Source organism: Corvus hawaiiensis, chromosome 4, assembly GCF_020740725.1.
Source record: "Corvus hawaiiensis isolate bCorHaw1 chromosome 4, bCorHaw1.pri.cur, whole genome shotgun sequence".
In the NCBI taxonomy this organism is placed as follows: domain Eukaryota; kingdom Metazoa; phylum Chordata; class Aves; order Passeriformes; family Corvidae; genus Corvus; species Corvus hawaiiensis.
Window position 1 is genome coordinate 36,038,842 of NC_063216.1, and position 52,575 is coordinate 36,091,416.

General features: G+C 36.6%; 1 long non-coding RNA gene across 1 annotated transcript; it reads left to right on the forward strand.

The window, feature by feature from the left end:
- The first annotated feature begins 21,886 nt into the window (after window positions 1-21,886).
- On the forward strand, window positions 21,887-36,077 carry LOC125325423. Its single transcript, XR_007203320.1, has 4 exons — window positions 21,887-21,972; window positions 26,698-28,586; window positions 28,669-28,706; window positions 33,702-36,077. It is a non-coding gene; the product is annotated as an uncharacterized LOC125325423 (long non-coding RNA).
- The last annotated feature ends 16,498 nt before the right edge of the window (window positions 36,078-52,575 follow it).

Genomic DNA, 52,575 nt, shown 5'->3' on the forward strand with positions numbered 1-52,575 from the left:
TGAAATTATTTTAAATATTGCACCGTTGGGGGTGAAGTAAGATTGTAACAACTGCAGCCCCAAACCTGCAGGTACAGAATCTAAACTCTGATTTATTTCATTACAGGTTTCTCCAGATCTGTGAAAAGTGGAAATCAACATTGTCCTTAGTCCATGCAAAAGAGGACCTCCCTTAGGTGACTGTGTTCTGTGTTATTAATGATTAAAAAGAAAGAAAAGTGAAAGAATTCATCATTTTTCACCAGTGCAAAATGTGACTGTCAGCAATTTAAGACACATTGTGCGAGCTATAGAGCATCCCTGCCCCATCCTTCACAGACTATGTTTCTGTTATATCCCATGTTGCTTGACTGACAGCAATCATGTCTCACCACGTTCCCTGACTACATTTAAGAAAGGGGTTTAAATGTCACAAAAGTCAAGCAGTTTTGCTTAGAGGACAATGGATTTGGTCCTTGCTATTTTGAGGAATGCTTGTTGTCATCTTGATATGTATCATGATTAGAGAAAAGAAATTAAGTTAAAGCAGAACTGATAGTTTGCTTAATGCATAAACTTATACTCCCCATGAACCAAACAAGAGGAGACACTTTCAGCTTAGATATAGAGGGAGAAACTGAATAGCCTAAGAACTTTGAAAAACATCTCCTTATGATCCCCTGTATTTTTAAACAGGCACATACTTCCAGTGAACAGGCAGCAATTCTCCAGCAACACCAAGAGACCTCTTTGACAGACTCAAATTCCAACTCAAACTCCCAGTTTAGGGGCATTACCCTGACTTTCTAACCCATACTTTTTTCTGCTGCACAAAAGGCTTTGAGAATAGCTGATACTTCTAGTTGGTGAAAATGGTTTTTTTAAATATTGTGTAGTCAAACTAAAATGATTTCTCTTAGCATCCAAAGTGTTGGACACTTTAAAATTTTTTCACCCTTTTGCTTGCATTTTCAATTGTAAATGAAAAACCTTCAGAACTGACTCATTCCAAAGATAACAACAACAACAAAAAGGTTGTGACATTTCCAAATTTTTCCATAGCCCAATTCTTTTTTTAGCTGATCCTGAAATAGAGTGATGTTCACCATCCGAGAGGGCAACATTCTGCCTGACATAGACCTTATACTTTTCACCCTGTCTGATGGAGAGGATATACCTATCTCCTGTTCCAAACCATTCCCCAAATTGAATGGAAATATGTAAAGAATTAAACTTTAGTGTCTGACAACTTTACTTTTGAATTAAAAATGTCTTTTGTAGAAATATCACATACATATGAGTTCTTAGCCTTTTAATTTTATCTAGTAATAGAAAAAATAACAGAGACCATTCAGTACACTTAGACGGCACATGGTTGTTCAAAAGTACTCTAACTTGACTGACTTTCTGCTTTTAGCTGTAGGGGTTCTTTTTGTTCTAGGCTTTTTTGCTGATAACTATGAAGTACAGTAGCACATCTCCTGTCCAAATTCTGGTCTACTCTCTAGGACGTCCTGGTCCTCAGACACTATAAAATTCAGCTATAAAAGAGTTTTTGTAGATCTAGGAGTTAATATCATATTCCAAATAATTCTTGTATGCTTAAAACTTCTCTAAATCTTTTCATTTCTTCATGATTTTCTTGTAGCATACTAAATGAGAGTACCGTGGTAGCTATGGCTTCTAGCTAATAAGATGATTATTTTTATCATCTGTAGTAATTAATTGGAATGGGTCAGGTACCTGAAGGCAATCAAAAAATAAATCAAAAGAACTGAGTTAATCAGGTTAGAATTTAAAATGTCTGCAAGAAGATTTTTTCCAATATAGAAACTAGCTTTGAAGAAAATGCCATAAAGTGGCATAGGTGAACTGAATACAACTTTTCAGAGAATTAAAAGAAATAGTTTCCAATCTAAAACCTGAAATACAAAAGGAAAATCTTGTAGCAAGAATATGTAAGACTTTTATTCATAAAGTTACATTTCCAGTTCAATTCCTTCCTCATTGAAAAGTGTTTTTCCTGATCAGTACATGGCTCTGAAATAAATGAGATCAATAGGAGACTTGCCAAGGCTTCAATTTCACTCTAAATGCTTTGCAAGTAAGAAGATGACCTTTTCAAAATAGCAGTCTTGAATACTAGGTCTGATGATCCTTAGACTTACATTTAAATTTCTGCTTGCATACTAACAGAAAGAAAGGTAGATTCATAGGAAGAAAATCTATGTAATTAGACCTTCAGTTTCTGTATTCCTACTGTATTTGAGAAACTACAAGAGGCTGACTCAGTATTGTTATAAAGTGGGAAATGACTTACCTTTTCATAGACTATTTTTCAGTACAGGAGCAGTTCTATATGTTATTTTGCAGTAATTTATTTACTAGAGGTCACTCTTCATAGCTGCTCAAAGCAGAACTGGACAATAGCTTCATAAGCACATTTTTGGGTCTGTTTTCTCTTCTCTCCTCCTGATTTTAAGGACTCAAGGTACTCTATTTCTGTTTCAGCTTGGAGAGCCGTATGTACTTTCCTTACCACACCTCCATTAAAGGAGTTCCTTGTGCATCTTCCTTTCCCACAGTCCTAATTACCTTTCAACCAACATACAAATGGTTCAGGTTATCAGTATTTTGAACTATTCTGGAAATCATGGAGGTGGAGAGGAAAAGGAGTTCTGCTGTGCTGAAAGACAGTAACTCCATAGCAGGAGAGCTTGTTATGACACAAGAGGCTTGACCACCAGACACAGTTAATATCCACACAAGCTACTTGTGACAGAGCAGGCATCCTGCCTGCCATAATCTCTGCTAATTCATTGTAACTCAGGAATTTATAGTATCGATATACATGACAAGCAGTTATATAGCTCTGAGATTCCTCTCTACAAGGACACTACTTATTTCCTAAAAGTTTTTAATGTCCTCTACTGCACTTCCTGCTACTGATTTTATTGTGAAAACCCTGTGTTAAATCTGAAGATTTGCCTTCTTTGGTTTGTTTTCTTTGGTTTGTTTTCTACTTTCCACAACTGACAGTCTCTGTTTCCAAAGCTTTCCTTAATGTGTACCACAGAAATCTCTTCTAAGGAGCCAGCGGTTGCTTTTTTTTACCTGGGATTGAATTTTTGAACAGCTATTTCTAGTAATCTGCTTGCTCACAGCAGAGGATTATTAAACCCTTCATTTATACTTTCTGGATGGCTGCATAACTCAGGGTTGTTTATACTCTATCACGAGTTCCATGTGTGCCTCATGAGTCTCTGTGGTTTCCTAATTTCCAGTTAATAGACATTCCCACAGATGTCTTGTTCATTCCTTAAGACATTGTGTTCAAAAATCACCGTGCTTCAGTCAGAAGAGCTAACATTTGGTGTAGAGGACATTACTGTCTTTTTGGATGTAGGTGATTGCATACACTGAGGTTGAAAGGATAAAGAAAAGCCATGCTATGGGACAAGACACATGGAATCTTGCACTCGTACACCAATGCTGGGATGTCACATAGTCTCACCTAGTCAGTGATGTTCTGTTGTTTGTGTACTCAAGTCAGACATGGTTTAGGGTTATTACTGCAAACCATTTGGAGGACATTGTTTGGAGTGGTGATCTAAGGGATGGACCATTTGTGGCCATGCTTTCATCCTGCACTGTCTGCATGTGGACTTACTCAGAGACTGAAAATAGAACTCCACTAATTCAAAACTGGCTAATTCAGAAAGAAGGACTGACATAAATTAGTCTTTTGATTATTTTTTTTTCCCCATTGGAGAAAGAGCTCAGATTGTCTTTCTATAGTTACACGAGTGAAATAGTTTCTAATTGATCCACTGAGGCACTGACAGCAATTTCATCCAGTCAGGGAAATGGAAAGAAGAGTTCTATAGGTTTTCTATAGAAAGACAAGATTTAGCTTTCAAATGCATCACAGAACAGTATCAAAAGATGTTTGCAGACAGGCAGGGAGAGCACAAAGTTTGTACCAGCTGCAACTGAAAGTTTGCAGAAGGTTTGCTGGAGCTATCTGAATACTGAGCAGACATGAATCAGAGCCGCAAGGTGCTTGACATTTTGATAGTGTGTTTCACAGACCTTTAATGAATATATAAAGCTACAGAGCAAATGGTGGACTAAGGAATACACAAAGCAACAGCCCAAATACCAGAATTTCATTGAAGAATAAAGCTACACAGCTAACAGGAGACAGCCATTGTATATGCCCTTCAAAAATAATGAAAGAAATAAGAAAGTATCAAAGGGATGTCGCCTGGATTTAAAAATAATGATTTTCTGTAAGAGCTCTATCCTGGTTCCAGCAAACAAAAGGTTAATTTTTTTGCATTAGCTAGGAGGGAACATGGCTACTAGAACACAGATGTTGCTCCATACCACCTCATGTCATTGCTGAGGGCCAGGTAAAGGAACTCTGTTCCAGGGAGAAGGGGTTCCTTTGGGTTGAACAAGTGCAGCAGATGGAGCGGGGGGGTAACATTTGTTCTGAGCTGGAGGAAGCAGTTGGGGTGAGTGGCTGCAGTTGGGCTGAGCTCCTCACTCTCTGTTTTCTAGACTTTTGTTATTAATATTTTTTGCTGTCACTGTCCATTTTCATATTTTATTGTTGTTTCCAGTAAATTGTTCTTATCTCAATCTGTGATCTTTGCATTTTGTGCTTTCAGTTCTTCTCTCCAATCTGCTGCAGTGGGGATGCCGAGGGGAAAAGGGGGGCAGAGAGTGAACATTGTGTAGTTTGGGGTTTCAGTGGGAACAGTACATTGGTGAGTGCCATTCCTAAACCATGACAAAATCACACTAATAATGACATATTTAAATATGGTATTTTCCTATAGAGAGGCATCAAATACCTAATTTTGAAAATCCCAGGAGAAAAAAGGGTTTCCATATTTTATATACAACCAGTAAGCTGTTGCTTTGGGAACACACTCGCATTTCCCTACCAGATTATCCCTTGGGAATATATGCCAAAGTGTACCACTTCACATTCATGGCTGGTGAAGGAAGTCAGAGAAGAAATGGAAAGGAAGGGTAAAGGAGAAGATTACAGTCAGTTGTCATTACCAACTGTTAACACAGCTTACAGGTAGTATAATGGTCTAAACAGATCAATAATGATAGATTTCCCACAACTGTTGGAAGCAGCAGATTGGATAATAGTCTGTCCAAGGCTCAGAGCTAAAGTGGAGGCCACGTAGGCACTAACAGCTCATGAGCCATGCTACCACCAGCAGTTTCCAGAGCTTCAACTGAGGTTGAGGGCAAGATGGGCTAGCAAAGGGAAGGTTCCTGCAAGTGCTAAGTTGTAAGATTTTACAAAGATCACAAATTTTACAGAATCACAGTGGAAGTGGAGCTTTGATATCCCAAAATACACAAAGCTACTGAATGCTAAAGCCATGTGACTGTCCTTTGCTGGGTCTTTAGATTCTGAGAAGAGTGAGAGAATTATAATTGACCTTGCACTGATGTAATTTTATTAGTGACACCCTCCTGTGGTAGAGTGTTTATTCCAGGAAGGGACTGGAGAGGTGGAAGTGTCACTCATACAGAAGTAAAATCTACATTCAGGATGAAATTCACCTCTTTGCCAAGAAATGCTAGTGTTATTTATAGAGAAATTTCATATACTGGGTCCCAATCACCTCCTTGAAAAGGGACAGTGTGAATTCCAGGCTTGCATGAAAAATGTCTGCCATCCTGACCTGCACATTGGAATAAATAAAACTTGTGGTAATGTGCTCTGGTACATATCATACTGTGTAGCCAGTAAGGCCCTGAAGGTAGATTATTTTTTCCTTTGTTGTGCTCTGAAAGGTTTCCATGTTAACAGAACAATCAGCTTTCTTTTTAATCATAAATTGGCATTTCTAAGCTGTTCAGTGTGGGTGAGCACTGTCACTACTCTAGTTTTTTGCCGCAGGAGACTGTGGAATGAATAAATAACTGCTTATTTCTAACATTCCCCTACTCACTGAATGTAACATCTGTCACAGAATGAATCAGGAGAGTCAAGAACCATTGTCTTCCTTTGACAGATCTATAGCTCACATAGTCTCAGTCATCAGAAGAATTCATTAGATATTCTTGTAGAGACTTTTTGATTACAGAATTTCATTCCTGTAGCAGAAGCTTACTTTAATAATAGTAACAATAACACCAAAAGTATGACCAACATCAACTCCACAAGCAAAAAGAACTGAGAAATAAAAATACTGACTGATGATCCATCATGAATGTTTTAGGAGTGAAGAGTTAAAGAGACATCTAACTAGTATTAACAGGCATATTCCATCAGTGGTTTGGAAATGGAACAAAGCATCACCAAAATATAATTCAGTGAGTGTGTTTTCAGTGTTCAGGTTTGCTATAAAATCAAGTCAATAATTCTGAGAGATCAGTGTTACAAGTTAGTGCAAATCTTTTCTGGACCCCATGACAAGAAAAATAGATTTGATATCCTATTAAACTTCACAGATATGGAAGTATCAGGTAAAAGCGCTGACTGGTAGTAAACTAGAAGGGATGCACAGAGGATAAGAACACAAGGAGTAACAAGAAGTAGGGTTGGTGTGCTCCGAATGAGCAGAGGTGGTGTTACTTGGAGAGACAAGAGATCTGGCTGTGAGGACCCAATGGGGTGGGGACTGTAGGTCTTGAGATGTTGAAAGTCCATCAGAAAAGAGAAAAGGCATATTCACTCACTGAATAAAGCATTTTTACCAAAAGCCTGAGCATGGAGGAGTGGGTGGAAAGAGTGCAGAACAGCAACTCTTGGCTCAGTGCAGGAAGGGGAAGGAGACTTTCACAGTGGTGGTATCCTTCATGCAGGCCCTGATCAAGCATCTTTGGTCCCTGTCTCCTGCCCTTACGGTTTCACTGCCCTGAGCCAAGGCAACTACTTACAGAGCCACTTTCTATCGGTCCTGCCTCCTTCCCTTCCCCTTGACTCCTATCATCTCCTAGCAAAGCAGAAAACAAGCAATCTGGTGTAACTGAAACCTACAAGGATACTGTGTCAGGGAAGACATAATTTGAGCAGCAGGGGGCTATGGATTGTATGTCACTAGGGAGTGAGTGGGTGAAGCAGGAACGCATTAGAGGATTCAGGAAGGTATGAAGACACTGCAGATCTTTTGGGAGAAGAGAGTTAGATAGATGATACCAAGACATATTAGTAACATCACCACAGGATTTTCTACAGTACAAAAATACTTCCCTTATTATCACACCCTCATTCCACTGTGTGCATCCCCTTGTTCGCAGCCTTCACCAGGGAAGGAAGACACACAAGTGCTGCTCTGGATGCCTCATCCACTAGCAAAGGGTGCAGAGGGCTATGCATATATACACCAAAGACTCTAGTTCTCATGGTCTAGATAGAAAGGTGGACCTGGGTGGAAATGTTATCTGAGCACAAGGTTTCACAATACACAGCAAAGAGCCATGTTTTGGATAATTGGGGAATGCTGGTATCATGTCTGTCACACCATGCTTCTTGCCTTGCTGTCTGAGGTCAAAGCTTCAAACTTGACATAACCTGTGTTTGCACAAAGGGGGTTCGTTTTCATCTACGTGTGGGGTCCAGGTTAAACCATTTGGGGACAATATGTCCAAAGAGGACATTTAGCAAAGGAATTTCTCACCAGAAGTGTAAGAATGAGGGGAGGGTTACAGTTAATGAAACATCCTGACTTCTTTCCTGCAAGTTTAGGATTTGGTTAGTGTTCATAGGATAGGAGGCATATCCTTTCTTCTTAAACTGCTGCATGGCTTGCTCTCTTTGATCTCCATACTAAGAAAAATAATGTTTTACAGCAGTTTCTGTCACTCTTCTCTCCTAAGTTAATGAAGAAAACTCCCAGCTCCATCCCTTCCTTTTGTTAGCTTTCCCTCTGGAAATCACTAAAATTCAGTGTTTCTTCTAGTAGAAAATATTTTGTCTTAGAAGGGACAAGATACTCAATGGACTTTGGCCCAATGTCTCAAATGTTCTAGTCCCAAAAGATGGGTTTCATAATTTGACTGAAACATATTTCCAGTGAGTTCCACAGGGCATTCTAAACAGTCTGTGGTATTTTTCGTTAGTTGATTGTTTTGGAGTTGTTTCACAGAATGCACTGTGGCACATGTCCTTGTCATGGCAGAAGATATAGTCATAACCACTCATCAAGTAGTTATTTCTGGGCTTTCTAAAATGAAATCAACCATCTTTATCAAAGTTATTTTAACCTTTTTCTTCTCAAAAACAAGTGTCCTGGTTACAGCTAGGGTAGAGTTAATTTCTTCTCAGTAGCTGTTACAGGGCTGTGTTTTGGATTCAGAATTAGAATGGTGTTGGTAACACACTGATGCTTTGTTTTCTTGCTAAGTCTTGTTTATCCTAAGTCAAGGACTTTTTTCCTTTTCTCATGCTTTGCTAATGAGGAGGTACACAAAAGAAACTGGGAGGGAACATAGCTGGGCAAAGGGATATTCCACACCACAGAGCATCATAAACTGGGAGGAATTAGCTGGAAGCGTGGCCAATCTGGGTTTGGGAACGGGGGCCTGGCATTGGTCAGCCATTGCATTGTGCATCACTTGTTTGTTTCCTTTTTATTATAATTACTGGTTTTTACCATCATTATTGTATTTTGCTTTATTTTAAATTATTAAACTGTTTTATCTCAACACGCAAGTTTTACTTTGATCCTTCTCCCCACTCCACTGGGGTGGGGGAGTTGAGGGGGGAGGGTTGAGTGAGCATCTGCATGGCGCTTAATTTCCATCTGTGCTTAAACCACTACAGCAAGACAACAGGAAACCTCTACAAGTTCTTTTTTTAAATTCGGCTTTGTCTTCTAAAATAATTGTTCCTCATGAAATATGTGCTTATCAGACAGTGTCAGTCAAAATTTATAATACCAAAATAACCTCCTTTTCTCCTCTGCCTTTTTTTCATCACACTTAGGCTGTCTGCATATACTTTTACTTTTCCTTCTTCAGTTATCTCAGAATCTACTCTTTCTTTTTATACTTGCCATTACAATTCCATTCCACTCTCCTATGCTCTTTTTCACCTTTTTTCCTTCGTTCTATATGCAGTTCAAATACCTCATTCTCAGAGCATAAGTGAATTCATGGTGCTATCCTTATCTCAATCTCTGCTTCCAGTTAACGCAGTCTATTTTTGTAGTTATTATTTGCAACTTTGTGCCTTCATCCATTGTTAAGCACTTTCCTCCATTCTCCTCTTGGTATCTGAAACATCTTTTTGCTTCTTAAGTGATGATCTCTTCTGTCTGCATCTAGTGCAAACTGTGAGATTCCCCAGCATGCATAAACTTATATTTTATTTTGAATTTTTAGTAATGTAGGTGAAGCATTTTTTTAACCCGTGCATTACCTTGACACAATCACATGTAGCCTGATTTTTTCAGATATTGAACAAATTGCACTTGCAATTTTTCCTCCATGCTTGTTAGTTGCAAAAAATGTAGCCATTTCAATCAATTTCAAATTAAAAGTTAATTGTAATTTCCTTTCACAGTGAAAAAAAAAAAAATCAGGATACAATTTTCTGGTACCTCTAGGTCATTTCAAAATAATTTTTTTTTAAACAAAAATTTAAAACTTTTAACATATCTCTTAGTGATGTCCATAACAAAGAAACTCATATTGATGAAAAGGTAGCAATTCAATGGGAAAAGCCCTTTAAACAAATTATTTTCAGGAGGTTTTCATTTTCTCCAAAAGAAGATAATACATTGGGACTGTTTTTCTGATGTCTTCATTTGTGTAGTCATTTAAACTTTAACAAACTGAGTGGAAGTAGGGGGTACCTTCATCCCTCATTTCTTCACCGTGCTGACAGAAGACGGAGGAGGCATTGCACTCTGCAAGAGCTGAGGGGTGCAGGTGGGTTGAGCACAATGCTGTACTAAAAGGCAAATATTCCTCACAGCAGAGTGAGGCAGGGGTAGAGTAAGAAGTCTGACTAACAAAAAATTGGTTTGCTTTCTGGAAACATGATCACTAGATGAAGTTTTATTCAAGAAACACGCATTAGTATAAATTCATTCCCTTTCTGGTTGAACAAATTGAGGTTTTTTTTGCTTTCCCTTTTCTCAAGCTAAAAACTGTGACCACTGTCAATATCCTCAGCTTCAGTGCAATGTTCTAAAAACATCTGCAGGAGAAAAAACAGCTTTAGATCAAATTGCTTTAAATACTACTTGCTAGTTAGTGGCACTTCAGGGGCTAGCCAAGTAATAAAGAAAATAACTTCATTTGAATTGCCTGTTTCCTAAGAATGTGGCTAGTGAGCACAGACCTAGAACAACAATAGTATGTGCTGTTTTCAGTAATGTCTGCTACTGGACTAACTGTTCTTTTATTATTTCTGAAAGAATTGTTTCATAGCTGGTATGTAGCTCCACTAACTGACAAAAAAGTATACTGGTCTTTGGAAAGATCTCATTTGGGTAACTCCTGACCCTAATTTTAACCCTCAGTGCTTCTGGTTGCATTTCTGAAATGGAGTGGGTTTTTTCAGACCAATCCCCACATTTCAAACCTTCACGTTGTCCAATCTACTGTCTTACAGTTAGCTAGGCACCTTTTCATGCTAGGTTGATCTGAATCCCCACAGCAAATTTTGTCTTTCATTGGGAATGACCTTTATTTCTTTTTCATGAGCTGATCAGTTGTGTTAAGAAAAAAGAAGGAAAACATAGTGCCTAAGAATTTTGAGCCGTTTTGTGACATGTTTATGGTAACATCTCAGATATGCACAAGCTGCTGAAGACACATCCAAGGACAATACCAACAACTCCCTAATGCACCATTTTGTGATTTACTATTATATGGGTTTTTTTCCTGATCAAGGAAAATATTTATTTTATAAATACATATACATATATGTGTGTATATATATATATTTTATAATACATTACTTGCAAAAGTTTGCACTAGGTGAGAGTGTGTTTTAGGATGTTTCACAGTATTCTATTGGGCTCTCATTTAGTAAACATTCTTCCTGTATACCTTCACCTTTCGGGAATTGTAACATATTTCATACCTGCTCTGAAATACTTCAGAAACCTGAAGGTAACATAACTCTGAGACTCTTACCCTTAAGCTGCAATGTCTAAGTCTGCTTTAAAAAAGAAAAATGAATTCCTTGTCTGACTAGAGGATTAGGATAGGCTTATGGAATTGACATCTGCTTGACAGAGAAGATACCAATGCATCAGCTGTAAAACTCATTATTTTCTGAAGCTGATGCATTGAAAATATGTTAAAGCAGCTTAAAACATGTGTAAAATAAGAGACTAAGTAAAAATGACTGTTTGAGCACTTAAGTTGTATTTTGAAGCTGAGGTACTAAACAATTGGTCCAGCATTCCCAGAGGTCTTTAACACATGCTTTAGAGAACATATATCTTTACCTGAAAATGTACCATGGTTTATGTCAGTTATTTAGGAAATTAACATTCTAGTTTGATTTAAACAAGTGTACCAATGAGATTCAAACAAGAATTTGTTGATGTGTTTAAAAGTAACTGCATTTGCTGGATGCTGGATCATAGTATCATAGAATCACAGAATCACAGTACAGTTTGGGTTGGAAGGTATCTTTTAAGGTCATTAGCCCCACCCCCCTGCAATGAACTGGGACATCTCCAACTAGGCCAGGTGGCTCAGAATGCTTCAAGGGATGGGACATCTACCACCTCTCTGGTTAACTTGTTCCAGTGTTTCATGACCCTCATTGTAAAACTTTCTTCCTTATATCTAATTTGAATCAACCTTCTTTGAGTTTGAAACCCTTACCCCTTGTCCTATCAGTAAAAATTCTGTCCCCATCTTTGATACAAGCCCTCTTAAGCATTGAAAAACTGCAAAAAGTCTCCCCCAGAGCCTTCTCTTCTCCAGGCTGTGCAACCCCACCTCTCTCAGCTTTTCTTCATAGGAGAGGTGTTCCGTCCCTCTGATGAGTTTTGTGGCTCTCCTCTGGCCCTGCTCCAACAGGTCCATGTCTTCCCTGTGCTCAGGACCCCAGAACTGGAAGCAGCACTCCAGGTGTGGTCTCACCAGAGCAGAGCAGAGCAGAGAAGAGAAGACTGATGAAGTAGAGTGGAAGATTGATTGCTTTTTATTTTGATATTCTTTCATTTATGCTTTTGGAATGGAGCTTGTTAGCTATTCATATATCAACCTTCATGGACATTTTTTTTTGTTTTCAATAGTGCTCTGACTGGAAAGTCTGTATGCTCTTGTTACAGTTTTCAAACTTGCATATAGCTGTTCTTAACCTGTCAGCTGCTTTGTAGCTCTCATCTTGAAAAAACTATGTGAGAGTTAAGTTAAATGCCACAAAACCAGTTGTTTTCAAGATTGAATGTGGATGGATCTGGATAATAGTTGTATGTCTTAATAATTTTATTTTGCTGTTTTGTGGAGATAAATCAACCTAAGGATACAATAATATATCCTTAAAATATATGCTATAGCTTGATATGCAATTCTCATGTATTGCCATATATTTGCTCATATCAACCTAACTAATAGAATGAGTACTAACCCACACTCGAACTAAGCAACAGATTTGAAATTGATGATTGCATTCACAACCTAATAGATGGAAACTAATTAAAGAAGTAGCATGTACACAAAAAAAATAGTATTACATACATAACAAATACACAGAATCTTAAAAATCTCAACGTGGCAAACAGACCATTTTGAAGAACATTCTCCCTACTTATAAGCAATAAAAAAATTTGTATTTTCTCCCACAATTTTAAAAATTTCATTTTATAGGGAATTTATAGAGCTTAATAAGAAGAGGAATAGTAAATTTTTGTTACACTGAGAATTCTCACTAGCATGTGAGGTAGGTGGTGCCGCATTTTGCAGAATCCTTTGTGTATTTCTGACCTCCTGCTTTACCAGATCTTTCCTGACAACTGATTTACATAGTGATTTTATGATCCTAAGATACATCTGCTAAGAGTAATGTGATTCATTTTTTGTTTTCACACTGTGTTGATATGAAAATACAAAGCCAGGTTTGGAGAAAAGAGTTTTTAAGACACTAAACCATGACAGTTTCCTATTTTTCTTTTTACAGGAGAAAAATATTGTTATCTGGTTTGATGCACAGAGAAGATTCAAATATGTTTACTTAACCACATGGAATAAATTTCATGAAACTTGCAGTATTGCTTTTTCTTAGTGTGGTAATTCTATTGTCAGTCTTAAGGTTTAACTTATCTATCATTAAAGCACATTTCTGGCATTTTGAAATAAATAGTTGAGCAGGTAGTATCAAAGATGAAGGAAGAGAAAATAGTGCTTTGCATCAAATTATTTACATGCACTCTTTTTCATCTCATCTTTGCACATTTAATTGCTCTGCTTAAGATACTGGCATAAAGTATAAAAGTGAATGGAGGGGGAATATCAGCTCATATAAAATTGAATGTGTATCTTCTTTGAGTAGATAAGGGTTTATGGACTATTAAGTTTTAGGTTTAGGTGCCTCATTTGGGTGCCTGAAGTTACAGATAGTGTCAAGATGAGGCTTCAGGTCCGACTTCAGGTCCGACCTCATCTTTCTCTTTTTTTTTTTTTTTTGAAGGCCTAATTAGAAATAGAAAGACATTATTAGTCAGTCCACACAGGGACACAGTAATTAGTAGTGTGTTTGTGTGTTTAACATATTTACCTGTGTTTGTAAACTTAGTCTCTGACACAGATTAATCACAATTCATGTCTCCAGTCCTAGAATGCAGATTAATTGATGTCATTCCATAGTACACCTTTCCATAAACACTGTCAAACCCTTGGCAAGGGTAAAAGAGCCTAGGAGAGAAAGAGATCTCACATCTTGGTACACAGTGAAAATACTTTATGAAAGGAAAAATGCTGACCCCTGGTAAAGTCCCTAAATAAAAACTCCCAGGTTTTGCAACACAAGACCCATGGTAATACATACAAGCAGGCATTTTTTCAAGTCACTCATCTGCTTCGTGGTGAAGGGCAACAATTGTTAAATTAGTGTTAAGCTTGACTGATTCTGAGTTTCTGCTTCATTTTAACAAGATATATCTCATGCATTTTCAAAACTGTAGTGAAATTAGCTGCAAGGAACTAGGGGAGGGGACTTCAGAAAAGTATTCTGCTTCAGCAGAAATGCAAATGGCATGGCAATGTGTGTTTTATCAAACGTGGAGTAAATCATTCTGTCTGATACTAATGCAGAATAAAAAGCCTAAATTCCAGCTCTTCTCAAATAGAATCCTTCCTACCTCTACATGACATTTGGGATAGATTTGGAAGACTTAAATGGTGCCAGTCCCCCTGAGGAGCAAACAGCACCTGTAAATATTGAACAAAGGTACACTTCAAGGCTCTGAAGCAATGAATAGCTACTTGTATGCTTACTCAGCTCACATGGGCAGTCAAAGTACTCCCACATGTCAGTAGGTAAGTGGGCACACAGATCTCTGCAGGTCTGGGTTTAGCTACTGTCAGCTAAATGTAGCTGTCTTTTCTTCCCTCCCTTCCCCTCCCCCCCCTCCACCCCCCTTTTCCCTCCAAGAGAGTGCCATTTTTATTTGAACTTCACATATCATTGTTAGTAAATTAACACCTTTTCACTTGTATTTCTTATGTAATTGTGTGGGTAACTGCTGTGAGAGGAAAGAGAAAGGTCTTGAAAATAACACATTGGTTTAAGTGGATAAAGCAAAAAAATAAAGGCATTATGATAGCTTTTTTCCATTAATTCACTGAAAAGTGGTAGTGCTGTTTTCATGAATTCAATACATTCAGATGTTCACAGATAAATAGAATCTCATTTCACACAGATGCATTGTTAGTTTCTTTGTTAGTGAGGACTAAGCTATACCTCATCACCCTTACTGCTTATTTGCTAAGACATTCTTGTTAGTTTAGATCAGTTTTTTTCTATTCAATAGCCTATCTAAGCACAAATCTACCTCCATATGCATGAAATACCTACAAAAATACTCTTTTCAGTGTACTTAAGATAGTGCCACAAATAAAAATGTGATTCGTGTAGACTTTGCCATGTGCACAAAAGTCCTTCTGAGGTGAAAGGATTTCTCTGCACTAGTATGATGATACAACTGTAAAGGCTAAAAAAGACTACAGCAATGCCAAATTTGATATCTGCATGCTTAGCCTAGGCTTAAAATTTAGTAATCTATTTTTAGGTGGTCAACTAGTTTTCTTCAACAGTAAGTGCAGAGGAACAGAGAGAAGATGTTATCCCATCTGAGACACTTACGTGTGGATGGGCTGAAGTTTTCCATCCCTCTCCATTCATAGAGGGATGATTTAGGTTCAGTAGATCACCAGCAATACATATCAAAGATAAACTTTTTTCTTCTGTGCTTTTACCAAAACAGAGTAAGGTAAAATTATCTTTTACTGACTTCAAGAGTAACAAGGCTGTTGCAGTGAACAAGTGTACAAGTTAAAAGTTTTCCTATTTCTGCACAAATATAGACGAAATTATAGTAATCATATACAGGCATGGTTCTCTTTCTGTCATTGTTAAAAGATACACTGAGCTTTTTGCCTTCCCAGAATTTGCAAATTTCCAAGAAAAATTCTGTGCTCTTTCTTCTTATAGCTGGTGACAAGCTTAAAAACCTATAATATGACAGTTACTGGTCAGCTGATGTACCTTGCTTACTTAGAATAAAACCCCTCTTTATTATCTTGCGTCACAATGAATGCATGAAGTCAGTGGAATGACAATGACCTCCTGTTTCCACACTCCAGACTCCAGACTGTTGGGGAACACTACTCATGAATATGCTGATTAAAAGACTCAGTCAATCTCTTGTAAATTTATTTGCAAAATGAACATAGACACCTTCATTAAACATGGAAAAGTGGTGTGAATTCCCCCTTCCTCAGAAAGAACTGAGGTCCTGTTGCTATGGTACCCTTCACTTACTTCATTCTCAGTACAGCAGAAGATTCAACAAAATATCCTTATGCATACAGGCAGGTGCTTTGACTTTGGAATTGCTCATGTGCTTTAAATTGGACATCTGCTGAAAGGTCTTGTTGAACAAGACCTGTTGTCTCACTTATCTTTTCAGTTTGTGAGAAGAACTATATAATAAATGTTTTTTGTACAAATGGTTTGCAAGCTATAGTTTCTGGTTTATGGGCTGGATATAGGCTGGATTTTGTTGTTACTAACTATGCTGTTTTTAGAGGGAATAGCTCTATGTGAACCTTGTGCTAGGACGTGATGGCTCAGAATGCATTGTAGAAATTCAGAATGCCTATACGTTTATGAAATTATTATAGAAAATCACAGAAAAATAAGGCTGGGATTCTGAAAGACAAAGTATTCAATAACAGCATCAGTCTAAAGTGCTTCTGCTTATATTTTTTATTTTCTTAAGATTTTTTTTTTCAAGGTTTTTTGCATTTTTTCAGAGTATGATAGCACAAACACTTGCACAGACTGAGCCAGGGCTAAGGAATGGGAAGGAGAAAGGAAGGGCAGAGGCAAAGAAGAGAAAGGTAATATCGTTGCTAGTGATTTTTTGAAATCACAAACTAAGGCTACAGAAAACCTAGAATGTTACTGAGCCTATTCCTTTCTTCAACATAGGACCATGTTGACAGATATTTGTCTAGCTTCTTTTTAAAGAATTGAAATAGACATTCAAGAGTGGATTAAGAAATCTGTTCCTGTGATTGTCTTCCTCTTAATGTAAATATAAAGACAAACTAATATCCATCACATGCTAGTACTGCTATTATTACTATTGTTAATAACAATCATCATTCCCTTTGAATGCAAGAGTTCTTATTTTTAAAATAAGCATGAGCATTGGAACAGGGAACATCCTAAATTTTGATACACAATTAGTTATCTATGAAATATAGTGATCCATTACAATTGTATGAATAAATGCAATGTTTACCCCACAAAATACATATATAGCAATTAGTGAGTACTCATTAATAACCTCTATATTTTCTAGCTATTTTTCTTTTACTTGTTATAAAATTCAGAAATTATATAATTAATATAAAGCCCTACTGAAAGTATTGTGGAGTACAAAATAATATCATGTAACTCAAGACTAGCCATTTGCATCTCACCTATCAAGCATATATATTCTTATTGCATTGGAGACCAATTCCTTCCAATTCCAGCCTGTGTTCCCTATTACATCTCTGGAGGAAATGTCCAACCAGTAACTTGTGGCATCATGTGATAAGTTACAAAACCAGGTGAGAAACTATGCCATGACTCATTGCTAAGGATGGTAGTTAGGCTTATGCCAAGAAAATGTCTACCTGATAATCTTACTGTTGCATTTTGTCTACAAATTTGTCTTTTAACAAAATCACTAAAATCTCTGACATTCCCAGAAACATGGCAGAATTCAATATGTCAGTGGGTTTTACTGTCCTGTGGCTCAGGCACTTGGGATCTTCAGGGATAGGTGACATTCTACAGAATGAATGTAAAAGCAAGGATGGTTTTCTATAGGAGCACTTTCAATGTACTACTGCTTCGTGCTGGCCAGTTTGAAGAACTGGACATGACAGAAGTCACTTTTGTGTAAATAAGAATACATGAAACATGGAAAACATTTAGTTTTCTGAACTCAGATCCAGACAGCTTGCAAGAAAACATCTGAAATATGTAATTAAAAAAAGTAAGGTTTAGCTCAATTTTGAAGATATTTTTGACATTATCATCATGATCAGATTGGGATATATAGGATAGAAAACAGACTGTTTTGAGGAATGTAATTTATATGACTTTGCCAGCTATTACTTTTGTGACACAACTAGGAAATGAAACTATGAATAGAAATGTATGAAAATAATTGCTCTAGTTGAACATAGATTTAATTTACAATCTTCAGTGAACTGTCATCCATTTTCTATATCCCAGCTATAATTTTGTAAGGTCATTTCTTTCTAATATAATTCAATTTGCTCTGTGTTTGATGTAGGCTAAAAGGCAAAGTCTCTTTTGCTATAGGTGGCAGCACTCACTTATTATAATAATGTTGATGGGCTTTCCTCTCTTGAAGAAAACAGTTATAAGGATACCCAGGCAGCATATAGATTCTATGCAAAATATTTTTTTTAATATTTAGAGATTCAAAATACAACCATGTATTGGGTTTTGTTAGGGAAGGAGATAATTTTCTTATTACCTTCATAAACATTTTCTAATGCCTTATTAGGGATTTACAGATTGAAACTATATTTTTATTTAAAAAAACCTAAACAACAAAAAACAACGTAAAAATCCACTGAAAATTAGAACACATTTGTAAACTTGTAGAACTATTTGCTCTTCTAATGAGAAACTCTCCTAAACTCAGCTTCCAGAGCATCAGTTTCTAGAATATTGAATATCTGCCACACTGATACCAATGATGTAAGGATTTGCTCTGTTTTCTTCTAAGATTCAGTTGCACACTATCTGCAGTTCTTCAGGACAATATCCTAAACAAATTATATGGAAGAAATACAATCTCTGTTCCCTTTTATTTTTTCACTTCAAGTTTTTTTACAACACAGACTTTCCTCTCGCTGTCCTCACCCAGTCATTTGTGAATGGCTCTTCTATACTTTACACAAATTCTTATGTTCCACCTTAGGCATTTTAGGTAAGAAGTATTATGGCATCTTCAGCTTTGAGTAAATACAGGCCAACCTGGAATACATACTGTACAACACCAACAGCTACTGTTTTATGAACATTCAATGGAAAATAATTCCTCCTATTCTTTTGGTCATGTTTTTTAAGACTAGAGAGCTAAAAGTATGAGTGTCAAAAGCAACCAGAAAACTTGTGAGGAGCAATCCTCTCCTGAGTCCCTGCTTGATAGGGAAGGTAAGAAAAACATATTACTGAGTTGCCAGACACTGGTCTCTGTCATAAAATATGATTTATAGGCCTGTTAATTCCACTACTTTTCAGCATCAAACTATGGCTTTCTGAAAAACAAATACATCAATAAATTAGTGCTCTCTGCTATTCTTTTGTATTTAGCTGTGCCTGAAATAAAAGCCATGCAATACACCATCAAACCTATGCCAAAGTCATAGTAAGATGCCAAAAAATTTCCTATTAAAAAGCATAAGAAATTATTGCACTACTAAAAGCAAAAGTTTTCAAAGTTAAAACCCAGTTGTTAGAAGTCTCTGTTCTTCTCTAGTAGTGCAAAATGCTGAGTGCCAACAACTCTAACCTCAACTAAAGTCAAAGTTAAGCTCTATTTTTCCCTAAAGGAACAAGACCTTTTTCAGGTGGGTCCTTGTCATTTTAGTTATTTCTTACATTGTTTTTATGGCTGGCGCAGACCAGTTAGTCCTATGTGATGGCTAAATATGATGATAAAAAGTGAACCAAAGCAGCAGGTGAAAGTTAGCAGTTCCCTTTTTTTCTGTGAGATATTTCAATGTACTGTTTCAGACACTAATGATTAAGAAATAAAAAAGAAAGCAGAAACTTTAGAAGTTCATTTGGAAATTCACCCAAAGATCTATAACTTTTTATGGAAAGTAGTGGCCAATCTTGATTTCAATGAGGGTTTTTTTTTTGTGTGTATATATGTGGTGCATAAAAATCTTGCTATTAAAATCCAAGATGAACATGCCAAATATCTCATATTTTTCACTAAACTACTATTCAGATTTAGAGTACTGTAAAGATCAGAATCCTATGGAGAGCCCCTCAAAGTGATTTTTTAAAGAAGCACAGCTTTATTTTGACAAGCTATACCAAAACCGCTTATAAACAACTGCCTTCTCCTGCCCAGCTTTCCTCTTTCTCCTGTAGCAGCCTAGCATAGACTGGAATTCACCCATATCATGATCACAACATAGGTCCATAGTCCCTCATGCACATTCCTAGGTGGCTCAAAGGAAGGAATCCTTGCCTACCTTAGGGAACTGTGTATCCCAGTTCTCCTTCATAGCAACTGCTAAACCTGGAAAATTACTCTGTGTAACTACTCTTGCTTACGTGTCAAAGAAGGAGGAATACTTTTTAGCCCTCTTGCGAGCTGAGAGCCATCTGAGACCCACTGGGCACCCTGTATTATGTTACTTTCTCCATTTCCCAAAATATTAGTTCTTGTCCCACTAAATTTCTGAAATTTTGATGAGAAGCCCTATGTGCAGTAGAGATACTAGAAAAATTCTTATTTTCTTCTGTGGAGCCAGGATATTAAAAAAAACAAAACCCCAAAACCCCAAAACATAACTAGAAAATCATTGGTTTATTCAGTAGGGAGAAATGAACTCGACCACTGCAGAAGTTTTTTTGCTCACTTCTGCAGTGCATAGAGAGAAAGGGAGGTTTTGTATTTCTCTAATGCAAAGTGTGATACTTTATATTCAAATTAACCTTTCAGCATAACATTGACATTTATTTTTCTGACCTTGATCTGTGTTCTATCTGTCCTCAAAGGTTTAACTACTTTCCCAGGATGCTCCACCTGGGACTGTGGTACAGGGTAGCATGTTTATTTCATGTGGATAAATCAGAATCAGATGGGTGAACTGCTGAGATTCATTCATGAATTTTTCAATAGGTCTGCAAAGGCTGTACAGCCAATGTGGAAAAGAAGGAGTCAGTGAAGGTTAAGCAATGAAATATTTTGATGAGCTGTTGGGATTGATCAAACTCATCTGAAAAACTCACATGAAAGGAAAGAGGTTGCATGAGCCATTTCAGAGAGACTAGTAGGCCACTGATAACAAGAGAGGCAAATAAGGGGAGAGCAAGACAAAGCTAGGGAGAGTGATGCCATCCATCTCAGAAGACCTCTTGACAAAGCCCCTTACAATTCTGAGAGTGAAGAATATAAAGGGGAAGGTGTGTAGTTTTTGTCCTCCGTTTTTTGTTCTGGCTATAATTGTGAAAACTGTAGTAGAATTGTTGGGACCCTTGGCTTTCATGGGCTTCAGTTACTCTGTATCCTTGGAGACTTTATTGTAAATCACAGTAATCCCATGCCTGGACTTCTGGAAAATGAGTGTCCTCAGGGTACACGTCTGGAAGACCTAGTCCTAGGTCTTGGCAGTCAGATTAGACATTCCTAGTCCTCAAGACTGATGTTAAACAGAGGTCTTTCAAGACACCATATTTAAAAGTCCAAAGACAGACTCAGTAATTGGATTTTATTGAGACTCAAAAAGCTTGAAAATTCACATGTCCAGTGGGAGAGGGGACCAAACCACAGCCTCCTGAATGATCAATAGAGGCTGCTCAATGAGGGTTGGACAAAACAATGCAACCAGATATCTTAAAAGCAAAGCACAACAAAAGAAACATTATTTTAGAATGAAAAGCAGAAGCATAGCCCAAGAGAAAATAACAAAGCCCTTAAGCTTTGGACAGACACCAAAGACCCTTGTTTCATTTTTGGGCTGTCTTCATTTCTTTTACAGTAAAACCAGCCTGTCTTCTTGTTACTCCATTTCAGCCACAGCTATTTTAGAAATAATTGTGTCACATAAATCTCTTCTTGGTATCTGCTTTTGCTGTCCTCTTTCCCCATCACAGAACAAAGAAAATACTTTGATGAATTAAAATATAAAATAAGGAAACAAACCAAGGTATTTATTTTTCTGGTCATCAGTTAGTAAACACTTATATTTTCATTATCCAGTAATATACTTTATGACGTTACACTTTTTCCTTCTATCTAGCTGTCATTTATAAGAGTCAATTTTAGTGATAATATAAAGTGATGGAGAGCAGTCAAGCTGAAAGATCATCAATAACTGTAAATGATTAAAAAGAGTGTTTACAGTAAGGCACTAGTTTCATGACCTTTGTAACTGGTTACATTTCTCCTTTGTGTCAGTGTGACTGTCTCTTGGTTGATGGTAATGTGCAGGGACTGCAAGGCCTGTGTGGGATCAGTCGGGTCTGGTCATGGCCTCAGGGTCCGGAAGGTAAGCCAGATCAGAATATAGATTAATCTAAAATGAAAAGTGACCACAGAAAGAAAAAGAAAATCATCCAAAAAAGCAGTGCTTTTAAAGTACTGATTATGTTCCCATAATCTTGGTCTTTTTGTTTATGCAACTTCAAAATTTGTCTTCTGAATTACTGCTGCTGCTACAGAATATACTTATACATTCAGCAAACAAATACATAATTGAAACTGATTTCTGAGCACTTAGAGCCTGCAAGGAACATGTACTTTTTTGTCCTGAATAGAATAGAGTAAGTGAAGTTATCATATACAGATACTAAATTTAACAAGCTGAGGAGAGTCTATGAAGTACCTAATTGTCTGATTTTTTTATGCTTGAAAAAAAAAAGAGAAGCAAATATAAAAAATAACTTTGTCAAGCAGATTTTCCTGCATGCCTTACAAGAAGACTTTTTCCTGTGTTTCTATTTTTCCTAAATTTATAAGCTCAGCAAATTCAGTGACAGAACCATTTCCTTTTTATGTCTGCATGTGGCTCTTTCCTAAAAACATAAAACACTGGAAGGTGCATAAATGACAAATAAAAAAACCCTCAAAACATGAACAAGTTTCCCTAACTTCTGGAAAGGTTTGGGATTACTTTTATGTTAACTTTGCTGCTTTTTCTAGCCCAGGTGATAATTCCTTCAAAAGCTTTTAATGTGAAGTAAAGAATCAGCAGGCCAATTTCATTTAGCATGAGGAATTTTCAAGGCAAATAACAGAGTTATTTGTACAAGCTAAGTAAATATTAGAATGCATAAGAAGAAACAAACTCAAGGGATGCAAAGTTAATGTCATGAACCATTACAAATCTGGAGGGACTAATGAGGGAGAATCTACAAAAGCTATTTAAAGCTAAAAATCCTTTGAACATACTTTTATTGGACCTTAATCATTCAGAAGCACTCAGGAAATTGTCACCAAACTATTGCAAAGAAGAACAAAAAGTTTAAAAAGTCATTAAAATTATTTTTAAAAAAAGAAAAGTGCTAGTTCAAACTCTAAGTTATTAATAGAGTGCCTGTGACCCAGACTTCACCAAAATCTCCATTTTTACTAAGCCACTAAGAGCTGCACTTCAGAGTTGTGTTCATCTTGAACAAGTAGGTGACCGCGACAGATATAAATAAGAAAGGCACTGTGAGTATTTAGAGCTTTTATGCCATCATTGTTATTGTCCTTCTGGAATAATTATATGTTACATCGCCCTTGACATTTGCAGCCTGGGTTTTGGGTAAGCTGTGGAAGGGCTGTTAACCACAGAACCCTTTTGTGACTTGACCATGCCTATTTTAAGACTTCAGAGGTGGCTGTCAGCATCCCCTTCAAAAGCAGGATTTGAGGGACCAAAGACTTTACTTTAGAGAGCACAGTATTATATGCTGGAGGTGTACATTCAGGATTTTGCAAATGCTGCATAGATGCCTGTATTTGCATCCACATATGCCAGAAACCCACAGAACAATGCACAGCAAGCACACTCAGTGCAGGCTCTGCATTGGGAGTAGAGCTCATGGACACGGTAGATATCCTATTGCTTGCTCTCAGCACTGAAAGGTTTTTTATTTGAACTGAAACCTGGATTTGATCCCTTACTCTAGCAGCTCTAGGTGAGAGAACTTATGATTTAGGCTGCAGTCAAAGGTATTGGGCTGAGACCGAAAAAAATAGTGTAGCAATCCTCACAGAAGTTATCCTCAGACAGGGGTCTCAGAGCAAGCCTAGCCTGCCCAGAGGGAAGGCATCAACACAACCCATCCTGGAGAAGAAGTCTTGCTTTGTATTATTCTCTCAGAGTTTGGATTGAATTTTATTAGAACAGAGTAGAATGAGCATGTACTTCCCTGCTTTCCTGGATTTAACTTCCTTTGTAGGACAACTCAGATTCTGGTCTTGTAGGCATTCTTTCCCTCTGTGTTTCGGTGAGTGAATTTACACTTTCTTTACCTTGACCCAGTGTCAATAAAGGAAAAGAGAGCTTAAGCTGATTTTAGGGGTGAACTTAGTTTTAATGTGGCCAGCTCTGAGCAAAGGTGGGGGTTATGGCTGTACAAACTAGTCATGGCAAACAGTAGATATTTGGGGTCCTGGAAAACCAAGCTGTTACCACAACTGGGGGAGCAGCTGGCATATGTACCCTGGCAGCAGCTCTGGGAGAGGTGAGAGAAGCCCCTTCCAAGAGCAAAGTCATTACCTTCACTCCACCACCCCCAAATCTGCTGACTCTGATTGCTAAGATGTTTCCTGGCTACAGAGAGCTCACCATTCCTTAGAGGACATCACCTACTCTTTTGAGAAGCCTCAGACTACCTCTGAATTATTTTTCTTTTTTTTTTTTTTTTTTGCTATGTAAATGATTAACCTAGGACATTAACTTGACTCACTTTGAGTAGAACTGAAATAAAATATTCCAGAGCTTCAACACAGATCCCCATATTGAGGGATATTCTGTGGGCTGCTCTTGCCAGGTTCATAGAACCAAATGGTAATTTAGGCTGAAAAGGACCTGCAGAAGTCATCTAGTTGGATCTCCAGCTCAAAACAACATTGGCATTCAAATTAGGTCTAGTTGCTGTAGGCCTTCTTCAGCAGAATGTCGATTATCTCCAAGATAGTGTCTAAGCCAGGTGGAAGGAAAGTGTTATTCTTCTGCCTTGGGTTTAGAGCCTCAGACTCTATGCTAACTTCCAAATAGGCGAAAGGAAACCAGAAAAAATCCATTTCAATCAGTTGCTTTCTACCCCTCTTTCTGGTTGAGATAGCCTTGAAGAGTAAAGATTGAAAATGTGAGGTGGGAAAGCAAAGCTTAGGATCCCCATCAGGAATTAGCATTTTGTTTTAGTTCTGCCTCTATTCTGAAAGGCAAGGTTTCAGCCACAGCTGGCATTTCCCAGCGCTTTACTTTCAGAGGCTTCCCTTTCAGTGTATGAGATTTGTAGACCGGCATTTTTCAGAATCAACCTCTCCTGATTCTCTTCATGTAAAGTGTCCTGGACACTTAATTCAGGGATTGGGATTCTGCTCAGAGGTGTTGCTACATTAATGTGCAAAGATGCTGATATGTTATTATATCTAACCTTTGACTATGAAAGATTATAATCTTCAATTCTTAGCTATCTATTTGAAATTATACCTGTCAGAACCTCAAACAGTTTTATGTTGCTACCACTCTTCTAGTATTTGAGAGATTTCAAGAAGAACCTTTAACGTTATGATGATGTATTTTACTCCCTGTTGATGGATAGTTTGCATGGCTACCAAAGCTCAAGCAAACTAGTAGGAATTAGAATTATTATTTTACACTAATCTATTCCTTTAATTTTAAAGTAATTAGCTGAGTTGGACAGCAAAACAACCCTTTGCTACAAGAGTCAGTAAATGGACTCTCTGTAAGAGCAAAAGCTGATTACTTTGATATAAAGAGGGACATTATTTTTTGCACCTCTGGAAAGCTGCCTAACTTGAAAGCCTCATAATCTGATTTTCATAAATCCTATTTAACACATTATTATTTTCTTTTTAACAGGCAGAACCTAAAGTGATATCACTCTTCTCTGATGCTACCCCTTCTTTTTCTTAACAGAATCCCACAACCCTACTTCTGCATAATTTGTATCATAGTCACCAAAATGCTATATTAAATCTAATCTTTTTACATTAATTTTATTTTAATAAAATGGCATACAGTTTACATTTCTACAATTATACTGACCCATATCTGTGTCAGATTTTAAGGTCCTTGCTGCATAGAAAAACCAATTCTTCTCTTCCAGCAACTCATGTGTCAATAAGATTTCAGTAAGTTTAATCTTTGACCTGAAGGAATGCTGCATATAAAAACCAATTCTTCTCTTCCAGCAACTCATGTGTCAATAAGATTTCAGTAAGTTTAATCTTTGACCTGAAGGAATGCATGCCAAAAAAGAGAGACAAAAACTGATTAACAGTTCATTTTTGCAAGATCTAGAGAACTGTACTGTAATCAAGACACAAAGGACAGACAAGGCAGAAAAAAACACACATTAAAAATAGAAATTTATATGAAATTCAAAGGACCAACTTTTTCCAACTGAAGAAATTTTATCTGATCAGAAATCCATCTTGAAAAATGGATTACTCCAATGTATCCAATACCTTTGTATACTCTGATGTATCTGGTGGATAACTCCCAGAACTGCTTTATCCAGCTGTATTTTTAATGTAATAAGAAAATGCATTTCCCCACCTTAATTTGGTGCTATTATACAGTCTAATGAAAATTAATTCTAACAAGTCCCCCATTATATTCAATATCTAAGTGCTTTGTTGAAAGCATTCTAGTAGACTCACAGTGTCTACTAGACAGCATCTTGTCTGGTTTGCCACTGCCAGAGGCTTCATGTAATCCCACACACAAATATGGCGATCATCTCCTTGAAAAGAGTACGTACTCTGGAGCAGGGATACTTCTCTGAAGGTTATTGGAAAACTTCTCTCACCTTTAGCTTCTTTCCAAATCTGCTTATTGATATCTGTTGTGCCAATATTGTTCTTGAGGCACATTAATTTCCTCTGCTGTGTGTTTAGCTTGCTGCAGCATTTTTGTAAAAGTAAGCAAGCATTGCCTTTCCGGGCAGGTAGCTGTGAATCTCTTCCTTTTGCCTGGCTAATTAAGCCACCACTCACGTGGCACTTTGTCTACACTATTATGATCTACCAGGGACTTACAGCAGGCTGCCCTAGCTTGGACACTCGTTAAACACCATCTACCACAGAAGGAGAGACAGACAGACAGAGACACAGAGGGATAGACTCCACCTGCCAGGTTTGGTGAGTGAGCAGAAGACCTCTGGTCTTTACCTCTCCTCACATGACCAAAGGTACCTCTTCTAAACTTTCCTGCACATCTCCCTCCCAATTTTTATCCTTATTTCAGAACAAATTTTCAAATTGATCCCTAGTTTATTTTTATGCCCACTTGTGAACAAATCTGTGCACGTGTCCACAAAAGAGACAGTGATTTCTCTGAGAAAAAAAGAACAAAGAGATACGCAGTGATGTTCTGAAACAAGTTCTGGGTTTGAATGCAAAAATTGAGTCTTAAAAGTAAGAATTTAGAGTTGATAATGTTTTTTATTGTTCCCAGCTTCCATGTGATTTTAAAATAATTTCATTTTAAAATCAGTTCTACCCTGTAGAACTTTTTGTTGTGCAGACTGAAAATACAGCAAGAATATTACGTATATAAGGGAGGAGTTCTCAGGAGCTGAAAATCAGGGTTATCTGGGAACACATTCATTAAAAAATTGAATTCTAGAGAGGTTCCTGAGAAAATAAGATAAAATACTAGCATGGAGGTCCTCCTCTAGTTGTTATGACTTCTGAGATATGCTGGCTAATGGTGTGGCTGGCACAGAGGACTTCAGCTTTCATTCAGTCACAATGCCTTTTTATTCCTCTTCTTCCACTCCATAGCCAAGCAGTTTCTGTTCTATGACTACTTACTGAGTATCTGTCATTGCCCTTTATTGTGGCCTAAGTATTGACTAAAAATTGAATACAACCATTATTAAATTATAGTCCTGTTTTTAATTTCACATTTTAAACTTTAAGTTTATTTGATTGCTTGTTTGGTTTTTTAAATTATTTTTAATCTTCTTCCCTGCTCATGCTAGGGACAGAGGTAGACTTTTTGTTAACACTAGGACAAAGTGGGCTGGGAAATGACTGATTTCATCATAGCAAGTATTTCACAATTTGTCTTCCTTATGTTGAATGAGGAGTAGAAGATTAAACTCCTGTGTTATGAAAGTAAGAAAATGTCCAAAGAGTGAAGAGTTTGAGAAAACATACACTTACTGATTTGAACGAGTAGAATTCCTGTGGCTGTATTCAGTATAATCATGTCCTTTAATCAGCAGAACAAAATGATGGCTACTCTCTTTCACAGCCCTCAGCAGCTCTGTACTTAGGAGCCTCAGCATTCCTTGTCCACACCAATCACCTGTTAGAATGAACTCAATTGTGCACATATGAAGTAATGTATGAAGATGATTTCATAAGTTAATTGAGAAAAATAAGTGGAAAACTAAGCAAACTAACATTTAAAATGAAAAGTCCTACATCTCCAACTCTGAAACTTTTATCTTTCAGAAAGAGAGGCGGATAATCTTTCTAGATCTTGAAGAGGCATGTAGGTTGGATAGCAGCCAGGCCTGTAGCCAGGTTCTTCAGTGAGCTGATTTCAGAACAAAAAGAAAGCACTTCTCTTCCTCCTACTACTTTTTTTGCTACCTACAGGTATTTAGTGCTGCCTCCATTTGCTGTCGATTGAGTGACATTAATCTAGGCCCTCCAGTTTTTTAATATTAATATCCTTTCAATTGAATCAGCCCATATGCCAATTATTTATCAATTCTTTATATTTTCTTCTGAGCTTCTTTTAACTTTTAATTTTTTTTTCAGTTACAGGGATTTTTGTAGGAGGCTTAAAGTAATTACGGTTCTATTCACCAGCTATATTCCTAATTAACAATGATTCCTTTTCTAAGGTCTGTGGATGACATGCTGCTGCGTACAAGAGCTTTCACATTTAATAGGAAAAAGGAGGTACTAAAGTTTAACTTTTTTTAGGTGGGATTTTTTTTACATTATGTTATCGCAGCAGAATTTATTTTCATTTTCCATCCAGCTCTAGTAACTGTAACATCTGAACTTGCATATCACAAGGTAATAATTTTATTTCTGTGATTTAAGCTACTATGTGTATATATTTGTACCATGGAAAACTTTATATACATATATATATATATACATACTATCAAATTTTATGATCAAGATTTGAAAAAACATGGAATGCAATTTTATATACAGTGTTCTGAAGTTTGTGTGGTTTTTTAGTTCTCAGGGTATTGTTTCACTTTGATGATTGAGTTTGGATTATAAAAGACAAAGTCAGTTATTTAGAATAAAACTGATTAAAGAGGAAGGATTGTGAAACTCACCTGAAATATTTACCTTTTCTCCAATCTCAACTTGTCTAGCTTCAGCTTCCTGCTACTGAAGTCTTTATTTCCGAGATTTTCTTTTTCCTCTGTACACATCTTTAAATTTTGAGATCAGTTGTCTCTAAGCTATTTCAGATGTCTCTACCTTTTGGTAATGCATTTCAATGCAATTGTCATTCTTGTCATTAAGATTAGAGCACCCAAAGGTTTTTTCACCACTTTTCTTGAATTTGGAATGCAGTGTAGAGCTGAACACAGATTTCTAGACTACTCCAAAAGCAAAACAGCTTCTCCATGTTTCCATAGTAACTACCTACAAAAAGAAGATTTAACTGAGCCGTATTGCTCCTGTCTTGCATTGGGAGCTCATATTCGGTTGACTATGAACTGTCTCAAGATGTTTTCCTGGACAGAGTCTGGGAGGGTACTTGTGTTGCCTATGCTTGGAAAAATTATGTTGGCTTAGGGAATATCAGTGTTAACAAGGGAATATCAGTGTGTATGAATGAAATATGCAAAACTGTCTGATTTGCCCCAAACAGGCTACCCTGTAGAGCAAGATAATCACAAAACAGAATTAAAAGTAACCAGGGAGTTACCAAGAGGCTCTGAAAACAAAAAAGTCAGCTTGAAAAGGTGTTATAAAGGAAGGCTGGAAATTTTTTAGCAGTGGAAGGAGACCACACAGTGGCCACAAGAGTAGTCAAACCTTGGTGCTGCCAGAAGTGGCCCCACCACCATTTCAACCTGTCTAGGCCAGGCAGGGCTTCCTCCCTGCCAGACACCATGAGCATCATTCCAGCCAGTTCACCAAGAGTGCAGGTGAGAAAATGAGGAGCCCACACCCATTGGGTGCCCTTGTAAACTACTGGGGTTCTTTCTGGCATTAGTGCATAGTATGGAGCGTCTCCACACAGAAAAAGAACCTCCACATGTCTAAGAAGAAGGGTTGGTTTTAATTTTTAAAAAGGTCTGGTTGCCTGCCCCTTTAATTATTAATTTTCCCTGAAGTATGTCAGCTGTCAAACATCTGAAGATTGTTTACATTCCAGGAAAACAAAACCAAACAAAATCTACTGTAGAAAATATAACAATTTAGAACTTTTTTTCTTCTAAAAGATCCTGAAATAGACAACCACTGGTCAAGAAATCTGTGATGTATTAGCTCATCTAAGTTACTAAGTGTCACTGTAATAGCATGCCTAATCACACTACATGAGCCTCTCCTCTTCACTATCTGAACTCTGTTTCCTCTGTTTTTAATGATTTCTTTTGTTCTTCCTTGGGTGCCTGGACAGCATTCTCACAGTCACTTTTCATCCCTTTCTCACAAAACAGCTGTAAATGCAGATGTTCTGCAAGGCCTCCCATCTGAACCAACCTTGGGGAAGATTCTTAACTCCTGTAAATTGCTTGAGTACCACTTAAGTGTGTAAGACTTGGCTGATTCACACCATCTGGCCCTTTGAGCCACTCTGTGTTTATTTGCATAATTGAACATATTGTTTCAGGCTCATGCTGTTTAACTGTAAGATTTCCTGGCCAGAGGCTGTCATAACAGCGTACTGTACAGTCCCAAGGAAATTTAAAGAGCTATATAAATAGTGATAAAATAGCTCCATTTTCTTTTACCGCTTCCTAAGCCTACCCCCAAAGAGAAGAGCTTTCGCTACATGAGTTAGGTAAGACTCCTGGAGTCTGAGTTGGACAAGTTCCTGTCAAAACTAACAGCTTAGGCTTTCTCAGAGTTAACACCTAACTTAGACTCTATAGACAAGGGTTAATACTGTAGGACCAACATTAAGGTTATTGACTTATTCTGTTATACCTTATACTTTGCTGTTATTTTTTCTATTCAGCTTCGTTAGATCATTATTTTACATTGATTTATTTGTGTTGCCCATCACCTTATGTCTTTGCTTTTTCTAAAGGGCTTCAGAAGGATTCTACTATCCAGTACAAAATTAAAGAATGTAGCCTGTTACTGTTACCATTAATTGGTAGAGTGAAGAACCCCTCACCCAAGATCCAGATAAGAATAACATCCTATTCCTTATGCAATTTTATACCAGATGAACAAAAGGAAAGTACCAAGAGTTGAATTCTAGGTTTTTACTTGGTTTATAATTTCTTTGCCTTCTTAAACAGGAATGAAGAAGCACTGTTAGCCTGTGCAAAGAGAAAAAGTTTAAAATGTGGGAGACCTCATTTCTTTTTGCTGCAGAAAATTTCTGTGTGGTTTATCCCTTATTTGTTCTAGGAGAAATGAAAGTACTACATGAATATGCCACTGTCTAATCCTCTTTTACATGGTCACAGAAAATGCCCCACTTTCTCCCTTCATCATAACAGCCTGGGTATAAGAATCTGGTAGGAGGAGGAAATATGGTTGGAGGAAACCTCATGCTCCTTATATTCCCTTCATAGTGTATGCCCATGAACATTCTTAGGAGTTTGTCCATGTGCAGCATTAAAACCCACAGTTCCCTCAGCCCCTTAATCATTGGAACAAAGAAGAATTATTTTGTTTGCCTTTTAAGTGTGTCTGTAGAGCTACAACCCAGATGTTACTATGCATACTCCGCTCAGAACAGTGCTTTGCAGTTTCAATGTCTTCATAGACTTCTCATATGTTCCTTCCTAATAGAAATATTTCCTTTTTCTGTATATAACTTGTGTTAACTCTCTGGGTGGTTTTTTTTTAATTGAATTTCATTTTAATTTTCAATGTTTGTTGTTTTGGTTTTTTTTTAAATTTTGCTTCTATTGATTAAAAAATATTTTTTTGTGTGGCTTGCTGCAAGGCATGCTGAATCCTGAATTCCTGCATTCTTTTCTCTGTAGTGTCTGTGACAATAGAAGTTGTCGTAATAAAAGTAATTTCACATTGCACAGTGTGACTCAGACTGATCAGATGGGGTCAGGAGAATCAGCAAATTTTTCCTTAATCTATTTTTCTCGAAGTTTTTAAAGTACCTTTCGTATCTAAGGCATAGTACAAATATAGAACATCTGGACATGAATGTCAAGTGATATGAAGAGAAATGAAAATATCTATATAAATATCTATATAAATGCTACTGCTTGCCACCTAAATTTTGCAGAAATCAGTTTTATTCTGTTAATATTTTCTAAGGTATTGTAGTAATATGCAGTATTCTGTAACTATAATGTTATGGTATTTAAAACTAAAGTTGTGATTTTCCAGTAATATATATTCATATGTACATATCTATTTCAAATATTCATTTTCAGGTAACGGCAAGATAATAAAAATCAGAACAATAAAAACTTATTTTAAACTGCATTTAAAATAAAAAAGAAATAAGTTTCAAAATAAAGCTGTTCTGATTTTTTAAAAATATGACAATATTTTTTTTTAAACAGCCCTGCAAGTCACCAGAGATTAAAATGGTGATTTGGGGAAGAGGGTATGTTTGGGTTTTTTGTTTCATTCATTTTGGGGTGTTTTATTTTGCTTTGGTTGGGGATTTTTGTATTTTTGATGGTGTTGGGGTTTTTTTGTTGTTTTTTTTGTTAAGGTAGCAAATCCTTTTAATCTAACATGTTTATCAAATATAGGAAACGTTAATTAAATATTTGTCTTGATTTGATTGCATTTTTTTTTAACAGTTGTTTTAACCAGCATTTGATAACTGCTTATATAAATCCTTCTGCATACAGTCTGAGGCCAAGTTGATCTTTCTTTCGCTATGGAAAGGGGAAATTAGAATGCAGGTCCTGTAGAGCTTGGAAATACCAGTGCAGAGTCGCACAATCTGGTGCTCAAAATCCAGGAGCTGTCTTTCTTGTAGCTAGTGGGGAGGAGACAGGGAGTTCCCAAAATCTCTTCCCGTTCAAAGGTCAGGCTACTACAAAGCACACTAGATATAGTGCATAATTGGCGCAACAAATAAAAAGGATATATCCTCTTCAGCACTTTTGCTAGAATGTGGGGCACACTAAAGTAAATACTCTGGCTATTCCCATTTGCTGGGCTTTGGTTCTTATTGCATGGGTGACTCAGAGCAGATGAACTGAGTTTCATTTGGGTAAGAGAAGCCAGAAGGTGCATTCCCAAATTACATCTAAAGCACTCCAGCTACTGAGAACACTCAGTGCATGGGACCAGGCTGGAGACAGTTCAAAGCAAAGCATCCTGAAACAAATACATCATGGACTTGAGGTCCCCAACAAGATGTGGTGTTTTCTACAGATATGTTCCTAATTCTTCTAAATTAAGACAGAAACAATGAGAGATCATCTGGACCTCCCTTGTAGTCTGATAGAAAGACTTTTGGTTTACTTTTTCCTCTGATTTACTTTGTTATTTAGCAATATGTAATACAGCTGAGGAAACATTGCCAGCATTCATATATATTCTTTCTAGATTTTTTTTGTTTTGTTGTTGTTTTGGGTTTTATTTTCTTGTTGTTGTTGTTTTGGGGTTTTTTTTTGACACTAGGAAAGTCCTGCATGCAAGGCAAGATGTTCAGATTATATTCATAAGTCTGTAAAACTTTTGGGGAGAGTAGTTATCTTGTTTAACAGCAGCAAAACTTTTAATCTATAAAACAGATTATATTACTTGGCTACCTTATAAGGATTCTGGGAATATGAATAAATAAATGTTGAAATTACTTCAATGAGAGGTATAGTAAGCCCACACAAAATCAAAATTTAAATTTAATGTTTATCTTTCCTCATGTGTATTTAGGCAAACTTGAATAGGAAAATTTCTATCTCCAAAACTGTTAGAAGAAATCAGATGCTTCAGATGACAAGAATTACAAAAAGAACCACCTCTGTGAGATTATTATGCAGAAAGAATAGCTAGAAGTCAAAAAAATAAGAGATTCCGTGGAATTTATGAATATGGAACTAACTTTTAAAACAGAAGACTGTGAGTGTTGCTTGGTATTTCGCATAACAGTTGCCTCTGCCTTCAAGAACAGATTTTGGGTTCTAAAATTGCAGAGCATGGAAATATCTACCTCTGTCTTACCCTTGTACTGGAATGGTGCAGGAGTTCAGGCATAGCTTCTATTGTATCTTAATTATCATGACTGGGACTCTTCCAGCACAAGGGGCCAAATACTTCCCATACATGCAACTTGTGAGAGAGCTCATGGAAACATGCAAATGCTCCAGTTATGCTGGTGAGGCAGGAAGCAGGACTGTGGAAGAAGCAGGTTAGCAGAGTTTGCACGATGCTGTGTCAAAGGTTACATGCTCTGCAGTGCTCAGAGCCTGGCTGAAGGTGGGTATGTCTACAAACAGTTGCCATGTGGAGTCTTGGTCCTGCTGTGGGCCACCTTCTTGGAAGCAAGGCACAGTGGAGTCTGAAAAACACGGGTCAAAGTTTTCATGAGATCTAATCTGTGGACGCTTAATAAAAGTATCTTCACGGAAACAAAAAGTGAAGAATTAGCTGAACATTTGTGTTAAAAAGTCCCTGATTAACTCTTGAAACACAATTGTATTTGGTATTTTTTGGGGTGTCGAGTATCTGCTTTTTTTAAAAGAATATGTATCAGTTGTGTGATAATATTTCACAAGTTTCTGAAGTTTTCAACATTAAAACCTTCTTAAGAAGTTTCTTCTGGGTGGTTTTCAGTTTCTGAATGAGTCAAATGGATGTTTTTACTGTGATATCTTTGAGCAACACACTTATTTATAAGTTTACTGTTAACCTCTTTTTTCTCCTTTGGTGACTTTGGGGTTTTTTTGTAAGCAGTGAGTATTGTAACGTGCTGGAGGCTGTGTTATGATATAACATTTATGTAAATCAGCATACACATGAAAAGATTCAAGACCAGCTCCAGATCTGGGGAAATCTGGATATACAAGACCGGATCTTTTTGGAAACCAATTACTGTTTTAAAGTCCTGTTGTTGAGAAGTCCTTACTGATGCTGGACGGAATCAAAAGCCTTCACTATTTTTGGGTGCAAGAGCCTCTTGTTTTGTAACTGTGAAGACTGAGTATTAACAGTATTTGAGATGGAAAATAGGCAGTGATACACTGCTATCCTCGACCTGCACGTGCCCACTTTTTCAAAACTGGCAAGAGGAGAGCTATTATTGATACCTAAGATTGCCTGGACGTGAAACTAGGTTGGACATGCAGCATCCTAAAATTGTTTCCTGAAAAATTTCCTGCTTTGCTTTCACTAAAGTTCATACAAATTTAACCATCATTTTTATCCCAATGGATCTTGAAAATTCCACCCAGAGGTTATGCAAATCAGCATGTAATGAATTTTAATAAAACCGAATCACGGATTTTGACTGATATAAATAATAAATATCAGTCTGTACTCATAGCTAATTTTTAATTTGTGTCACAAAACTATCTCCTGGTTGTAAGTTCTGCTTTGCAATAGGTGTAGTGTCCTGATTTGCTGGTATCTGGCACACTGTGGAAACCTACTGCTTTTGCTGAATTTGACATGCAATTACAACATCATCATAAGCTGAACACATAGACTGCTGGAAGACTCTAGTATTTTATTCTGATAACTTTACTATTTTTTAAGTGACAGTCTTCACAGAACCACAACTAAAACATGCCTTTGATTTAAAAAGTTGGAAAATTTACTTTCCTCATAACATGAATTAATAAATGTATGCTTTATTAAGCTTTATTATCTGTTGTGACTTGCTAGACAACTTTATTGCCTTGGAAAAAGAGATATATTCTTGCAATAAAATCCATACATCTTTGAGTGCTAAAAATCAATAGATCTGGAAACTACAGGTCACCATTCTGGCCTGCATATAGATTTTGGCTGCCTCATTTTTGAACAGCCAATAGGTAAAAGAAACTGTATTACATTAAAAGCATTTCAGTGCCAATGCTTTTTGCTGATGTTAGGGCAACAGATAACAAAGGAGTGTTGTGTTCATTTAAACCTTAAAGCACTTCTAGACTCGTGAAACAATGTATAAAGTCTGTTAAAATGGAGGAAGAACTGCAGTCACTTTTCAGTCAGTCTTACCGAAGAATAATTTCTAAATTGCCCGAACTAGGATAGACTGAAATATCCGCTTCATTCTCTTCTATGGTTAAAATATGTTCTTTATAGTTTCATGAAAATAAAGATAAATGTTTAGTAAGACCCAAGGGAATTGTTGAATAAGATGAAAATAATGTGAAAAAGAAAAGAATTTGGGTCTTGCACTTTCTTTATATCATGATGTTATTGAAAAGGATTGAAGAGTTTCTATTTTCTTGGGGAAGCCTTGTATTTTATTAGACCCTTTTACCAGATGCATTATCAAAATTAAAAAATTAAGCACACCAGGCACACTTAATATAATTCTTTAACATTTGATCTTGTAATGATGCTAAACTATTTAGGGCTGAAATTTCATCAGATCTTTAAGAGGATTATCTAAATATTGGTTGAGAGATTAATAAGGGTTCCTTCCCCACCATTTTCATTCCCAGAAAAATGTTGTAAGTGTTAATGATTCACTAGGTGTCACTCTTATCTCTATGGAACTGCCAATAGAAGATGATTCCAGCATGGCAGGAGACAACATTCCCTTCTGGAAATGCTATCTCAGCTGGAATATAAAGCCATAGCCCTGGTAACTTGTAGTCATTAAGGAGTCCACTCTCTTTTTCACATGAGCAGGACCATTGATAATCACAGCAAATGCCTAGTTGTCATCACTGTATTCTCGCTTGTTTAATGGTTTTTTTTTTTCTAATTTAAAACCAAATATGACTCACATTTCTATCTAAAACTAGTATTGGCATATACACTCAGTTGCATTATTCTTTACCTAAATGTACCATTTTTAGTGGTTAAAATCTTGTATAAAGAGAGACTGTACCTCATTTAATAAAGAATTAAAATATGTAATCCTTTGAAAAAGAGAGACGGTAGGCAATAAATATTGTATAGGAGAATATAAGCACAAGGTATATGCCCCTGAATCTGGCTATGGTTGGAATTGTGAAATTATGGTGTGGTACTTCTTACATCTCCAAATTCCCACAGTAGCAGGTGGTCTTTATTTAACTAGTAGGTCCATTCCAAGGGACCTCATTTATGACTGAGGAGACCCAGCTCCGCATTCCACCTTTCAAAACAAAAGTTTATTTGGTCTCACTGTGTTCTGCCAGAGCTCTTCCTCTTTGCACGGATCCACAGAGAATATTTCCCTACCTTAATTTTCAGAAGCATTTTAAGGCAAGTATAGAAATATGTGCTCCAGTCTCTAATATCCCTCTGAACATTAAGCAAGACTGAGAAAGACACGTCCAGAAATGCATTCATCTATTGGTTTAGAAATACCGGGCCTGGGCTCCAGTGTCCACATGTGGGGTTAACATTTCTCAGCTGTGAATGTCTTTAAGGACTGATCAACTCTGCTCCTATTCTGTGAATTCAACCTCTTGTTTATTTGGCCAATATTAGAAGGACTACAAAATGAAATATTTATCACTGTAATTTTCAAGAAAATAAAAGTCCAAAGGAAACACTATTTATGGTCCATTTATCTCACTGTGTAAGTTTTTTTTAAAAGAAGATAAAGACAAGTTAGGCTTGACATTGAGGTTGCTTAGTCTATTGTTCACAAGGCTTTAGACAAACCGTCCAGATTTATGTTTGTGCCTTTTTGAATTGTGACATGCACTGGAAGATTTTTGGACTAAGAGATTTCTATTAGGTTTTTACAGTTTTAACTTATTACTTTTTCAAATCATGTATTGTGTTCCAGTCACGTGATAGGAAACAGATTTGTAGAAGAAAATAATCTACATAATAATCAAGGTAAGACAGTATTGCAGAGAAACAGATTTTATTTGCAGAAATCTTCAAATAAAATGTCTGCATTATTGATTCTTTTGAGATAGCATCCACTGAACCACACAAAGATTTATGTTTCTGATTCCTGTTTGCTGCAAATGCTTAGAAAGAGGTAAATATTCCCCTCAAATGCTTTAAATCTAAAACAGCTTAAGTAGAGAAAGGGACAGATATGTAAAGGTTCAGAATGATGAAGTCTACATGTCAGTTTAATTCTGGCCCCTCTTATTTATTCTTTTAGTACAGGCCTACATGTCAACAAATAAAAATGTAAAGACCGAGTTATTTTGCTGCTCAAATAAATATGAACATTATCATGGGGATATTTTGTTCATCCTTTTTCTTTCACATTGTTTAATGTCACTCCACTGTTCCCTTATCACAAAAAATACTTCCAGATGTCCAAAATTTTCTCCAGAAACAGATATCTCAGCGAGAAGCCAGAAAAAATTGCAGCTGTTTTTATGTATCCACTTGTTAGAATGGATATAGAAAAATGATTTAACCAGTTCTGTAATAAATGGTTAAAGAGATAGGAAGGAAGGCTAAATCCCAGTAGATGTGCAAGAAAAAGGAGGTAGGAAAGCTTTATTGCTATGGTACTCTGAAAACTCAAAACCTTGGATTTGGGAATATACAAAGAGGTCACTGAGGTATATGCTAAGGAATGAGGTCCTGCTGGAGGATCTTCATTTAAAAATGGGGTGATATGGGGCAGCTGATGATCCTACCCCAGTTTGAACTAAATCACATCAGTCTGATCCCCTCTAGAGATCCACTTCCATAACAAAGTTGCAAATGTCATTATGAAAGTTTTTTTCAGCTGCAACTATTAATATAGCTGCTTATTTAAAGAGATCACCGGTAATCTCTAAGCTAAATATCTCTGTAAAGTATTGCAGATTGGCTAGGTACTTGTTTCTGCAACTTGGAATGTGAAGAAATCCAAACTTGTTTAAATAAGCTTGAGTTTTTGAAAGTCTATTGCAAACTTAGTGTAGAAGAACTTTTTAAAAAGTTCAGTTAGTTTGATATTTTTCTATAAGATTTTGGAATCAGGAAAAATGGCAACAATGACATGCCCAGTTGCTTCCTTCTTCATAGTGAACCTTTACAACTTTACAAGGGGATTCTGCATAATTACTTCAGTCATTATTTTGATCCTAGCAAGAAAATTATGTACTAATACCATCCAGAAGATCAAAGTTCTATTTTGCAACAAATATTTTAAAAAATTATAACCTGTATTAAGGAGTTGCAACATATAATTTAATTTCAGGGAATATTTTTTCCTCCTCAGAAGAAATAGTTTCAAAAATGATTGAGGAGCTAATTTGAAACCCCTCAAAATAATCATCAGAGAACTGAACACTTAGATTCATAAATGTAGGACTTTTTTTTGAGTGGTCTGTAATCAGTAACTTTGAAATCTTGCCCAGGACCTTTTACTGAGAGAATTTTGTCCTCTAATCAATACTTCTGTACATATTCTTCTTTAAATTCAGGAAGAATAATTGAGTAACTTTGAAATAAACACAGTTTATTTTTCTTTCACACACATTTTTCTTTCTCTAGCAAAACTTTTCTATTTCACCAAGCTATTTAAACTTTTGCGCACTTAAATGATGTAAAAGTTTTAGGAATTTGTACAGACATCTTGTTTGGTGTCTGCTAGTAGTAAACCCATTGAATAGCCATGGCTTGATGCCATGACAGAGTATCATTTACAAAACAGGTATGTTCATTTTGCTATGCGACTCATTAAAATTTCCTAAATCAAAGGACGGTTTGGGTTGGAAGGGACCTTAACCATCATCTAGTTCCCACCCCCTCTGCCATGGGCAGGGACTCCTTCCATTAGACCAGGCTGCTCAGACCCCCATCCAACCTGGCCTTGAACATTTCCAGGGATGAAGCAGCCATACATTCTCTGCACAGGCTGCTCCAGTGCCTCACAGTAAAGAATTTGCCATGAATCCATGCTGTATGTTCTGATAGAAAACTGGGAAAAATATAATGCTGTGAACACAGATAACACAAATAGGAAATTGAAATATAGATCCTTTAGGTAGCTGAAGAACAAAGGCTTAAGACAAGTGTCCACTACATTTCTTCACTGATGTGATGATTGTATCTTTAGAGAATAAGCACAAGGACACTCCTCATCAGAGCAGGACATAGAGCATTTCATCAAAATCGAATCAGTGATATCACATTCCATGTTTGGCAAGAATTTGAATTTCTCAGATTTTGTCAGATTTGGCTGATGATACCCTGCCCATAATTTTGTTTTAAGACTTAATATTTTCTCGTTTAAATATATCCTCTGGTTTTCTCATTTAAATGAGACAAGTCCAACACCCCTCTGAATCAAGTCCTTCTTGCTGCAGTAGAGTAGCTTCAGCGCATCATCTACTCTTGAATAGCTATAGGTATTTGGGATAGGAGGCTGGTGTCCTCTGTGCTCCTCTGCAGTTAGTGGAGACAGACAAGTCAAAGTTGGACATTTTCCTCTCAGAAGATCTTTCTTTAAGAGCCATAGAGAGAGGAAGAGATTTAAATCAGCAGGGAGATGAAAGGCAGCAACTTAAGCTGCCAATGTGATCATTCACATGCTAAATATCCTTCATTGGTTTGACTACTTGAGAACTCAGTCACAACTTTAGCTTTGAAATACCAATAAACAAGTGATGCCTACCAAAGGAGTGGTTGATGAGTTTAGCTCCTTGATTTGCTTATAGATATAGCGTTTAAACTTTATTTGTAAACTTGTACATCTCTTATACTGCTCATTTATGGTGCTTATTTACAATTGAGAGTCTGTTGGTTGCTTAGAGAATATCTACAGCACAGTTTTCCTCCAACACTTGAACAACTGCAATGTCTTAGCTCAATATTCATATGTGCTAAACACTTCTGTTCACTCAGGAATAACTGTTGTGGCTTGAACTTGACTTTCATTGTCTCTTTGTGACAGAAAGCTTGGTGACAGGAAAACCACCTCAGTGTAACACAACCAGAGTATTCATTTAAAATGTCATTTCAATACTGCCAGAAATATTTTCACTGTTTGCCTATCTTGATTGAAGATTCAATACTGTTTATTCTTATGAAAAATATGCAGGTTTCTATGTGCTTCTTGACTACTTGAACAGCTTTGTTGTGCAGTTTCCGTTTTGACAAAATCCTTGTGCTGTGACTCACCAGTGTCTCAACCAACTCATTCATTGTGGTCTGATATGCTGGTGCTTTTTTTCTATCAGAGAGAGAACAGTACACTATATAGCTTTGCATGGCAGTAAACCTTTAATACTTGAACCTGTTTCTTTATCTTTTTTGTTTTACAATGCAGAGCACAGTTTGAATTTAATAGAAGAGAAGCTGTTGGGTTTTTGTTCTCAGAATAACTAGCTATGCCAAGAATAGCTTGATGCCATTTTAAGTCATTTTTCATTCTTTCTGCCTTGCATAGAATGCACCTCTGCTTTCTCATTAACAAAGTGAAAGAAAAAGTATGTCACTGAGATACATAATTGCTATGAATTTAAAATATTGTTCATGTATATTTTCATGCAAAAGTTGATTAAAATATAAATACTGATGCAAGTCCTTAGCTTCCATTTTGCAAGTAAAGTTAGTTTAAGAGGAATTTCTTCCAGCGTGTCCTGGACTCCACTAATTTAAATAAGTTGGTTAACAATAAACTATATTCCTGACACCTTTGCTCCTACTGCTGGTGTGGCCAACAATTTGTTTTTTTCTCAAATACAACTAGTTAAAAGTTTTTGCTTTACTTTGTTTTATGCTAAAAAAAAAATTACTGTAAAAAGAATCGTACACAGACAACATGTAATTGCAGTTGTAGGTACTGCAATGCAAAAGACAAGCTCATAGTGATCTGAAAAGTATTATGATGTGGGTAAGGAGGTAGAGTTATCTTTTCAAGAGACAAGCTAACATTAGTAATGTTTGTTTCATTAGAATAATCTTTTGCAAATAAATTTCACTGTGTATTGAAAGCCCTATTATTGCAAAAGTGGGGGATTTCAAATTTTCTGGTTTGTTTCTGCTTTATTTTTTTCTCAGATTATTTAGCTCTCTTCTGAAGAGACTGAACTGTATGTGGCTTTGAAAACTTAGCCTAGGACTGTAGAAGTGTAGACCAGATTTATGAGATTGGACTTGGGGCAGAAGGCTGAATTTTCTGTGTGAAAATTTTTCTGTATCAGATTTACATAGAAAAAAGGTAAGATTTACTTCAGTCTAGACTGTCAAGGATGGTATGACTGTTTTATTTGTTAGCTAAAAGCCTATATCCTGAATAGAGTATACAAGTATTTAAAGCACTGACACTGACAGCAGAGCAGAAGTCAGTCCATTTGCTTTGTCTGAATGAGGCAGAAAGCATGAAACAAGCCTGGCAGGAAAAGACAAAAAAACCAGAGACTTAAATCTTGAGAGGAAAGAAGGAAATGTTGTAAAGGAACCAAAATGAACTGTGTACAATTTGATTTGGATTAAAACCACTGGAAAGTCAATGGCTTGGAAAGCAAGACCAGAGGAAAGCAGGACTGGTGAAAATGGTATTAGTTTCAGCTCTTCAGAGCACTCGCTTTAAAAACAAAATTTGAAGTTTCAGCTCAAAGCTTTGGCTGATTTGAAGTCCCATCATGAACGCTCTTGACAATACCTATACAGCACTTGAATGATTCAGCACAAGGTTTATTCTGGTTATTGGCCCACAAAGCGTAGAGAAATGTGAGAATAATGATTTCAAGGCTCCATTACATTGGAGTAATAATTTATAAAGTGTTATAAAATATTAAATTTGGTAGAAAATACAGCATAATCAAAAGGTTTATTTACTCTATTATACATTATATCACATTTCAAGTAGGGAAAACTGAAATCTACTCATTCTTTTTTCATTTTATAATGCTGTAAGGTTATGCATTTGCATTGAGATAGAATGCTTATGTCCTGAAGTGAGAATTTTTTTGCATGACACGGGTCTTTACTAAGTTACTGCTTAGAGAATGGATGTTTTAAATAAGATTGGTACAGACAGACAGACAGACATGAAGCAAGTTTAGCAGAGAATCACAACCTGGAGGGGCTTCATCCTCACACAGGGGAAGATACCAAAGAGAAGCAGAATGGCAACATCTTCTCACTGTAAGTGACAGCACCTGTTGATTCCCCTGGGAACACAAGTGCTTATTAACTCTTATTTGAAAGAGAAAATGACAGTGTGGTATCCCACTTTTAAAGGTTTACAAGGCCCTAAAATGGGTGATAATGCACAGACAAACATCCATGGAATAAAGTAGAACAGGAGAAACAAAATAGAAGAAAGAAAATGTTAGCCTTGTTTTGAGTTTTAAAAATGAAAAATACAAAACAACAACAACAACAACAACAACAAAAAAACCCCAAACAACAAAAACAACCAAAAGAAACCCCAAATCATAAACTAGGGCTATTTTATATTTTCTTCCTACCTATTTTATTAAGCATAAATAAGTATGACTTATTATTAAGATGAATTGACTCATCTCTCTTCAGATACTACCTTTCATTGCAGCTATATTTCTCTATTACCCATTATTTATCACTTTCACATCCAAAATTCTAATTTTTATTTTTCCAAATAAATAAATAAATAGATTGTAATAATTGCAGTGGTGAAGTATTCTAAATTCTCAAGGATACTCTGTGTTTAAACAACTCATAGCTTGTGAATAGGTGACTGAAGAGTAACAAAGGAGATAGGATTCTTATTGAATATTTTGATTTCATATTCCAAGGAGTGTTATCATTTTTCTGTGCTACCTTTTATCTGTTTAGCTATGTTACCAGGTACTGCCATCACAGCAGAGTCTGTTATAATTTTTAGTGGGATGTAGCAAAATTTATTATTCCTGCTATGAATGAAATCTTATTGTTTGTTTTTATTCAAAGTTTGAAAAAATAGCTGAAATACTAGTTTCTTTAGAAGTCTTTGAAAAATCATGATGGCATTTGTATTGGTATTCTTAACAAAAAACATCTTGATTTTCATATTGCTGTATTTCAGTTTGTTGAGCAGATACAAAAAATATTTGGCTTAGGACAACTTAACACTAAATTTCCTTTTTTACACTCTGATTTATTGCCTGAGAGCAACTTTATACATTTGGGAAACATTATAATGCTGAGCTGACCCCAAATGATATACAAATATCTATTTGCTTTTGCAATTTTATGGCATCGTCTACTTCAGTGTCTAAGTAAATAAAATGTTCTCCCTGCATTTAATAGGGTCTCAACCAGGTCTGACCTTAAAGAAACAGGAATTGCTGACACAAACATGTTCAAGTAATTTTCAGTGCTGAGTGTTCTAAGAAACCTGTGCTTTTGGATTTTTTTAGTTGAACTTGAAGAGGGAAAAACAACAAAAACCTTTGGAAAAAAAGCTGATTTTGACTAATGTGTGTAATATTTTTTTAGCAAAGCAAAGTAATTTAAAGCTAAATATAAACACTTTGTGAATATAAAAACTTATTATTTATCAATATAATGACTGTCTATAATGATTTAAGGTCTTACTGCTTCTTAATACCTTCTCTGAGAGCAGGCTTTAGAGAAGAGTCCCTTCTTGAAAAGATGTGGTACAGCGAACTTAGCAAGTTAATTACTTTTGACATTTTTATTTTTGAAAGTCTGACATTACCTGTTGCTGCATTTCTGTAGGACTGCTATGTTTATGCTGAGAATCTCTGCAAAAACCACTTTTCTCTTTCTTTCTTTTCATTACAGTCGTTCTTTTTTGATTTCTCTCTTTTAATTTTCCTCCAAGTAGACCATCATTCTAGGGACATACACATGCTCACAACCTTGTGTGGGCAATTTCACTGAAGTCAGTAGGAATACTTATCTATTTAGATTAAATGAAAGTATATATAAAATCATATATTAGAGATGACTTTCACCAGTGTCATTCACAGGCAGAAGTTTTAATAGACTAACCAATGATAACTGAAGACTAAGGAAATAGTGGTTCATCTGGGTATCTACAAAAACAGCTGAGGAGCTACTCTTACTCCTACTGAGAAAATCTTGATGGTTTCAGTAAAGCTTTTGCTGGAAGCACATGTTGTGAGCAGAGGGGACAGAGTTCATAGTGATTGAAAGTCAGAGGCAACACCTCAGTGCCTGCTTTTGCTGAAAAGCTTTTCTGGAAAATTTCTGTCAGAATTATGATTTAAGTATTTTGTCAGAACCAAGTGAGACCTATAAGTAAATAGATTCAGTTTCTTTTCCTGTAGCTCCAGATCAATTTTCATTTTCCAGCAATGCTTTAGCAATCTTAGCATTACCTGTTAGCATACAGTCTCTAGCAACATATTCATAGATGGCAAGAGGCAATTGGTGCTTTCTTATATTTAGTTTTTAGAATCTGTTGCCATTGCACAGGATGCTTGGCCTATGAAAAGTAGTCACAGTGCACTCCAGTATAAAGTCAGGCACAAGTATTCAAACTATGCAGCCACGCACTCTCCTATACAGCATGAAATGACAAGGGCAAGTATCAAAACTGCTAGAAAGCAGAAGTAATAATCTAATGTAATCTTAGAAGCACAGGAATTTCTGATTCCCCATGAGGATATGTAATATGTTTTCATTCTTTTTATTGTTGATGTGTTTTATTTTTGTTTCATTTCTCCTTTCTCTTCTGGTTCTGATTTCTCTCACCATGTTTGGTATGCACATCTGTGCTTCTTGACTTGGACACCAGTCAGTGATCAGTGGGTGACAGCCTGTCCCAAACAGTGCTGTGCTCTGCAGCCATGATCTGTTATTACTTACTTTTCCCATTTTGGGTCTCACTTGAGCAAATCTGAGTGTGAGGTCCTGAGATCTACTTAACAGTGGGATTTATGGGATTGAATTAGGATGACACTGTAATTAAAAAAAAAATAAGCCCAAACAAAAACAAAACCAGAAAAACACAAAATCCCACCACAGTTGACAATGAGCCCATGAGAAGCAAACCCAAAAAATAATATTTTTGAATCTCTGCCAAAGAAAATGTTTCAAAGTTCCCATTATTAGAAGAAAGAAACAATTGGTGCTTTTCTTCCCATTTCTCTCCCTTTTTTTTTTTAAATGAGCAGTTCACAGATGCCTGTGAGCATTTATTCCTATTTTCTCCCTTATACCGCTGTGATGTGCAATATTCTCCTGAACCTTGATGCATTAGAATTTGAACTAGCAGTTGATTGTTTCATCACATAATTTCATGCACCTTATTTCACTGTTTCTTCTGTCTGTCTGAGCTCTCTGTGTAAGCGGTGGGGGGAAAAGAGATCCTTGAGAGGATATTTCAGTTCAGAAACCCACCAGAATGCCCTGAATTTCTCTTTGGAGAACTCTCTCTATCCACTGGCTATTTTTGGAGCATAAGAAAACTAGATCACTTCTCATACTGCCTTATCTTAAATATATGATGTGAAAAAATATCATCTATATACAGTACAGATAGTAAAACACATATTATTATATATTTTAATTATTCTATAATAAAATCAATCCCCACATCATGAGATCTCGCATTTGAAGACTTAGAACACATGCCTCAGAGCTTCTTTCTTACCTGGGATGACTAAGCCAAACTTCATAACAGTTGAAAACCTAAAGTTCAGTACTGCTATAAAGATTGCTTCTTTCTAGCCACAAACTAACCTGTTTATTCAACAAATAGCAGTGGAAGTTTTTCACCATGACTGTTCTTTCCAATAAATATTTCAGGGTTCTGAAGTGATTCACAAGCTTTAGATCATTCTATGCTTACATTCAATACATTCTATGTAGTATTTGTTACATCTATCTTCTATTGGGATGGCTACTAAGAGATCTAGAACTTGATGTCTCTGGACAACAGGTAAAAAGAGCTACATACAGTAGGAGATAACATAAGATCACAAAATATATGCATTTTGAAAACCGTTCTACCAGCTGGCATTAAAAGATTTTACATTAAAATAACATATTTTTTGTAGGAAACCTCTCCATATCTGTTCAACTGACTTGCAGATATGATAATTAATTTCTTTAGAAAGAACACAAATATATTTCACAAAATCCTTTAGAAAATATTAAGATCTATAATATTTGAAGCACAGGTGATCTAGAGGCCAACATCTCCCAATGTTGACAGGTCAAATGTGGCCTTTATTTCATAAGACTAACTCCCACAAATGCATTACAAACTTCACTGCCAACAGGGAGCAGTTCCATCAAATCTCTCTTTTTTTGTGGCAGCTTAGGCTATTTTATAAACTCGGCCCTGAGTAAAAGCCGGCAAAACCAGTGGAAGCTGGAGCTCCACAGATTACTGAATTTTTTCACCTTGCTGGGTTTGTATTTTTTCACTCATCAGAGAAGAGTAGTGGGAGTCTGCAACAGCAACAAAATTACAAAGAATTTACCAGGGTCACACAAAACTGGTTTGATAGCTGAGAAGCATAAATAAGAATCCAGGAAAATTACAGATCATGAGGAGAGTAAAAAAGGGTTCTTGGAAAGGGGCCTGTATTTATTCAGCATGGAATGTGCACATCTTTGTAATTGTGTTTAATTACCGTATTCTTACGAGTGTTCATATTAGCCAGGAGAGCAGAACTGAATTTGAAAGGCATTTGGATACTGAAACCAATGCAACTGAAAGCCAGAGTACAGGCTGCAAACCTACAGGATTGGGGCCTGTTATATAAATAGTTTAAGAGAAGCCACTTGTTCCTTCATCCAGCAAAATAGTGATGTGCATGCTTAATCATGAATGCTTTTTGCCACATTTGTACCTCAGTGTCTCACTCAGATCAGGGGAAGTAAAAGTTGAGGATCATATGTTTAAATGCTTTTCATATGGTTAAATGCTTTTCCAAGTCAGAGTCAAAGATGATGAGTGTTCTAGACCAAATCTGGGACTCTTCAGCTCCAATGTTTAATGAAGCAATGTGTAGTGCCACTGAAGTCAGACCCAAACACAAACTGAAGTACTCCTTTGGCTGGTGCCAGAACGTGGTATTCCTTCCATGGAAAAAGTAAGAGTGCAAAGAACAAAGAAAAAAAAGAAAGAAAAAAAGAAAGAAGTGAAGAAAAAAACCAAAAAAAAATTAAGAAGTGCATGCTTTTTGTGGTACTTGGCAATATCTGATTTCAGGGACTCTAATTATGAGTTCTAGAAAGGAAAGGAGTCCAGCTCCCAAATATAACAATTTGACAAGCCCTTTATATGCAACACTCACATGACACCATGATAGGTGACAGGTTGAGTGAGGTTTCCTGTGGCAAGGCCCAAGACGGACAGCAAAAATGTTTCAATAAGTGCCCTTGTTCTTCCTTAGCCTTGTACCTCAAAGTTATTAATCCCCTCCATTTTGTTCTTCTTTCTGAACACAATAAAAAGTAGAAATTTCAAGTGTGCAAGGGAAGGCAAAAACTTTTTATCAAGACATTTGGTATATTGAACAGCCTCTGTTGATGTCATGCTAGGGACATCATGGAGTAAATCTGTATCAGAAGAGAAGAGAATGGAGGTGATGTTTCCTAGTTGAAATGATAATTATTTTGGTTGTTTTCTTTTAGTCACCTAAGAACAGGGGAACACACTTTTGTAAGATAAGCTATTCTACAAACATGTCCAGCTGGCATGGAATACGTATTTTTTCATTTTACCTGTTCCTAATAGAAAACTATATTCAAAGTCCATTAAGTTTTCAAAGTACAAGTATTCTGTTAGAGTTGTGGGCATGGCGTTTGTTTTCTTTAAATCTCTCTGTGATTCTCAGTTTAAAGAGACTTTACTAGGTACATGCTGCATCATTTCAGTTTCTCATCTGTGAAAGCATTCAGACACAGCATTTAATATTAAAGTAGTAAATCTTTTGCTTTGCCCAGTGAATAGCAGCTTCACTGGAATAGAAAGGGTTTTTTACATTAGTAATAGATTTGGAAGGAAAGGGGAGGAGAGGAGAGAATGGAAAAAGAGAAGGAATGGTGGAAGGAGGCATAGCTATGTGTGGGTTCACATCAATATCAACACCCTGAGAGTAACGAAAGAGTACATTGGTGCTACATCACAGACAGTATTCTTCAGAACAACTATGAAGAAGCTTTCTCATTTATGATAGAATAAAATTAAAGCAAAAAATGGTATTAGAAGCAGGTCTGTTCCTGCAAACAACTTTGCCAGCAAACATATGCCTTCATCAGAAATAGGTGGTCCTGACTACTCTGGAGTTCCTCCAGCAAAAGCCTTAGTCATTTGCTTTATTTTTATGCACCTCTTGACAAAAAATCAATTACGCAAACCGTAAATATGTGCTTCAAGTGCTTTACTGGGCAGGAGCCAGACTACCTTGTATCCTTCAGAATTGAGCCCTGGGTGCCTACAGCTTTGAGTTTTTCCTGTGCTATGAATTACCGTGTTACCATGAATGAGCCACAGGTAGTAATGAACAATACATGCTGTGTGCATGGTAAGCTGTTAAACTGACGGAGAAACAAAGTGTTTACAGCTCAACACCAAAAATTAATATTAAAATGATCCAAAAAAATCATAGATTGAAACATCAAATTTATCCTTATTATAAAATATGTCACACTGGGATTGACCAGCTGGTTGTGAGTAGATGATGCTTTGTAATATGATATATAAGGTTACAGCTAAGAACATTAGAGACATTAATGGAAGAACTAGGGATTAAACTAGGAGAGCAATGACAGCAGTTTTTGCTCAATATCTTGGGGACAGAGTCAATACCACATTTTTGTCTCTGCCATATTCCCATTTCACCTTGATTGTCATAACATTTAAAAATTACACTACCAGAGGTTTATATGAGTTTATTTTCCATTTCCCTTAAGATACAGATTGTTTAGAATGATTAAGTTGCATCTGTTCCCTTTGTTAAGTAATCCCTTGCCTGCTCTTTGTCAATACTTTGGGGCAAAGCCTTCTTGATACTTGTTAGGTTCAGATCTCAAACAGCAATATTTCACCATGTTTTGAACTGTACAGATATAAAATTATTCAGTAGTACATTTAGCATTTCTTTAAAATATCCAGTGTCTTAAACTGGAAATAATTCACACAAGAATGATATTATTTCCCACTGCACTCACTGGATTGTTGTTTTTATCTTTCTAACCATAGCACATTCTTTCTTAGTATGATTTTTATGCAAATCACAAGTACATTTATTATATTTTGGTTGTTCTTCTGTGTGTCACTGAACATTGAGAAGTAATTTGCTACTTGAAGTTACATCTAAAGTTATATTTAAAAACATGCAGGGCTTAAATGATGGAATTCTCATTATTATTTCAAATCAGTATACTGCTCATACATATGCGTGACTTTAAGCTCCTGTTGGTTCTAATTTAAAGACAGCAGAGTTTTGTCCTCGAGTAACAGATGCTCTCATCCTAGTGGAGTGACCTTATCTATCTGTTTTGTTTATGTATTGCTTTGAAAGTAAAAATAAGGGAAACAGCACAATTAAGGCAATGTCTCAAACACTTGCTAAGTCTGGGACAGCTCATTCAACTGCTCATTAAACTGCTACTAACTTAGTTATGGTTCTATCTGATATCAGACTAGCACCTCAACTACCACTCAACTACCAATTAAATGTAGTTTTGTTTTTGCAATCAAAACTGTTCAGAATAGGTCTTTAGTGCTCTTGACCTCACCACTAGGTTATGTTCACCTACCAAACTTAAGTTTAAACTGCTGACTGTCTGACATTGTGGTGAGAACTCAAGACCTGAGACTGCATTAAATGCATACACGGGTTACTGCTCTAGTGCTCTAGGCCCAAGTCTGAGCTTATTGTTTGTGTTTCATGACCCAGCTGCTGCACTCAAAACACCAGTCTCACGTTCAGCTCAACATGCAGGACCACTTGGCTTCTGGAGATTGTTCATCAGAGGGATGATGGAAGAAAGCTTTCTTTCCTTCGAGAACTCACAGGCACCACTGATGCTGGGACAGGGGTCACTGCCTTGGAGGTGTAGGTTGGGGAAGCAGTAGGCTCTTTACAATCCTTTTCCCTACTACTAAAACTTGCCTATGTATAAGTGTGCCTAGGATAAATGACCCATTTCAAGTTTATCACTACCCGGAAAACACACACATGAATTTTAGAGACCTAAATAATTTAGGAAAAAAAATTACTACCCTGTTCATTGTCATCACTGTGATATCTATGCATGATTGGACATGCACTCTACGTACGAAATTTCCATTACTTGTCTGATAATCTTCCTAAGCCACTGATGATAATAATAAAGTTCTACTTTCTTTTAAATCACATACAGTTAAAAGAGTAATCTCAGAAGAAAACCCATGACCAAAAATCTAGTTCTCTACTTTGCCAAAAGTTACAGACTTCTGGTTTTTGTGGTTTTTTTCTTAGATATTTATAAATTGAACTTTACACAGTGCATTCTATGGTGGCACTAGTTTGTGGAAAATTCCACTCTGTTTACACTCTTGCAAATTTGCCAGGTTGTGGCAAGCTTCTACCACAAACATGACTCAGATGTAGGGGACTCCCCCAACCCCAGATAGTCTAGCATTTATACTCACATCAAGCATTTGTCCTTTATATTTATTTATCAGAAAAAGAAGGCTTTTAGACATTCCACCTAAAACAGAATATATAAAGATTTTGTTTTAACTTTATCAGGATCAGTCATTTGTATCTGAAGAGAGAATTTGGGCAACATATTAGAAGCAATAGAAAGTAGAAACCTGATTATCCAGTCTCTCATTTTTGCAGCTACTAAAAACCCTGAGTATTTAGGTACTTCCACAAGGTGATTTATGTACTGCTTAGCATTGCACTGCCTAATTTAGAAGCATACCCTCTGAGACTGGAATCTGCAGCCAGTGGTAAATCTCAACTCTCCTCCTAAGCTGGGGAAGCACATGGGACTTTTCAGAGGGTTACAACAGTCAGTGTGTCAGATTGAGAGCTCCCAAACTTGGCCAAGAGGAAATGCTGAACATAAAGGTGACTTTTAAATCCTACCATTACTGGATACCTAACTACTTTACATGGCAATAAGAAAAATATGCAGTTGAATTTCACAGATCAAACACCTTTTAGCTTAAGACCAGTAATTATTTCCATCCAATACAGTTTAGTGTTAAATGTATTTGAAATCCTTGAAAGGTGGATGCCCTTCCTACGGACAAGTGCTTGAGTAACTGGAATACAGAGTTTTGACTCCTTGCTTGTTCAACAGCCCTGCACGCTTCTGAACTGTCTTTATCAAGATAAGCAGTGAATTATATACCCCAGTCCTCCCCAATACATTTTATTAGTTAATCAGGATGATAGTACAGGAACTGAGAGCTGGGATTTAAATCTTGTCAGGCTAATTAACCCTTCTGACTTTCTGAGAGAGCACTCATACAGCTGCTGAACCCCTCTTCAGGACACCATACCAAAAAAAATGACCATCCCATCCTGCTTCTGATCTCTTTTTCCTGCTTCTTACTCTCCTCCTTACTCTGCTAGTTCAGTTGTTCATCTGAAAGTTATCTTTGATGGTCCATCTTAAATACAGAAATCAGATTTTGAGGATTAGCTTTATTCTAAAATAAACAATTTCCCTGGTCCATTTTACTGTATGATCATGCAAGGAGTCACATTGGCACAGCTAAGTGTGGGAGACAGAGGAGTAGAAACTCCTGCAATTAAAGGAGGCTTTG